The sequence below is a fragment of the Phacochoerus africanus genome, chromosome 11 (genome assembly GCF_016906955.1).
Source record: "Phacochoerus africanus isolate WHEZ1 chromosome 11, ROS_Pafr_v1, whole genome shotgun sequence".
Taxonomy (NCBI): Eukaryota; Metazoa; Chordata; class Mammalia; order Artiodactyla; family Suidae; genus Phacochoerus; species Phacochoerus africanus.
Window position 1 is genome coordinate 60,529,754 of NC_062554.1, and position 68,980 is coordinate 60,598,733.

The 68,980-nt window shown below is 54.0% G+C and overlaps 2 protein-coding genes across 3 annotated transcripts; one reads left to right on the top strand and one right to left on the bottom strand.

Annotated features, from left to right (window-relative positions):
- Positions 1–676: 676 nt before the first annotated feature.
- LOC125111767 (beta-galactosidase-1-like protein 2) lies at positions 677–39,596 on the top strand. 2 transcript variants are annotated; one of them, XM_047753838.1, is made up of 19 exons: positions 677–822; positions 10,659–10,856; positions 14,064–14,132; positions 14,676–14,771; positions 16,771–16,879; positions 22,444–22,536; positions 25,307–25,388; positions 29,532–29,602; positions 32,270–32,354; positions 33,750–33,887; positions 34,358–34,438; positions 34,755–34,861; positions 34,987–35,127; positions 35,361–35,432; positions 35,682–35,760; positions 37,588–37,675; positions 37,864–37,975; positions 38,357–38,473; positions 38,643–39,596. In XM_047753838.1, exons 1-19 carry the CDS (start codon positions 740–742, stop codon positions 38,727–38,729), a joined length of 1,908 nt encoding a protein of 635 aa, XP_047609794.1. In that variant the 5' UTR covers positions 677–739; the 3' UTR covers positions 38,730–39,596. The 2 variants fall into 2 exon arrangements, with proteins under 2 accessions (XP_047609794.1, XP_047609795.1); XM_047753839.1 differs by lacking the exon at positions 37,864–37,975.
- A 1,690-nt stretch (positions 39,597–41,286) lies between these two features.
- Positions 41,287–50,263, bottom strand: B3GAT1 (beta-1,3-glucuronyltransferase 1). The gene is made up of 6 exons (XM_047752562.1): positions 50,128–50,263; positions 49,853–49,999; positions 46,240–46,748; positions 45,473–45,769; positions 44,503–44,603; positions 41,287–43,299 (listed from the first exon to the last, which is right to left on the bottom strand). Exons 1-5 carry the CDS (start codon positions 50,129–50,131, stop codon positions 44,517–44,519), a joined length of 1,044 nt encoding a protein of 347 aa, XP_047608518.1. The 5' UTR covers positions 50,132–50,263; the 3' UTR covers positions 41,287–43,299; positions 44,503–44,516.
- Between the last annotated feature and the right edge of the window lie 18,717 nt (positions 50,264–68,980).

The window sequence follows — 68,980 nt, forward strand, 5'->3', positions numbered from 1 at the left end:
TTACCGCTGAGCCACGACAGGAACTCCCAAGAACGTGATTTATCCTTTCCTAAAGTGTGAGGTTTTATCTGGATTTTTTTAAAGTTAAAAACTGAAAGTGGTGGAAGTCAGGATGGGAATAAGACTTGTGGAATCAAAGGAAGAAAATATTTTGGTGTTCCCACCTCATACTCCTGGCGCCATGCTATGCAAATGTGAGCCACACATTATGCGTCTAAAGGAAATTCTACAGTGTTCTGGCTTTTCACGTGATAAGTCACTACTTCAAAAACTTTTCAGTTGAATTGTTTTAAAGGATTGTGTTGGCTTGTCAGGCCCCTTTAATATCTGCTCGCTAATGCAGCGCGCTGGGGACGACTGCTCGAGTGTGCCAGGGCTGCGCAAGGTACCCAGTAAGTCTGCACCTGTTCGCACATCGCAAGCCTGAAAAGCGCCTCGGCGGACTAAGAGCTTCTGAGTACCGACGAGGAAGGCGGGGACACTGGTTGCGGGGAGCCGGGGCGTGGGGCGGGGGGGAAGGCGGGCCGCCGCCCGCCACTCTGCGGCGAAGCCCTGCCCCGCTGCGTTCGGCCCCACGGCGCGGGGGTGGGGCCGTGGGCCGCAGCCAATGAGCGCGGGGCCAGGAGGACGGGCGGCGGCCCGTTGCCCCGGCGACCAACGTGCGGCCCCGCCCCCGCACCGAGCCTCATAGCCAAGCGCTGGCTAAAGCTGGAGAAGGTCCCGGCGCCTGGAACACACCATGCCCAAGTGGAACGTCCGACGTCCCGGCCGCTTGCTAGGACTGCTGCTGCTGGTGATCTTGAGCTTCCTGGTGCTCCGCAGGTGAGCAGACTCCTCGCCCTGCACACCAACGTTCTCACCTCCCCTCGCAAGGGGGTGCCAGCCCGGGAGCTCGCGCACCGCTGTCCTTTGAGCCCGAGTCCCCAGGAGAACGGCCCTCAGCGCTCGTCTGATCTAGAGCGCCCTCTGCGACCCCAGCTCCCTTGGTGACGCCAGGCGCTTCACTCCCGGTCCCCAGGCGTCTGTGCCCAGGGCTCCCCATCCTTCTCCTCAGAAGGTCTGCAGAACTGGCCTTCAGACCCCTTCGTCTTCGACGTCCCCAGCTCTGTGCGCCTCTAGTCCTCTTGGGGAGCTGCAGGTCCCCTGCTCTTCTCTTCTCCCAGGTCCCCACATTTCCTGCCAAGCCTGCTGCGGGGTTTTTCTCTTCGTCAGGGGCCAGTGCTCCAGGGCTCTTACCTAGGTCCATTTGGCCTGCCCAGCGTGGTTACAAGGTCACTGTTGCGTGGGTCCTCCAAGATCTTCACCCCCTCCGGTGCGTTTAGTGATAGAATAATTTACTCACAGCTTGTGGGGGTGCCTGAACCTCAAATTTTCCTACACTGACTGTTTATAGGATGCTACAGCCCTGACCATATTTTTCAGGTAGATGCCTGGCACTTTCCATATTCAAAACCTCCAGTGTTGCCGGGAAGGCAGGCCAGCAGTGTCAAGTGCTTTGGCAAGGAAGTTAGCTTGAAGCTGAAAGCTGGGCCAGTGGACCTGCAGCAGGCAGGCCACCTTCAGCTTTAGCTCTTGCTTCTTTTCTGTCCCTCTGTTTCTTGGGACTTCCTCTGAGAGATGGGAACATTTACACCTTTGCAAGACTTAGGCATCATCTTTGATTCAGAGGTAGTGAGGGTGTCACAGCGTTGTTTGGGAGGAGGAAATGGTGCTCTCTCACTTTGGGGCTCAGAAAACTTGAGGTGTTTTGTTTTCCCCACTTGTTCCCAAGACTTTTCCACCCTATGATCGCACCCCTTCCTCTTTGAACGTTGGTCCTGGCTCTTGTAGGTGCAAGGCTGATGCAAACCCCAGAGGGATTCCTCAGAGCAGAAACAGCAGAAGCCTCTGCTTACAGCAGGGTTTCTGGGAGCCCACACCCCAGGGAGAAAGGCCAGAGGTGTGGGAGGAGCTAGTGCTTTGTTGTTGGAGGTCAGGGGTGGAGCAGCCCATGCAGGGGACCCAGACACGTCACTGTGAGGGGTGGCTCTCAGGGACTTGAGATGGGCTGGTAGTCCACAGGAAGATGTGCAGGAAGGGGGCTGGGTGCTTGTTGTCTGGAGGGACAGAAGGTGAAGAAGCCTGGGCTCTCAGTGAGTGGATGTGCCCCCACCTGGTGGAATGGGGCAGTGGGTGTCAGTTGGGGGGGTTGTGGAGCTGCCCCGGAAGGGTAGCTGAGAATGAATGGCCATGACTCTGGCCCTGGAAGTGGTTTGGAATCATAGAAAGATGTGGCCTTTCCTACTCTGCTGTCTTTCTCAACAGATAAGACAGAGGCCAGAGATGCTCTGGTCTAGTTCAGGGCCACTACTTAGGGTCCTCTGAAATCCCTGTCTTCTGGGCATCTTTTGGACTGTATCCCCCTCATGAATGCTTTCTGCCCAATTCCTTCTGTCCATCATGAGCTGGACACCAAGGCCTATGTCCGGGAGCCAGAGCAGACATCCTCTTTGTTCTCCACAAGCACAAGAATGCCTGCCTGGCATTACCAGGGCATGGGTCCCACTTAGGACTTTCCCCCTCAATATCAGTGCATCACACTGAGCAGTGATCCAGGAGCTCTGCATCTCATACCCAAAACATTAGCTGGCAGAGTCAGTAGGGAAGAGAGCTGCCAGGTAGGCAGCCTGCATCCTCTCTCCCGCCTCCTTTGATAGGGTCCTCTCATTGCTGCTCCTGCCCTGCTTTGTCTGGATCCCAGACCCCAGCCCTTCCGTAGGAAGGAGAGGAGAAGGGCCTCTCAGATGCCTCAGTGAAGGTAGGTCACTTAGCCAAGAAATCAGGTCTCTTTCTTTGGTCCAAGTCATGGGCAGCCCCGTCTTCCAAGAGCATGCGCACAAGTTATGCCTCTTTCTGGGCTTCTGTAAGGTCACTGATTTTATAAGTAGCACCACCTGTTCTGGGTGCTACTCTCCTTGGGGCCTGAATCATAGTCTCAGAAACGCTCAGCTCGTTGAACGCTGCCCCTCTCATGTTCTGGCACACCCTCTGACTTGCGTGGGGAAGCAGGGAGGGCAGGTGGAGAGAGTGGACACTCAGGTTCTTCCAGGCCACGTGAGCTGACCGCTGAAGGGGACACGAGTGTCTCAGTGAGAGCACGGCCAGCAGGGGTATTAGAGGGCCTTGACCCTGCAAGTATCAGGAAGTCGGCCAAAGAGTCTTCTCCCCCTTGGGTCAGGGAAGGAGCTGGTGAAGTAAAAGCAGCTCCTCTTCAATGGCGTGACTCCGAGTTCCATTCTGTCTCTTCAAATGCTCTTCTGATGAAGACTCAGGAGTCGCTGGAGCTTAGGGAAATCTTTCCAGAATGAGTGGTGCCTGCAGAAGACCCTAGGACAGGATTCTTAGAGGCTTGAGGTGACAAGACTTTCTGCTTTTGGAGACTCTGGGTTGACCCTGCTCCCACCTCCCCCCTCTCTGAAGGATGCTTGGCAGAGCTGTTCCTTTCAAGAACACTTTGTGCTGGAGTTCCTGTTATGGCTCAGTGGAAATGAAGCTGACTAGGATCCATGAGGATGTGGGTTTGATCCCTGGCCTCACTCGGTGGGTTGGGGATCCGGCGTTGCTCTGAGTGGCAGTGTAGGTCACAGATGTGGCCTAGTTCCTGTGTTGCTGTGGCTGTGGTGTAGGCCGGCAGCTGTAGCTCTGATTCGACCCCTAGCCTGGGAACTTACATATGTTGTGGGCGCAGCCCTAAAAAGCAAAAAAAAGGAACACTTTGTGCTGTTCCTGCAAAGGTTTTTCATGAATAGGTAATTCACAAAGAGGATGAAATAGTGGAATAAGGGGAAGGGGAAAACACGATTCCAGCTGGTGGCTGGGCACCTCTCCCCACAGAGGCATGCTGATAAAGCTTTCTCCAGGGGGTGCCCCACACACATACAGCAACAGCTGTGTGCCTTTAATTGATTGTCTATTAGGCAGAGTTATTTAAATTGTCCCCTTCTGATGGGCATTGATTGCTGCAAACCCAGCTGCAGTAAATGTCTGCTGGAGATATTTCTGTATGTAGAGTTGCTGACCTTACCAGATACTCATTTCAAATCTTTTTTTTTTTTTTTTTTTTCAGGGATGCACCTGCAGCATATGGAAGTTCCCAGGCTAGGGGTCGAATCAGAACTGTAGTCGTTGGCCTACGCCACACCCACAGCAACACCAGATCCGAGACATGTCTGCAACCTACACCACAGCTCATGGCAATGCTGGATCCTTAACCCACTGAGTGAGGCCAGGGACTGAACCTGTGTCTTCATGGATGCTAGTCAGATTCGTTTCCTCTTAGCCACGACAGGAACTCACTTTAAATCTTGATTGACATTTACAACAAGTGAGTAAAAACAGGTTAAAATAAGTTGTAAACAGCACATTCTGTGTCTGTTGGATCAGTCTGCACGCTCTAGTCTGAGGGGGAAATTCTGTGTAATCTCTGTCTAAGTTCTTTTTGTCTTATCACACAGCTCTTATCTGTCTCAGTAGGTAAGTCCCACATGATGGGTTTTCAAGACCATTTATTTACGATGTCCCCTGTTTAATGAAATCTGAACTTTCATTCTGATTCCACAAACATCTCCAGGATCAGAGTCTTGTCATCAGGCCAGCACTTGTTGTCTAAAAGAGCTATCCTCTCTTTTGGGACTGAGATAAAGCACTTTTTCTGTTTATGATGCTGTCAATGGAAATTTCGCCACAGTGAGAGCACACGTCACATGACCTCTTTGTTGTTGCCATGTTTTTGTATTGCATGATGGGGTCTCTAGGTTTTTGCTAGTAAATGCTTACTCACATATAGACTCCTGCACCTATTAGAGGATGGACATAGCCCTGCTTGGCCTACTGGAGCCTGCGAGCCTGGACTATTCCTGGGCTCCCTGCAGCCTTTCCGGCGGGGGTGAGGTGCCACAGAGCTCTGGGATGCTGAAGAAGGGCCTGGCCTCTCTGCAGGGTGAGCAACTCACTCTGGGACAGAAGACCCAAGCCCTTTGGACATCTTTATCACCTTGCCCAGCAAAGAAGGAGCCAGAGGCTTGGACCTGGGGCCCTGGAGCACATCCAGGAAGCTGGGCTGGTGTTCCATTTCCCGGGAGGCCGAAATTCTTGGGGCTCGAGTGTTGATCCAGGAGGCACTCTTCTGGGGCAGGGGCTGGCGAGTGGGAAGGTCCCTCCTTGGGCCCTCAAGCTCCCCAGCTGATGGAGAAATGCACAGGGCTGAAGGCTGGCAAGACCTGGATATCTCCAGGTGGGCAGTTCAGGGGACTGGGGTGGCCATGGACACTGGCCCTCATGGGAGCCCATAGGCACAATAGAATGCTGATAATGATGACGAGAATTTCGTATCTTAGACCCAAGGGAGGCAGTTTCTATGTGAGTGATGTCTTCAGGGCAGCTTGACGTGACCATCTAAGTGATGGTCTTTGGCACAGCCACGTAGATGCACAGAGAGGTGAATGTTTTCTTGGTCAGCATCTTTAGTATGTGCCCTGGACCCAACTTCAGTGGACCCTCTGCTTAGGGTGGTCTGAATGGGCTCACAGTGCACCAGCAAACTGGGTTTGCACATCATCGTCTCGCTTTAGCAAGTGCGTGTATGTGTAAAGCCAAACACCTGACCCCTGGGACCAGTGAGGACTCAGGTTCTGGGGATTGAAGGACTGTTTCTGCAGGTTCCTACCTCACGAACCAGCTTGTCCACATCCTTGGTCAGCCTGAAATTGTATGAGCCTTTCCTGGTCGCTGCTGGAGGCCACACACTCCAGGAGTTGATGGTGTTGCCTCTGCCATGTCTGTCCAGATCGTGTGTGTGTGTGTGTGTGTGTGTGTGTGTGTGTGTGTTTACAACAGAAGATGAGGAGGTGGCTGGGACCTACGCAAGGCCTGCCAGCCCTGCCTGACCCCAGTTGTGATCTGAGTGGTCCCTTTTACCTCCCAGCTGCACCAGAAGTCCCCTCCCTGACAGCTGAGAATCACTCCCTGGGCTCATCTCATGGGAGGAAGAATGTGAGCTTGTCACCTGTGCATCTGTCTGATTCTACCTGGTGAATGTGTCCATTTGGCACATCTGTCCATGAGCAGTGACATGCACCCTACACCCCTGACCTCAGCGTCCGCTTAGCGATGGTATGAAACACGAACGGCTCTTTTCTCTCCCATCCTCACCTGGGCCCCCCACCCCCTGCCCCTGCCAGCGATACCCCTCCCCATGGGGAGCCAGGAGCCCAGTCTCCGCTTCGCATTTTCCTGACAACCTGCTGCTGTGTTCATGGAAGGGAAGGCAGAGGCCCCTCGGGGGATCCTGACATGTTGCCTTCTTCCAGGAGCCCCTCTGTAGGCTGCATCAGGTGGGAGCCAAGGCCAGCTGTCCAGGTCATTCTAGGACCAAAGGGCTGTCATCTTACAATGAAGCAAAAGACACAAAGGCTGCACGAATTCAGAAGAAAGTGTAAACATGAGCTCCAGCTAGAAGGAAGGCAGGTACCCCTAGTCTCAGCGAAAAAGCATCATCAGGAATGACCTGCTCACAGGACACAGGAAAAGCAGCAGAAACTAGGGGTTCCCTGGGGATTGGTGGGCCCCCTGCTGTCCAGCCTCTGTCAAAAGGCAAGTCCTCCACCTGATCCAGCTGTAAAGTGCCTGGTTCCTTTATTTTATTGTGACTAGTTAACCCCTCAGGAAGCTGGAAGTTGGTATTAATATTGTGAGCACCGGTACTAATGATCATTATTTGTATTAATAACCATTTATGTTGTTGTTTATGAAATGCTAACATGTATCCCCCCGGCTTTCTCACAGTCAATTCCTTGAAAAACCCACCATTTATCATTCTAATTTTCTCAGTGAATTCTTCCCTTTTGTTAATGTATTAAAAACCTGTCTAGTTAACTACCAGAAAACCCTCAGAAACAGTTGAGTTGTCCAGAATCTGGAATTTGATAACAGCTCTAGCTTTTGTTGCTGTGTTAATTTCATTCCTCTTAATAAGCACTGAGAGGAAATTTGTTTTTTGTTTTTTGTTTTTTGTTTTTTTTTGCTTTTTAGGCCCACACCCACGGCATATGGAGGTTCCCAGGCTAGGGGTCCAGTCGGAGCTACAGCTGCCAGCCTACACCACAGCCATAGCAACATCAGATCTGAGCCACGTCTGCAACCTACACCATAGCTCATGGCAACGCCAGATCCTTAACCCACCAAGTGAGGCCAGGGATTGAACCTCCAACCGCATGGTTCCTAGTCAGATTTGTTTCCAATGCGCCACGACAGGAACTCTGGAAATTTTATTTTTAATCTAGAAAATCATAGGATATAAAGACACCAGCAAAGAGAAGCCCCAATCCATCCAGGAGAGGACTATATGTATGTACATGAAAGGAGAAGATGCAGGTTACTGTTCTCAGACTTTACCCCAAGGGTCTGGTTAAAATGCAAACTGATGCAGTAGGTCTCAGGTCAGGCCTGAGTGCCTGCATTTCTAGTGAGCTCCAGGTGCAGAGACCCTTCAGGTGCAAGCCACATCCGTAGACAGGCTTCTAGGGACTAGGCATCTATGCAGGGACAGAGTATGAAGCATGTGTTACCAGCATGGACTGGAAGGAGGAGTCACAGAGAGCCACCTCTAAGCCCACCTGTACCTGTGTGCTTGCCAGGTGGGGGGAGGGAGGCTCTCACAGCTTTGGGGGAGACGTGGTTGTAAACAAGAGTTGAATCAATGATGTGAGCTTGGTGAGTGAGAACTTGTTCTTTTGAAGTTCTGGCCAGTGATTCAGATGGCTTCCTGATGGAGTGATGGTTGAATTGTATTCTCCTGCCTCTGGAGGCAGTGAGGTTGTGTGTGTGCTTTTCACCACTGGGCTGTCTGTGTGCCCCTGTTTTTAAGAAAAGAATCTGTCCATACAGTTCTTCCCATTCTAGCCTGGGGTGAGTTAGGGGCAGTCAGGCAAGGCTGAAGGGTACAGAAACCCTTGGACACACAAGACATGAAGGCAGAGTGTGTTCCTTTGGGAAGATACTATCAAAAGCCAGGAAACCACACTGGTGTGTGTGGGCTGTGGGCACTTCAGGAGCTTGTACAAAGGAAGGTGCAGGTGGGGAGAGCCAGGGCAGGGACTGTGGGGCAGCCAGGTATCGGCCATGGGCCCCATGGCCTCCCTTTGGCATCCAGGGCAGAGGCCTGGGTAGTTTGTCTTCACTTTGCAGACCCTGTAGTCTGTTATAGCAACTTCAGCGAGCCCCAAAGCAGCTCAGATAATACATAGGCAAACAGTGGGTTATCAATAAAACTATAGACATTGAAATGTCAAGTTCATGTAATTGTTTTACATCCCCCAGATGCTATTCTTTTGATTCTTTCAACCCCTTAAAAATGTGAGAACCATTCTTAGCTTGCAGGCTGCACACAGACAGGAGGTAAGGTGGGCTTGGCCACGCTGAGTTTGCAGACCCCTGGCTAAGGGCTGGGTTAGTCTGACAGCATTCCAAGGGACAGAGCTTTCAGTGTGACATTTAAAAAATGGGAATAAGAGGGCTTGGTACAAAGTCTAGCACATTAAATACGACTAGATGCTGAGTTAAGAGGGAAAGAATGGAAAGATTGGGATTATTTCAAATTAGGGACATAAAAGACCCACTGAAGCTATTTTAATTGCAAAGCACGTGAAAATAAATTTATTTCAGAATTTCCATCATGACTCAGTGGATTAAGAACCCGACACAGTGTCTGTGAGGATGCGGGTTCAATCCCTGGCCTTGCTCAGTGGGTTAAGGATCCAATGTTGCCATAAGCTGCATAGGTCACAGACGTGGCTTGGATCCAGTGTTGCCATGGGTGTGGTATAGGCCGGCAGCTGCAGCTCTGATTTGACTCCTAGCCTGGGAACTTCCTTATGCCGCAGCCTTGGCTGTAAAAAGAAAAGAAAATTATTTCAAGTAGTGAGAAGATTTTTTTTTTTCAGCTTGTAAGAAACATCTTTTCTTTTTCTTTTTTTCTTTTTTTAGTCTTTTTGTCTTTTCTAGGGCTGCACCTGTGGCATATGGAGGTTCCCAGGCTAGGGGTCTATTTGCAGCTGTAACCACTGGCCTCCACCAGAGCCACAGCAATGCAGGATCTGAGCCGTGTCTGCGACCTACACCATAGCTCACAGCAGTGCCGGATCCTCAACTCACTGAGAGAGGCCAGGGATCAAACCTGCAACCCATTGTTCCTAGTTGGATTCGTTAACCCCTGAGCCATGACGGGAACTCCAAGAAACATCCTTTGTAACAAGTATGATTAGGCCCTTGATGACACGCCTCACAGAATGGGTGTTAACTGGAGACCTCCGTGTTGGAGGTCATGCAGCTTTGAGTAGCTTGTGAGAAGCATTTATCACAGGCCTTTTGCCACAAGGCTCTTTTACAGCATTTCTCTCATGTCTGCCCCTCCCACAGACCCCGTGAGCAGTCAGGACAGGTGATGGCCCCATGGTACAGAGGGAGATTGTGCCCACAGAGCCAGTGTCCCTAACACAGGGGACAGTGCTCTGAGGGAAGGGCCAGGGTTCATGTCCAGACCCTCCTTTTGCAGATACTGCTTTTATTTTCACTTCCCCGTGTAGGTGGTCCTTTGAGAGAGCTGTGTTCTGCAATGTCAGTTAAGTCATTTGGGACATGGAACTTTGTAGAGAAAGAAACCAGTGATGGGTTTCCAGGTTATCCACAGATGACTGTTTCCATGATGGTGCCGCAGATCTGGAGTCTCCAGCTGCAATGAGGGTGTTGGGTCCTGGGGCTGAGAAGGAGAAGGAGTAGGCGGGAATGATCACCTTTGTCACGACCAGCTCTAGACAAATTCCTGAGTGGCCAGTGATGTCTCTGGCACCCTCTGCTCTCTTGGAGTCCTGCTGCCCTATCTCTGGCTACCAGGACCCCAAGCTTGCCCCATCCCCCTGTAAAATTCACCCCAGGCCAGTGGATCTCAATCTTGCCCTTAGGGTGTTTTCTAGAACTAGTACCTGTCCCACCTCCAGAGGGAGGTTGTTGGTCCAAGGTGGGGATTGGACTTCAGTTAAGTTTAAGTTTCCAGGGATTCACATATGCTGCCAGCTTTGAGAACCATCGTGGCCACGCCCAGAGCCCCTTCCTCTAGTGTGGATGCATCTGGCTGGGTGTCAGGGAGACCTGAATTTGGTCAATGGGCAAGTGTTCTTTCTAACAGGGTACCTCTTTCCAGGTTTCTGACCCTCCAGCCTGGCAGCTGTGACCATGAGGTGGCTAGGAGGTACTGTGCCTATTAGTTGTTGCTTCCGTGTTTAGTCAGATGGCCTCACTCTGCTGGCCATCATAGGGACCCTCGTCTGCTTCTGAGTCCCCCCAGATCCCCCTGGTCCTGGCACCCAGTGGCTTTCTGCCACTGCTTAGCCCCTAGAACCCCCTTTCCATGCCATGTGCGCCCCAACCTCTGTCCTCTGAGCACAGCCTCCATGTTGAAGGCTACACTTGTTGAGTTCCTGGCTGGTCGCAGGGCTGGAGCTGAGTGGTGCGTAGTCCGGCTGCTCTGGGAGGCATGCCCAGGACCAGAGAAGGAGGCAGAGAAGCCCGTCTCTGTGGTGCCTGCTCATGCCTGGGTTGGCATCGAGGCTCCTGTGCTCCCACAGGTTGAACTGGAGCAGCCTGGCCCCCTCATGGCTGAGACACCGGCAGTTGGGGCTGCAGGCCAAGGACCAGAACTTCATGCTGGAGGACTCGGCCTTCTGGATCTTCGGGGGCTCTGTCCATTACTTCCGAGTGCCCAGGGCATATTGGAGGGACCGGCTGCTGAAGATGAAGGCCTGCGGTCTGAACACCCTGACCACGTGAGTGCGGCCCACCCAGTCGCTACACCTTGTCACCAAGTAGGCTCCCCGGCCTGGGTCCTGGCCTTCTTTGTTACGTCAGGAGAGTGAGCTCCTGACACAATGCAGGAGGAGCAGCCAGAAGAGCATTTGGGGCTGAGCTTTGTAAGCAGAGTGTAGGAGTGACTGGCCCAGCCCCATGATGGTCTGGGGGGTGGGACAGCCTCCCTGCACCCTGGCTCCACCAGCACCACACCTTTAGGGTCTGGGGGCAGAAGCTATGGTGTAGGGCATACAAGGGAGGCCAGTATGCAGGTGGAAGATGGTGAAATGGCCACTAAAAATCTTTTTAACAGGCGCCCCATCCCCGCCTATACAGCAGGTGAGTGTAGCCTTCTCCAGTGGAGCCGCTGTGGTTTTCAGTGTTCCTTTCAGGAGTCGTCTTCAGAAGCTGCAGCTTCCATTCCAAGCACAGTAGTCAGCACCCTGCAGTCACTCAGTGTTGTGCTAAATGTGCGACTCTGTTAAAAAGCGTGCTCAGATGGGAAAAATCCTGATCGTTTTGTAGATTGATTTTTCAGAATCTCAAAGACTTGGCCCCTTTGGATCCAAGTCTATGAAATAAAGTGGCTGATCAGGCTGTGTTAATGAAATTTCTGGCAAAAATGTGTGTTTACAAATGAAGGGCATGGATTTTTCTGGGTGGTTTACCAGCTGGTTTGGACAGTTCTAAAAAGGGTAACAGGGATGTTCTGAGTGATGACAGCAGAGTTGAACAAAGCATGTAATTTTCCAGGAAGGTGACCTGATAGGACCTGTTGCCGAAATATTGGCTGTCTCTGTACACCGACGCCAAAAAAAAAATGTGGAGACAGAGTTGGAGGAAACAGAAAGAGTAGCTTTAGTTGCCAGGCAAAGAGGGAACACAGCAGGCTAGCGCCTCAAGGACTGTGTCCACCCCTTCCCCCCTCCCCGCCCCCCTGAAGGACTATTGAGGAGTCTTAGAGTACTTAAGAAGCAGAGCAAGATCGGCTCTTGCCATTTTCTCAATTGGTCAGTGATGAGGTAAATGAGAGTCTATGTCATCAACCTTCTGGTTCCAACTGATCTGGGGTCTACATGCTTATGGGCAGCACACAGTTGACTTCTTCCATCCAGTGGGGGCTTCAGCACCTGCAAAACAGCTCCAAGGACACAGATAGTATCTGTAGTCCTTGAGGAAGAACTAAAGGTCCTTGACTTTGTTGAATGGCTCAATGATTATTATTGTCTTGCTTGACTGTTTTCCTTTTTCTATTTTCTCACTTCTCTGATTAAATTGGTTCTTTCACTAAAGTTTTCCTATGGATGGAAAGGCAGGCGGAGGACATGAGCAGGGGTCCATTCTAGAAAGGCCTCCCAGGGTCCTGCTTGGTTACAGACGCATTTACCTGCATATGTAAGTTCTGATCCTGGGGGTACATTTTCAGGCTGACGGGCTCCTGATGCTTGTAAGAATGTTGCAGGGTAAGCATTTTGCCTCATAAAAGCAGGATAATCTATATAATCTCTTGAGTCGGACTTGGAAGCTGGCAAGTCCCCTCCTTTACCTGGATGCACTTTGCAGGCAGAGAGGCTCCACTGGAAGCCAGGGTGGGTGGGAGTCCAGGATGGGGCAGCTATCATTACTATTAGCATGTGTGACTCTAAGTCAGGCCCGTAAAAGAACTTCCTCCTTTTCTTAGCTTCTCTTTAGGGTAAGAACCTCCATTCTGTTACAAGGTTTGGAATTCTGGTCACCTCATTAAAAATAGGACTGATGAGGAGTTTCTGTTGCGGCTCATCGGTAACGAACCTCACTAGTATCCATGAGGACTCGGGTTCAACCCCTGGACTCACTCAGTGGGTTAAAGATCTGGCTTTGACAGGAGCTGTGATGTAGGTCACAGCTGTGGCTTGGATCCTGCATTGCTGTGGCTGTCGTATAGATGGGCAGCTGCAGCTCTGTTTCAACCCCTAGCCTGGGAACATCTACATGCTGCAGGTGCAGCCCTAAAAAAAAGCAATAATAATAATAATATTAATAATAATAATAAGACTGATGTTTAGGATTTCTTCTTACCCTACTTTTGTTACTGACCTGGGTCCTTAGATTCTTTAATCAATGGAAATTGCTAAAAGGCCAGATGAGAAATTCAGGCAAGGCTTTACCGGGACTCCTGCTGCGGCGGGAGGAAGCAAGAACAAGTAATAGGCATCCTTGCTGGGGCGAGGAGGGGCCAGCTGATCCTGTAAATGGGGTGAAGGTGGGGGCAGATGGGTGGGTCAGATTGGAGGGGTGGCTTGGGTGGTGTGCCCTCCCCTTGGTGGTGCTGTGTTGGGGGGATCATGCAGCAGAACCTTGCTTTTGCTCCTGGCCTCTCAGGAGTGGCAGTTGGGTTTTGGCCTTTTTGTATCTTGTTGTTCATAATTTGCCTCAATTTTGCATGTGTGCACTTATTTTTAGTCCCTCATAGCTTCTTTGTATCTATTCCAGGATACACTGCAGCAAAGGGGGCCTGTGTCAGCCTCTTGCTGCTTTTTTTTTTCTTTTTTTCTTTTTTCTTTTGGTCTTTTTGTCTTTTTAGGGCAGCAACCGCTGCACATGGAGGTTCCCAGGCTAGGGGTCCAGGGAGGCTAGGGTCCATTCAGAGCTGTAGCCGCTGGCCTACACCACAGCCACAGCAATGTGGGATCTGAGCCACATCTGTGACCTACACCACAGCTCAGGGCAACGCCAGGTCCTCCCTAACCCACTGAGCAAGGCCCGGGGTCAAACTCGAGTCCTCATGGATGCTAGTCAGGTTCGCTAACTGCTGAGCCATGGTGGGAACTCTAGCCTCACTTTTAACTGATCTTCCTGTGAAGTTATGTCATTTTCTCTGAAGAAGGGGGAGGGGTGACGGGGAGGGAGGTGGAAGGGGGAGTGAGTGCCAGCTCCCCTGGGGCCTGTCTCATGCTTCACCCAAACCTCCTTGGCCTCATCTCCCTTCTCCCAAAGAGATGATGTGCGCTGAATTCTCTGGGGTCCTCAGGTCTCTTCAATCAATTCTCAGTTCCAATCTTGACGCCATAAGACAATGGACTAAGAGATACATCTTCAACCATCGTGAGGGGATTTAGGGGTAGAGGTGCTAATTTGGGAGACTTTTTGGGAGACAGAGAGTAATGAATACAGAGCTCATGCCTATAATTATCTTCCTATCACAGCTACGTTCCCTGGAACCTCCACGAGCCAGAAAGAGGCAAATTTGACTTCTCTGGGAACCTGGACATGGAGTAGGTGCTGCTGCTTCTGTGATGGCCAGCTGCAGGGTGGGGGGCGCTCCTGGGGTCAATGGGGAACCAGAGGCCCATCTCAGCTCTGCTCTGAGAACAGGGAGACTGGCCATGACCCTGTTACTCCCGGGCCTGGACCTGCCTCCCTGAGTGCAGACCTATTCACTGCAGCCAAGAGGTGCCCTGTCCCCAGGGTCCCCTGGTCTGCAGTGTGGTCCAGGTGCCTGGGCCTGGCCAGAAGCTGCCCCTCTAGGCTGCAAGGCCACTGGGGCCAGGCTCACTGTCAGGACACTTTTGCCCTGTCTGAAGCCTTTCCTCAGGCCCCAGAGGGGCCGTGCAGATGTCCTGGGCGGGGGTCTCTGCTGTGACCTGGGGTGGGCATTTCCTGCCCTGGTGGGGGAGGGGGGGCGTCCTGCCTCTGGTTTCCCCAGCCACCTGGTGAGGGGAGGGCTTGGGTCTGCTCTGCGGTGCTCTTGGGCTGCCCCCACCGCCCCCCCACACCCCGGCTCTGAGGCCTGAGAGCTTCTGACACTGTCCCCCCAGGGCCTTCATCCTGCTGGCTGCAGAGGTTGGGTTGTGGGTGATCCTTCGTCCGGGCCCCTACATCTGCAGTGAGATTGACCTCGGGGGCCTGCCCAGGTGAGTGGGGCTGGGGGCCTCCGTGGTGGCTTGAGTGGTCCTTTGTGCTTGTGCAAAATGCTAATCACAAATATATAGGTTTAATTTTCCTGTTAATATATATTTTTCATTCTGTGCTGAAGTTTCTTTTCAGAATAAGTGGCCCCCACAGGGGGTTGTTTTGAGTGATGTCACAGTTATTCTCCTCATCAAATTCTATGTGGTTTTTGTGCCACAAACGCAGGCTGGCCTTCCTCACCTCATCAGGCCTCTGCTGGGGGCCGGACATCCATCAAGTCATTTGTCTGCTCTGGATGGGCCTCATTTTTGGAAAAATGGGAACAGTCAAACCTGCCCTCAGGGACTTAGGGATGTTAACAAACATTTTTTAAAAGTCCGAGTATTTTTGGGAGTTCCTGTTGTTGCTCAGAGGTAAGGAACCAGACTAGGACCCATGACAATGCAGGTTCGATCCCTGGCCTCGCTCAGTGGGTTAAGGATCTGGCGTTGCCATGAGCTGTGGTGTAGGTTGCAGATGTGGCTCTGATCCCACATTGCTGTGGCTGTGGTGTAGGCCGGCAGCTGCAGCTCTGATTCGACCCCTAGCCTGGGAACTTCCACATACTGCGGGTGTGGCCATAAAAAAAAGCAAAAGAAAAAAAAAAAAAGAAAAAAGTCCAAGCATTTTGATAATGTATAAGGGACACAGGTTGTTTTCATTTTATCTTTCATCTTCAGACCTCAGGCCCTAGTGAATGATCTTGGCAAATGCGGTCCCCACCGTGGTCAGGTTAAGTATAGGAAGGAATTAGCCAGGTTTCCAGCAGAAAGGTTTTCTTGTTGCCAAGCGGTGGCATCGGTTCCTGTTCCAGCTTCTCCTGGCTCTGCTGCCTCAGAGGGAAGAAAACTGGTCCTATTTGCCTCCTCCTCTGGGATGGCCTTGAGCCCTTCTCCAGGGCAACCCAGCCCCTCCCTCAGGCTCAGGTAGGCAGTCTTCACTGCCTCGCATCCCTTCTCTGTTGCTGGGCCATTCAGTTTGGCAAGGGCACCCCCAGCAAGGCTTACACAGCCAAGGCGGCCTCCCCACACCTGGGGATTAGAAATCTGCGTGTCAGCAGTGTCCCCAGGCTCATGCCCAGGAGAAGGATAGGATTAAGTCTTAGCTCAGAAGCAACTCAGGCCTCCCGCTGCCCACTGTCCACTCAGGTCCTGGTCCTGTGGAGGAGGGACTCGTGGGTGGGCATTCCCGGGAGGCGGAGTTGGGAGCTGGGAGCGCTAGAGACAGGCAGAGCTTTCCAGGTGAGATGGGATGTGAGGTGTCAGAGCCGAGGACACTCCTGTCGCCCCGTCCACTGTTACCTGACGCAAATTAATAGTTTACTGACCCTGTTCAGGACTTTCAGACAAGGAAAAAAGCAGCATCAGGGCCGTTTGTAAGAAAACATCATTTCTCAGAATTGCAGGTGAGAAGGGAAAATCCCTTGGCCTCAGTTGCGGAAGTAATGTCTCTATTTACCCAGGGAGTGTGATCACTTCAGGCAGGTTGTAGGAAGGATTAATCTTTGTCACCAGTGCCTCCCCTGAGCTGAGCTCTGAATACTGATGAGGCGGAGGCAGATGAGGGGAGACTAGAGCTAGCCTCCTGGCCGGTTCAGGCTTCTTTTTCTGGGTGACCCTGGAAGGTGGCACCTGTGGTCTTCTCTGGTCCCAGTGATTCCTGTTCTCTTTGGGATGAGATTGTAGAGTATGTGCTTGAGAAATGGGCCTTGAGTTCAACGAAAAGCTTTTCTTACTTTGACAGGCAGCCAGCCCTCTAGCCATGAAGCTGGAAGTAGAATGGGTGGGAGGCAGGCCTGATCTATGCCGGTGTCTGCCCTGAGCCAGTGGTGTAATCTCCTGCTGTCCCGCTGTGTGGACCTGGGGGGGACTGGTCTCTGAAGCTGCTTCCTTTGACCCATCATCCTGCCCAGAGCACACCCCCAGAGGATGACACTGATCCCCCTTCCCCCTTTCGTTCAAGCTGGCTTCTCCAAGACTCCAGCATGAAGCTGAGGACAACTTACGAGGGCTTCACGAAAGCAGTGGACCTTTATTTTGACCACCTGATGGCCAGGGTGGTGCCACTCCAGGTAAAAGCGAGCAGACCCTTCTCTGCCCTCCCCGTCTTCCCATTGGTGGTAAGCTCTTGGTCCAGGTAAACTCTCAGACCAGGGCCCATGGCCCTTTCTACACAGGACGTGTTCCTCCCCGCTGCCTGGGACCTACAGCTGGAGGGCTTTGAACGGCTGTCTTTTTAGAGGTCTGTCTACTTCAGAACGGTCTCAGGTGGGCCATGCTGTGAAGGCTTCCATTGCTGGCTAGGCGCCAGGGCCATTGCACTTAATGCCTGAAAACCAGAAAGCCCAGCTGTCCACGTCCCACGGCACAGTGGCCCATTGCTACCAGGGAGGAACTTGTGTGCATAGGCTCTCACCTTCAAAATAAAGTTAACATTGATGACTTTCCAGGGTACATCTTTCTCCCAAAAAGGTACTGCATGGTACACATTTATTATTCAAGACATTATATCTTACAAGGAATTTTTGGGAGCAGGTATCTTAACTTTGAACCTAATAATTGGAAGTGCAGAAGAAGCAGGAATGGAAATAATTAACCCTAACTTCTGTAAAAACAAGGGTGACACTGAGAAGTTGGTACATCAGTTAAAAATTAGCTTGTCAATAAAAACTGCTTTTGAGGAGCTCCCGCTATGATGTGGGAGTGGGATGGGTGGTGTCTCTGCAGTGCCAGAATGCAAATTCAATCCCTGGCTTGGCACAGTGGGATTATGGATGGGGCATTCCTGCAGCTGCAGCATCGGTTGGAACTGCGACTTGGATCTGATCCTTGGCCTAGAAACTCCATTTGCTTCAGTGCGGCCAAAAAAGAAAAAACAGCAAAACTGCTTTAGAGTCAATGGTTTGGGATATTCAGAGCACACATATCTCAAAGGAACTACTGGTCATTTGTAGATTAGGCAAATGAAACACAGGATACTCAGTGAAATGTGAGCTTCAAATAAGCAAGGAATAATTTTTTATAATACATATGTCCTAAATATTTCATGGGACACACTACAAATTTTAAAAAATCTTTGCTTATCTAAAAATTATTCATTGTATAGGAGTGTCTGTTGTGGCTCAGCAAGTTAGGAATCGAACTAGTATCCATGAGGATGTGGGTTCAATCTCTGGCATCGTTCAGTGAGTTAAGGATCTGGCATTGCTACAAGCTGTGGTGTAGGTCACAGATGCAGCGTGGATCTGTGTTGCTGTGGCTGTGGTGTAGACCTCAGCTTCAGCTCCAATTCGACCCATAGCCTGGGAACTTCCATATGCTTCAGGTTTGGCTATTAAAAAAATTATTCATTATAAATTCAAGTAGTATAAGTGGGTGTCATATTTTTATTTACTATGTCTAGCAGCCTCAATCATGAAAGAAGCAAGAAGCTAGGAAAATTTTAGCCTGGATTTTTGTAAGGAAGAGATTACTGAAATGACACTAACTTCCATTCTCCCTTCTCCGTAGCCCCTGGCAACCACCCTTCTACTTTGTGTCTCTGTCAATTTGACCACTCCAGGTGCCTCACATAAGTAGAATCATACAGTATTTGTCCTTTTGCGACTGGCTGATTTCACTGAGCATAATGTTGTCAAGGTTTATCCATGTTGTAGCACATGTCAGAATTTCCTTCCTTTTTAAGGCTGCATGAGATTTCATTGCATGATTAGACCTGATTTTGCTTATCCATTCATTAATCAGGGGCCATGTAGGTCTTCTGCTTCTTATGAATAAAACTACTATGAACGTGGGTGTATAGATACCTGTTTGAGTTCGTTTTAATTCCTTTGGATATGTACCTAGAAGTGGTACTGCTGATAGTATGGTTATTCTGTGTTTAATTTTTTGTGGAACAGGTGTATGTTTTCCACAGTGCGCCATTTTACGTTCTCACTGCACAAAATTCTAATTTCTTTTCTTTTTTTTTGTCTTTTTAGGGCCACACCCGCGGCATATGGAGTTTCCTAGGCTAGGGGTCTAATCGGAGCTGTAGCTACCAGCCTGTGCCACAGCCACAGCAACACCAGATCTGAGCTGCGTCTGCGACCTACACCACAGCTCATGGCAACACCAGATCCTTGACCTGCTGAACGAGGCCAGGGATCAAACCCACAACCTCATGGTTCCTAGTCGGATTCATTTCCACTGCGCCATGACAGGAACTCCACAAAATTCTAATTTCTTGACATCCTGGCCCAGACTTTTTGCTTTCTGTTCTCATAAGTTTGTTGTGTTGTGGTTTCATTTTAATTTGTCTCAACGTGTTTTCTAATTTCCCTGTGATTTCTTCTTTGAGCCATTGGTTGTTTATTCACATACCTGTGAATTTTTCGGTTTCCTTTCTGCTGTTGGTTTCTACTTTCATCTTATTCTGATTGGAAAAGATCTTTTGTATGTTTTCAGTATGAAAATTTCTTAAAATTTCTTAAAACTTTTGTGGCCTAATGTATGGTTTATCCCGGAAAGCATTGTTTGTGCATTTCAGAAATATAGGTGTTGTGCTGGTTGTTGTTGGGTGCAGTGTTCTGTATATCCTTGTTAGGTCTAATTGGTCTTTGGTGTGTTCAAGGTGTCTATGTCCTTACTGACCTTTTGTCTGGTTGTTCCACTTATTATTGAAAATGGGGTATTGAAGTCTTCTGCTGTTTTTATAGAACTGCCTTTCCCCCTTTAATTCTGTCACAATTTCCTTCAAATACTCTGGAGCTTTGGTGTTTGGTGCATATATGTTTATAATTATTATGTCTTCTAAAGTGACCCTTTTATCATGGTGTGACTGTGTGTGTGTGTGTGTATTCATGTATATTATATGATGTCCTTCTTTGTCTCTTCTAACAATTTTTGACTTAAAGTCTATTTTCTTTATATTAGTATAGTCATCCTTGATCTCTTTTGTCACTATTCACATAGAATTCTTTTTCCGCCCTTTCACTTTGAACCTGTGTGGGTCCTTAGATCTAACCTGAGTATCTTATAGACAGCATATACTTAGATACTGTTTTTTTAAAAATCCATTCTGTAAATCTGTCTTTTGGTTGGGGAGTTTAATCCATTTACATTTAAAGGAATTACCAATAGGGAAGCACTCACTTTTGTTGTTTTGATACTTGTTTTCTGCATGCCTTATAGCTGTTTTCTCTCTCATCTCTTCCATTACTGTCTTCCCTTGTATTTAGTTGATTTTTTTAGTGACAAATTTTTATTTCCTTCTTGTTTCCTTTTGTGTATATTCTGTTGATATTTTGGCTGTGGTTACCATGGGGCTTACATATACTATCCTAAGTTATGACATTCTGTTTTATTTTGATACCAAATTAACCTCAACCACATACAAAAACTTAACTTCTCTATAGGCTGACCCCTTTATAGTTTGCTATTACAAATTAGATCTTTGTATATTGCGTACCAGTTAATTAGTAGAGATTCATAATTATCTTTATGCATTTGTTTTTTAAGTCCTATAAAAATAAAAAGTAGAGTTATAAACTAAAATTACAATAATACTGTTTTTTACATTTTTTCACATTTTTACCTTTATCAGAGAACTTTATATTTTCACTTGGCTTTGAGTTCTCATCCATCATCCTTTTATTTTAACTTGGACTCCATGTAGCTTTTCTTGTAAGGCAAGTCAAGTGGTAATGTACTCCCTCAGCTTTTATTTTTCTGAGAATGTCTTAATTTCTCCCTTATTTTTGAAGAACAGTTTTGCTGGATATAGAATTCTTAGTTGACAGTTTTTTTTTTCCCCCTTCAGCACTTTGAACATATTATCCCACTGCCTCTGTCCTGCAGGATTTCTGATGGTTAGAAAACATTTGGTCCTGTCAAAAATGGGTCCATGCTAAAAGGTCTTTGATGTTTTGTCCTGTCCATAACTGTTTGGCATGGTCCAAATGTGCTCATGAACATTTTGGATAGAACCAGATTTCAGGGAACTTTTGGCATGAACCCAATGTCTTAGGGACGGAATGTCTTATGGACATTCTGGATGGGACCAAATGTCCTGCAAGGTCGGGGATCCTTGGGAACTGTCTAGTTGCTTTCCTCTGCACCTTTCAATAATCTCTCTTTTTCTTTAGCCTCTGACAGTTGATAATGTGTATTGGTGTGGGTCTCTGGTTTAATGCTAGTTGGAGTTCATTGAAACTTCTTGGATTTGTATATCCATGTCTCCTCAAATTTGAGAGGTTTTCAGGCATTATTTCTTCAAATATTTTCTCTACTCATTTATTCTCCTTTTTGGGGGTCTCATACTGAGTATATTTGTCTATTTACTGATTTGCTTAAGTCCCTCAGGCTTTGTTCACTTTTCTTCATTCTTTTTTCTTTTTGCTCCTCAGACTCAGTAATTCAAAATGACCTGTCGTCAAGTTTGCCCACTCTTTCTTCTGCCTGTTTGAACCTGCTGTTGAACTCCTATGGTGAATTTTTCTATTTTGATAATATACCTCTCAGCTGCAAAATTTCTGTTTAGTTCTTTTTTTATCATTTCTCTTTATTGATATTCTCACTTTGTATGTCCTTTTCCTGATTTCTCTGTCCATGTTTTTCTTTAGCTCTTTGACAAAGCATAATTATGACACTTGTTTAAAACTCTTTCTCTAGTAAGTTCAGTGCCTGTGTTTCTTTAGAGACTAATTTTTGTTCTTTTGAGTGAGTTTTCCTGTTTCCTTGTATGCCTTCTATTTTTGTTGTTGTTGAAAATTGGGCATTTGAAAAACAGTTTTTGCAGCCTGCTGGGGAGTCCCTTTACTATTTAGTGGACTCCTGAGCCTTGAGATCAGCTGGGGATGAAAGCTTGAGATCATCTCAGATATTTTCTTGGCATGTGTCCCGTCTGGCCTGTGTGTGTGATTTATTTTTTTAAATTTTCCCCAGCTGCTTTTACGTCTTGATTTCCCAAAGAGTCTTGCCCTGGCTTTTTCTTATGCCTTCAGAAATTCTATCATATTCCTCTGCCGGTGATCCCTTGCTCCCAGGCATCTATGTGTCTGTGATCCCTCTGAAATGTGGATGTGATGTGACCCATCACTGCCTTCTGCAGTTTCCAGCCTGAGGTCCAGACTGCCAACGCTTTCTGTCTGATCTCCAAGTCAGATGGGACAGAAGCTAGTCCACTGGGCAGCCCACAGACAGCTCAGAACACTGCATAAAAGCTCCAGCTTTCTCCTTCTGTCCTGAGGGAGGGAACTATAAGTTGGGATGTGACCTTCCGTCTGTGCCAGGCCACACCAGGGAGGGGGTGGGACAAAGATAAGCAAAACCATGGAGTTTTCCTCCCATTTTGAACAGATCTTTTTCTTGATTGGGCATTCACTTGTTTTCTTAAACATGGGACTGGTTTCCAGAGCTTCTGTAAAGATATTTAAAATAAAGTGTGTAGTTGTTTGTTTGATGTTTCCTAGGGGAGCAAGGCCCTGGAGCTTCCTACTCGCTGCTGTGCTCACATTACTTAATTATGTACCTGACCTTTTTGAGTCTTGCACTTTCACATGGGATGTTTTGCCAGTAATAGGTAATAAGTGTGGTGACATTAGCTAATACAGTTCCAACTCTGCACTCAACTTCTGATGGTTTTGTCTTTTCCCAGTACAAGAATGGAGGACCCATCATTGCTGTGCAGGTGGAGAATGAGTACGGCTCCTATAACAAAGACCCTGCCTACATGCCTTATATCAAGAAAGTAAGAGCCAGCTCTTTGTATGCTTTCTGTGGAATGTGTTATGGGTTCTGGTGTGACACACAGGTCTGACATCACCCAGCACTAGTGATCCTTTCTCCACACCTTTATTTCAATGGAGCCCTCACTTACCTACCTGTTTTTGGCTGAGTTTAGTGGGCATCACAGTACACATGTGGCACTGCAGTGGCATAGAATTTCCTGAATTGGTGGTAATGGTTGGAGGCCTTCCAAAGTGGATGCTGCTCTCACTTCAGCAACCAGAATGGGGGCCCTACCTCCGGCTGCATGTTGGCTTCATTTGTAGGATTGTTTAAACTCACTGTGCCCAGGCCATATGCCATTCCAAGTAAGGATCTCTGGGGTAGAATGCAGACTGATAATTCTAGCATGTGGTGAGGCCTGGGAGCCCCTGAGTTAGTGAGTGGTGGAGCAGGGAAGGGCAGGGCCGGAGTGATGCTTCCAAAAACAAGCTTGCACTCAGAGCTGGTTTCTGTCCTTTGATAACTGAGACTGGAACAAATGCAGTAATTTTGCTAAACCCCCATTCTCTCTTCTGCGAAGTGAGGCTAATGAGAGGATTTGCCTCCAAATTGTGCCTCTGTGTGAGTGCAGGCTCCGTGCTGTTGCTGGCATGCGGTGAGCAGTCAGTAAAGAGGACCATGACAGCATCGATGGTTTTTTGGTACTTGGAAGGGTCAACCACCTTATGGGTCAAGGAAATGTTCAATGGCCTCAGTGAATCCATCTAATTTAATTAGAGATACTTCAGCCTTTGGTGTCCTGGGCAGCATCCTGCTGCTTTCACAGATAGAATCATGTCCATCTGGAAATGCCTTCAGTCCCTGCAAACAGCTTGCAGGTTCTTATCCCCTCTGCTTGCTCCTCCCCATGCACAAGTCCCCTGGGTAGGGGTGGGGCTGTTTCTGGGGAGGGTGGCATTCCTGAAGCTGCAGGGGGCAAGCTCAGTCCTGACTGTCGGGCCCACACCTCAGTGTCCTCCTTCTCTGTGGGTTGTCTCAAAAGAGTGTGGTCAGGGCACAGGACAGGAGGGCGTTTTCTGCCACAGCATAGCCCCTGAGACTCTCCTACGGGCCTGGGCCTCCCCAGCAGGTGTCCACTGATTACTGGGCTGCAGAGAAGGAGGCTTCCCCCTAAGCCCCCCAGTACCGCTCCTGCTCAGTTGTGGTCCCTGGTGCACAGGAATGTGGACAAGGGATGCCTCCATGGTCCTAAGGTTCCTGGAAGGATGCCCCCCCCCCAAGCCTAGTGCAGCTTCTTTTGGGGCCTTGTAGATGTGGGACCATCAGCTTAGGATGGCCGTGGGCAAGTCGCCTCACCTTCTGAGTCTTGATGTCACCCCATGCATGCCAGAGGCAAGGGTGCCCTTGTCCCAGGCCCTTGGGGATGCAGTAAAGTGGCCAACTGCTCTAGCTCTGCCTGGCAGGTGGCAGGTGCTCAGGGGGTGATGACTGGCCCTTGTGGTGCAGGTGGTGAGTCAGTGCCCATGGGGTCTGGTGTGATGATATGGTCCTAGGAGATGGCCACTGTCCAGTGTATGCACCTCCATCCCCCATCCCGCCACCGTGCCCTGCGCACATGGAACCTGAACAGGGTTTGTTATGTTGGTGACAACCTCACTGATGGGATCCCGCACTACCCATAATCAGCTCCCCTCCCCCGCTTGAACTCCTGTGCCTTCTGTTGTCCTGAGAATCAGGGTTCCTCTGCTCTGTCCCTGCCGCTTCTGGGGTAGACCTGAGCTGCATTCACCACTTTCTGCCTCACTTTTTTCCAAAAGAATTTGGTTGAAATAGGCAGTCTGGTGGTTTTTTTTTTTTTTCTTGGTGTTTTGTTTTGTTTTGTTTTGCTTTTTGTCTTCTCAGGGCCACACCTGTGGCATATAGAAGTTGCCAAGCTAGGGGTTGAATTGGAGCTATAGCTGCCAGCCGAAGCAACGCCAGTTCCAAGCTATATCTGGGACCTATACTGCAGTTTGTGGCAACCCTGGATCCTTAACCCACTGAGTGAGGCCAGGGATCAAACTTGCATCCTCATGGATACTAGTTGGGTTTGTTTAGAGCTGAGCCACCACAGGGATTCCAAAATAAGCAGTCTTATCATAATATCTGCAGAGAAAATGGTCAGAATGTCCCCCTTGCTGGGGTTTCTGACCCACAGGAGCCGAGGCCCCAGGTAGAGCCCCCAAAGGGAACAGATTGTTCATCAGCTCTGGGCCTCATGACACGTGTGTGTGAGACTCCTCATCTGCCCACTTAAATTATCAGTTGGGAGGACTGAATAGGACAGTATGCATTGGGCTTGTGGAAGGCCCACACGACATCCTTAACCACGACCCATGCTGCCTGCAGGGACAGGGACCAGTCCCAGCACAGGGCTTGTTCCTGCCGCATCTCCACCCCATGATTGACACCCTTCATGGCAGCACGTCGAGCAGAGGGTGGGGTGGGCTTCCCTGAAGGCCCCAGCCCCTCCAGGTGGTGACCTCTCTGAGTGGCTCTGACCAGGCCCGTCAGTCCAGGACCAGCACACCAGGCACCCTGTGAATTGGGAGATGTAAGGACCCCTGGGGCCTGACAGCCTGCTGCAAGGGAGTTCAGCCAGTTGGAGCTTTGTGGAATATGCAGGCAGCTTTCTGTGGAGACCAGTACTTTCCCTTGAATCTCTCCCTCTTTCTCTCCCGCCTGCCTGTTCCCAGCTGTGACATGCAGGGAGGTGAGGCACGACAGACACTCGTCTTGTTCCCCCACAGGCCTTGGAGGACCGGGGTATTGTGGAGCTGCTCTTGACCTCAGACAACGAGGATGGCCTGAGCAAGGGCACGGTGGATGGAGGTACCTGCCCAGAGTCTGGGCCCAGAGACAGTGACAGACTGGGGGCGGGGGCAGCGTGCTTCCCCCACATGGCCTGAGCCAAGTGGAGTTCTCGGTTTTCAAGGGGCTGGGCCCCAAAAGCTCTGGGCCCCCGGGGTTGGAGAGTCCGTGAGAGATGGGCTCATGTGGCTGCTTTTTGCTGAGCTTTGGGGCCACTCACAGGGCTCTGCACATGGTGAGACCCTGGGGACGGCGAGATGAGCAAATGAGAAGGTCTAGGGGTTCCTACAAAGAGGGCTGAATGGTTGGTTGAAGAACGGCTGGGTGTGCTGTGTAGAGGGCCCCCAGGTGCCAGGCCCCTCGCTCCCCACCCGAATCCCAAGCCTGTGCTCTGCCTTCTCTGCCTGTCAGTTTCCAGGATCCCACATCCCACCTCTCACCTGGAGCGAAGCTGCTCTTCCTTCTGAGCCGGCGCTCCTGCCCTCCCTGCAGAGCTGCCCCTCCGGCCCTTTCACCCCTCTCCCTGTGTCCACACTCACTGGCTTCCTTAGCCCATGGTGAATCTCCTTACTGCCCTCATCTCTCCAAGGTCGCAGTGACTTCCACATGGCCGATTTAAACGGCCAGTGCCCACAGCCTCTGACCCGTCTTTGATCTCTTTTCCTTGAACCTTCTTCCTCACTTGGCGTGGGGGCAGTTTCTCCGACCACCGCCTCGCTGGTGGGCAGCGCCTTCTTGGTGTCTGCCCATGGTCTTGTCCTTCTCCTGGTGTTTCCCATTATGTCCACACGGTGGCGCTGTGTCCCCGCGGCAACTTCGAAGTCCACCTCGCAGCTCAGCCTTGTGGGTCATGGCCTGGGAGGGGCTGCAGCCATCCTGGGGGCGGGACCCTCTCAGGCTGGAGAACGTTTCTGCCGCCAGTATCTGCGGAAGGCCCATCTCCAAGGGCTGCTGGTCCCCACACCCGTCCACTTCAGGCACCAGCTCCTTGCCCCGCCCCCAGCCCACCGCCTGACGCCAGAATGGTGTTTTTCAATGGATTAAAAATGTGATTAAAGACTTTCACAAGGTGTAAAAGTAAAATCATGGAAATGCTTATAAAGAAACAAAGTGTAGCCTCCCCTTCCCACTGCCCAGAAGTGACAGTTCTGAACTGTTTAACTTTCTCTTCTGGCGTCTTCCTCCATACTTCTAAATAACATTCAGGTAGACCTCTGTACTTAAAACTCTTGTTCAGGTTGATAATTTAGTTCTGTCCTGATGCCCTGCCCCACGGCCCTGATGGATGGTGCCTGCAATGGGAGAGGTAAACATCCCCCTGCATGTGGTCAGGCAGAGCCCGAAGTGTTGTAGTCAGCGTCTGTGATCGGCTCAGTCCGGGATCTGCTCAGTGTAATGAGTGCACTGATTTCCCTTTTCTTTTAAACGTTTTTCTCCTGCTTCTGCTCCTTATCTCTTACACAAACACTGTCCTGAGGCTCTTCCAGATGCCTACACGCTGCATTCTAATGCAGTCTATCCCTGGCCTGAGGGCAACCCACACACCGGTCTTGGGGCTGGCCCAGGTCTAGTATCTTTTACAAGATTGCTGCCGGAGTTCGAGGGCGTCTTAGTCTCAACCCTCTTTTACATCCTACTTGAAATTCGGGTTTCAAGGTGGACTCTGCAGGACTTGCCCTCTTTGAGGCCCTTCTGTGGGTTGTTGGGGTGGCCATTTCTTGCGGTGCTTTCCTGTCTTCTCTGGTTTGGGTTTTTTGTGGACCTGACGTGTGTGTGGGTCCTCTAAGCTGTGTGGCTCTCAAGTTGTCATCTCTTCGTGCTGTCCTTTCTGGGTGATGTCCTCTGCTTTCTTCTTTCTTCTCCAAATCCTCATATTTCTTGCATCATGTTTTTCTTGGATATGTATTTTTTTCTCAGAGCACACTTGTCAATGATACCGTCTTTTTGAGTTCCCATCATGGCACAGTGGTTACCTAATCTGACTAGGAACCATGAGGTTGCGGGTTCGATCCCTGGACTTGCTCAGTGGGTTAAGGATCTGGCGTTGCCGTGAGCTGTGGTGTAGGTCACAGACGCGGCTCGGATCCTGCGTTGCTGTGGCTCTGGCACAGGATGGTGGCTACAGCTCTGATTTGACCCCTAGCCTGGGAACCTCCATATGCCATGGGAGTGGCCCTAGAAAAAGGCAAAAAAAGACCAAAAAAAAAAAAAGATACCGTCTTCTCTGTGTCTGAGGATATTTCATTTCACTCGTGGGATATGGAGGTTCCCAGGCTAGGGGCCTAATCGGAGCTACAGCCACCGGCCTAAACCAGAGCCACAGCAACGCCAGACCCAAGCTGTGTCTGTGACCTACACCACAGCTCACGGCAATGCTGGATCCTTAACCCACTGAGCGAGACCAAGGATCAAACCCGCGTCCTCATGGTTCCTAGTTGGATTCGTTTCCACTGCGCCACCATGGGAACTCTTTTTTTTTTTAATTTTCTTTTTTCATGTTTTATTTTCATTTTCAGTTTTGCTATTTCTGGATCAACTCCTTTAATCATGTGGAAATATTTGATTTTTTTCTTTTTTTTAATTTATACAATGATTTTTATTTTTTTCCGTTATAGCTGGTTTACAGTGTTCTGTTAATTTTCTGCTGTACAGCATGGTGACCCAGTTACACATAAATGTATACATTCTTTTTTCTCAAAATGGATTAGCAATAAGATCTTCCTGTGTAGCACTGGAAACTATATCTAGTCACTTATGATGGAGCAGGATAATGTGAGAAAAAAGAATGTACACATGTATGTGTAACTGGGTCACTTTTTCTTAAAACACATGTTCTCAATTTTCCACGTTGTTTGTGGGGGCGGATTTTCTGGATTGTCTGGCTCTTGACCAAGCAGTTTGAGGAAGAGGCATAAAGCAGCCTCTTGGGAGCTGAGTGGGGTGGCTGGGACCAGTGCTCCTCCCAGTGGGGTGATTGGACCAAGGCAGCTGTTCAGTGAGGGAACCAGGTGCAGGTGTGGGATTAAGTGATTCTGGAGGGGAGCCCTGTGGGCCATCACTGCGGGTATCTGGGGACAGACTTTGCAGTGCCTGCTCCCTCCATGTCCTGGCCTGCCCAGGCTCCATTTTCCTGGGAAGGAGGATGGAGGCAGGGGAGGTGGGGAGGCCTGGGCAGGAGAAGTGGGGAGGCCTTGGGCTGGGGCCGGTTGTCACCTCTGCTCTCACAGGCCCCTTTCCAGGCTCCCAAGGTTTCCTGACTGGTCATCTCTGCTGTGTCTCCTCTCCCATCCTTGCCTGCTGTAGCCCCTCTTCATCTCTGGCTGTGGGAGTGGGAGGGGAGTGGTGAGAGGATGGTGGGGGGGTGGAGATGGGTGGGAGTGGAGTGGGGGTGGGAATGGGTGCAGTGCTCACTCCATGACACCAATCTTTGGGCGCCTAGGGTTCTGCCGGGTCAGTTTCAGACCGGCCCCCTGTCTTCAGGGGTCTCCACTTTAGGTGAGGAGAGTCTGGATGTGGGGTCTTACCCAGACCAGGTGGGTGAGACCAGCCACATGACCTTGAGCCCCACTGGCTATACCGCCTTCCCAGGCCTGAGGGACCTCAGGGTAGGACCGTTGCATGTGAAGCCCTCCATCCAGGGACAAGAAGCGGGCAAGGCATCTCAGAGCCATGCTCCTCTGCACTGGGGTCAGCCCACATCCATGGCCATGGGCCAAACACAGCACCTCTCTCTCGGGCACACCTGCCCCTGGTTGAGAGCCATTTAAAATATCACTGGGGTGAAAGACAAAACTAGCCTTCCTCTAAGACATAAAAGGAGTCTGCATTTATGTTGCACCCTGGAGGTGCAAAGAAAGATCAAACTTCAGGCTCCTGTAAAAGAGTAATTAACAGAAATGGTTAATTCGGTGGTTGAAAAAATTAACGTTAATCAAGAACAGATGCTAAGTGAGAGGATCTCTGTAAGGCCGGTGCTGAGTGGTGGAGTTTCCAAGATGAACAAGGTAAATCTTTAGGTGTCAGAGGAACTAAACTGTGATTGGAGGTGGCAGACACCGTCAAGATGCTTTTCTGTGCTGGTGAGTTGAGGATGGTGTGGGGAGTTCAGAACGCCTTCCCAGCGTGGGGACAATTCTCTGTTCTCTGTCCTCCTTCCACCTGCAGTGCTGGCCACCATCAACTTACAGTCACAAAATGAGCTGCGCTTGTTACACAACTTTCTCCAGAGTGTCCAGGTGAGTCACGCTGGGGTGGCCGCTGCCCTGCTCAGCATGCTTAGGGTTCTCGCAGCTTAGATGGGAGGGGAGGCCTTGCAGCTCTGGGCCCCTTCCCCACTGCGAGTCCTACCTGCACCCACGTTGCCTGTCCCTGGCGAGGGAGGCCATGTCGGCTCGTGCATGGAGGTGGTTTCTCACCTCTTGAGAAAGGGGCCCTTTTGGAAGCTCTAGGCCTGATGTGCTCACAGAGGCCCTTGGCTGGACTTTTGTGGGCTCAGCTAGCCCCAGCCGTGCTCAGTGTGCACCCTCGAATTGAAGGGGAGACGCGTCCCTGCCCTGTGTCTGACCTTTAGCTTGTCAGGCCATTCTGGGCCCAGAAGACTGTTGTCACCAGCTAGACATGGGTCTGGTCTATCCAGGCCAGAGGGAGAGAGGAGCTGCTGGCTGTATGTCTCCTCCATTCAACTAATGGGATTGTCCCATTCCCACTGATTTCTGCTGTCTTGGGTTCGAGTTCTCTCCTAAGGGAAGAGATGATCTGGCCAAGGCAGGGGTGGCCATTGGCAGCACGGAGGCTGCCCAGTGCGCAGTTACAGGGGCAGGTACTGCTTGGGGCCTGTATCCATCAGGGCTGTTGGAGGGTTCCTCCCCACATCCCCATGAATAGATGCCACTGGGGATGCTGGGTGTCTCCCACTTCAGCTGCTCCTTTTCAGAGCAGAGATGGTGTCCAGGGCTCAGTCACATGAGGCCCCCAAGGCAGTGTGAGGCCAGCAAGGCTGAGGGCCACCGTGTGCTGCTGGGGTTCAGAGACACAGGCGGGCTGGGCAAGGGGCAGCCAGGAGAAGGTGGGATGGGATGTGCCAGGTCCCTGGGCAGGCTGCTTGGCAGCTCCGGGAGAGCATGTGCAGGAGGGCCCAGGCCTAGCCCCCTCCCTTCCTCCCTCCTCCGCCCTATACCAGACCTGCTGTGTGTGTGGGTCTGAGACCACAGGCTCTCTGTCTTCAGGGAGTTTGTGACCCATCTGGGAATATGTGTTAAGTAAACAGTTGCCGCAGAACTGAGTAGGAGCATCCTTGAGCTTATCCAGCACAGACTGTGTGCTGCCACGCCCACGCGTTGCTGCGACCCCCTCCCTCCTTTCTCTTCCCTCTTCTGTGAAGTGGGGACCTTGCTGGTACCTGCTTGCAGGGCTGTTCACAGGTAAATGGGGGAATGTTTGGGGAGCACCCAGGACAGTTGTGTTCCCCATGGGCTCCTCCAGAGTCATCCCAAAAGATGTGACCCCAGGCCACGTGCCTGCTGCTCAGCTGCGTTTTTTTCCTCCCGAAGGGGCCGTGCACAGGTCCTTATTCGGATCAGAGGTCCCTTTGGGCAGTTGGTGCAGCCTTGCCCTACCTCACTCGACTGCACTTTGCCAGCCTCAGTGTGTGTCCAGTGATGAGAGGCTGGATGGGGATGTCTTCAGGGCCTCCCCTGGGCCAGGCTGTGCGAGCTGAGGGCTCTAGTGCTTCGTTTCCTGTGTCTCCCAAGAGCCACATGTAGGCCATTTATACTTAGACATAGATCCCAGGACTGTGAGCCCCTGGTAGTGGCAGGTCAGGGAGTTTAGCACAGTCTGCAGAGCCTGGGCCGTTGGTGGACAGCCCAGCCCCAGCCCTCAGTCAAGGATCCCTCCTGGTGCTACATGGAGACTGCTGACATTTACAACTGAGTGACTGTCTTTAGTGACCTAAACATGGTACCTATGTCCCCTTAGGAGGTAGGCAGCCGGAAGAAAACCAAGCCACTGGTCTTGCTAGAAAATTGTAGCTTCTGTGGCCTTTCCATAAATCTGCCATCATTGTGCTTGGGACAGCAACACGCTGTGCACACAGTAGCTCCTGATGGTCAGGCTGTTGGTGACAGAGGAGGCAGACAGTGCATGAGGAAGGCCAGTCTTAGTCCCAGTGCCTCCCCCAGCTGCTTCATCACACTTGGCAGAGTAGACCAGGGCTGGGGAGCAATTTCCGCCTCCCTGGGGCAGTCCTGCCCTGAAATCAGGATCCTGAAGCGATGATGCTAGGCTCTTGAGCATCTGGGCCAGGGTGGGAAGCTGGGCATCGTGGCAGCAGAGCCTGCACTGGTGATGGCTGTAATGCCCTGATCTTCTGGCCCAGTTTGCAAACTTCTGTTAACACTAAGCTGGACCGGGGAGACGGGCTGCTCTGTAGCCCTCTGCCTCCTCCAGCCAAAGGGACGCAGCCACTGAGTGTCTATGTCCATGGCCTGCCTCTCAGAGGTGGTTTTCCCTGGTAGAATGTCCTCCTTCCCTGAAGAAGACACACAAGGCTTGGCTTGATTCAGAAAGCAGGCTGAGGTAGGGGACCACGAGGCAGGTTCTGGCGAGGGCTCCCCTTGGCGGGGTTGGGGGGTTGCGCTTTCCTCGCTGGAACCTTAGGCGGCACTGACACCATGTTGAGGCCCAAAGGGGTCTGCGGCCCCCCTTTGGTAGCTTCACCCCATCCCCACACATGGAGAATAAGCAGGTGCGAGGCATTTGGGGCTCACCCGTGCTCTGCTCGCAGCAGCCTCCGAGGCCAGGTGTGTAACCAGGGAAGGGCTGGGAGGACGGAGGTGCCGGCACCTCCCCAGAAGGGCTCCCCATCCCCCTGGCCGGCTAACATCTGTCTTTGTGGTGCGCAGGGCGTCCGGCCCAAGATGGTGATGGAGTACTGGACGGGCTGGTTTGACTCATGGGGCGGCCCCCACCACATCCTGGATACCTCAGGTGGGTGCTTTGCAGGGCCCACCACAGCCCGTGTGCTACCTCAGGAGTAAATTCCAGACAAGCTGCTAATGGATGCAAACTGGCCATAGGGTGTGGGGCTCCAAGAATCTCCCTGTGTAGGCAGCTCTTGAGAGTTCACAGTCATTTGTCTTGACGGCTGAAGTGAGTATCGAACATTGCTTTGGGCCGTCTTTGTAATTAGTTAGTAATGCATGCCTGTTGCGGACATCCAGCTAGTACAGGGAATGGATAAAGAAGTAAACAGCACAGAGCCTGGAGCAGCTGTTTCGCTGTGTGCAGTGCAGGCACCCTGTCTCTCCATGGGTGCATGTACAGGTAGAGATGTGGGCAGGTGCAGGCGTGTCTGCTCCTCTCCCGCTCATGCCAGTGCAAGACAAAAAAGCACAGCTTCCTGCACCACTGATTTAAAGAATTCAGGAGTTCCCGTCGTGGCTCAGCAGGAACGAATCTGTCTAGGATCCATGAGGACGCAGGTTCAATGCCTGGCCTCGCTCAGTGGGATATAAAGATCTGGCGTTGCTGTGAGCTGTGGTGTAGGTCGCAGACACAGCTCGGATCCCGCATTGCTATGGCTGTGGCAAAGGCCAGAGGCTACAGCTCCGATTCAACCCCTAGCCTGGGAACCTCCATGTGCCGCAGGTGTGGCCCTAAAATAACAAAAACGAAAAAATAAAATAAAATAAAGACTGCAGAGGACCCTGTTGTGCTTCAGACTAACCCACAGCCCCTTTTGAGGACCCAAGTGTTTCTAGGGACTGTGTTAAGGACCTCATTCAGCGAGCACCTCTGCACATCTGTTTAGCTCACCTGGCATGTTTTTCCGGGACAGGTTCCCAGCAGTAGCGCAGCTTCGCTCAAGCAGGTTTGATCTGTATTTACTGCCCAGGCCCCAGAAGAGTAGCTGTCCTTTTCCTCTGCTGTTAAGCTAGATGCCCATTTCCCACAGCAGCATCTACGCTGAGTGTTCAGTAACGCCAGCCATTGCCAGTTGGCTAGTCCTTGTTTAGTTCTCACATCTGTAGCCAACACTGAGGTTTTTAACTACACATAGATACGTATTAGGCGTGGGTGTTACCCTTCTGCTTTATTGTCCGAGTCACAGTCTCTGTCTCCAGGCGGGGGCGGGGAGGAGGTCACAACTGGGTCTTGCACTCTCTCTTGCTGTATGAGTGTCTGTGTGAGTGTCCCAGCGGGGGAGCCCACTGGGTGGGCTGGGGACTGTCTGTGCTGCTGACCATCCTGCAGACTTGAACGCAGCCGGAAGCCTGGGCTCTGGGGCCACATTCCTCGTCCTGAGGGAAGCTGGAGGACGGGGTAGTGAGGGGGCTTTGAGAGGGGCTGGGCTCACGGCCATTTCCTGTGCCACCTCCACAGAAGTGTTGAGGACAGTGTCTGCCATCATTGACGCTGGTGCCTCCATCAACCTCTACATGTTTCACGGGGGCACCAACTTTGGCTTCATCAACGGAGCCATGCACTTTCAGGACTACATGTCTGACGTCACCAGCTATGGCAAGTTTCCCCTGATGCGCCCCTGGGACACCCGCCTGAGTGCCCGGGCTCTTGAGGGGAGTCCCTCAGGGACAGCGCCTGGCACCTTTAATGCCAAGCAAGGTTTTGTCTGGAGGGTCACTTTTAAATATCCGGAGCTATAGGAGACAAGCCAGCTGATGTGCCTGGGCCTTTGGGAGTCTGATGGGGGCATGGGCTGGGGAGAGAAGGCTCTCAGGAGGGGGCAGCCCTTCTCCCAAGTCAGAGCATGTAATGGGGTGACCCTGGCCCCCGCCTACAAACGTAGGGCAGTTCGGGTGGCGTTTCATGGTGTTTAGTCTGGGTGGTGCTTTGATGGCTCCCCCCAAGTGCTTTGCCTCCCAAATGGCTGGGGCGAGGACCCTGCCACCAGCCCAATTCCTCTCTTCTCTATTTGCTGCCAGGACACTGTCCTGGGGCCTGAGTCTGTGATGGTGCCTGGTGTCTTGCAGACTACGACGCGGTGCTGACAGAGGCCGGGGACTACACCCCAAAGTACATCAGGCTCCGGGAACTCTTTGGCTCCATCTCAGGTGCCCGAACATGCAGGCTCAGGCCGCCCAGCTTGGCCCAGCTTCTGTTCTGAGACTCCCCACCCCCCACCTCACCCCACTTGATCGTGTGCAGGGATGTCCTAGACCAGGGCAGGGAGTTTAAGAGGCTGTTTTCCTCATGGGTGGAGTCTTGCCAGCTTCACCTTCTTGCAGGTGTCAAGTTTCCTGAGGACGTGAGGAAGCCCCTGCCCGCCTGCGGCCCAGCCTCCTGGCAGGGTATGGGCAGGGCCAGGAGTGGCCTGCTCCTGCGATCAGGAGGCTGGGGGACACAATGACTTCATCCTTTGGGTTGCAGGTGCCTCTCTCCCTCTCCCACCTGACCTTCTTCCAAAGGTTAGGTATGAACCAGTGGTGCCAGCTTTCTACCTGTCCCTGTGGGATGCCCTGCCCTACATAAAGGAGGTGAGTGCTATGGGTGGGCCATGGGCTGACCCTGAGGCAGAGAAAACCTGCTGCACAGCATCAGGTCTGCACCCTCCAGAGGGTGAGGCCACGGCCTCTCTGCCTCCCACCTCGCCTCTGTGCAGCCAGTCACCTCAGAGAAGCCGGTCAACATGGAGAACCTCCCAATAAATGATGGGAATGGGCAGTCCTTTGGGTACACGTTATATGAGACCACCATCACCTCCTCTGGCATCCTCAGTGCCCTTGTGCGTGACCGGGGACAGGTAAGAGCATGCCCTCTGATCTCCGTGACCTACTGCTCACCTGACCCCTCCCCTGAATGCTCACAAGCATAGAACCCGCATGCAGAGAGGGCCCTCACTGCTGGCCGAGCTGTCCACCTCAGCTGGCACCCTGAGCCTCTGTCCCCCACCACCTGCCGCCACCTTTGTCTGCCCAGACAGGACCCCCTCTGCCTCCCTCTGCCCACTTGGTGTCCCGTCTGCTCCCTTGGCAGGTGTTCCTGAACACGGAGACCATAGGGTTCCTGGACTATAAAACCAAGAAGATCCCCATCCCTTTGATCCAGGTTTGTCCTTGGGATGGGGATGGCAGGTGTCAGTGCCTCTTGGGCAAGCATGGCAGGTCATGGAGGTTAGACCTGGACCAGGGGGCTGCATGTCTGTGGAGGGGTGGGTATGGCTTTCTGATCAGCCAGGACCTTCGCTCATGTCCTCAGAGCTTAGAGAGAACAGGGCTCTGCAGAGGACCCCAAAGGGCAGTTGTGACTGGAGGTTGGGACTCAGGCTTCCGTCAGTGTCCTCTGTGTTCCTGGCAGGGGTTCACGATACTGAGAATTTTGGTGGAGAATTGTGGGCGAGTCAACTATGGGGAGAACATCGACAACCAGCGCAAAGGTGAGTCACAGCACATACCTGGCTGCCCCTCCTTCATAGCAGCATAAATGCCTGCAGCTCATGGAGGCAGGGTGGGTCTTGGAGGCTCATGTGGGGAACTGGGGTCCTGGAGGCCATGAGAGGGAATTGAGGTCCTGAAGGCCACAGGAGGGAGGTGGGTCCTGGAGGCCCTCGGAGGGAATTGGGGTCATGGAGGCCATTGGAAGGAGGTCATTCCTAGAGGCCGTTGGAAGGAACTGGGGTCCCACAGGCCGTTGGAGGGGGGTGGGTCCTGGAGGCCCTGGGACGAAACTGGGGTCATGGAGCCATTGGAGGGAGATTGTTCATAGAGGCCATTGGAGGGAACTGGGATCCTGGAGGCCCATGGAGGGAGGAGGTCCTGGAGGCCATTGGAGGGAAATGGGGTCATGGAGGCCATTGGATGGAGGTTGGGCCTAGAGGCCTTTGGAGGGAATTGGGGCCCTGGAGGCCCATCAGAGGGAGATGGAGTCATGGAGGCCCATGGGATCAGGGTGGCATAGGACTCCTGCCTTATTGGTTCTTCTGACTGAATTTCTTTTCTTGGTCCTCCTTGGAAACCCATCTCTGATCTCATTTGTGTGGAGAGAGGACATAGGACACATGCAACAAAGTGCTCTTGATGGCATGCTCCTCTAGGAATAGTCCATCAATTCATCTCATGTTTCCTGGCCTTCTAGACTTTCTCTGCTTGTTTTGCCACTTTTTTCTTCATCTGTCTAGCAGAATGTGGGTGTCTTTATATAATTTATGAAATAAAACCCCAGATGATGAACCCTACCTGGTGGCCTCCTAGCTCTTGTGGGTGTTTGCCTTTAATGAGGACATGCAGCCCCCTCCACCTTGGGGAAGTGGTGTGACCCCACCACTGGGAGGCTCTTGGATCCTGGGGCTGGGCCCCTCCTGCAGAGTCCCAGTACCCAGGCTTCCCTCCCCTCCTCTGAGAGTCCCTGACTTCCTGGCTGGGTCTCACTTCTTCCCTAAGGTGCTGCCTCTGCAGGCTGCCTCATTTCCTCTGTTCTCCCTGGGGTGGCGGGGGCTGCAGCCTGACCCAGGTCCTGCCCAGGGTGTGCAGTCCTGTCCCCTGGAATGTTTCAGAGCTGTGTATGTTCCCTACACCGCCCCCCCACCCCCAGCCCCAGCCACTTGTGCCCACCTTTTAGAGTCTGCAGGCTCCCAAGCCTGTTTGCATCCCCCAGCCTGTCTGGTTCCTGCTCTGAGTAGCTCTGTGACCAGAGCGCCCCAGGATTTCTTGCAGGCCCTTCCTTAGGCTCCAAGGAATCACTGTTCTAGTGTGTACCGGGCCTCAGACTTCGGTGTCTGGTCACAGAGCCGTGTGTTCACAATTTAAATACATTAAAAAACCTTTAATCCTAGGTTGATTTCTGGCTGAATTACTAGGTCTCTTTCATCTGGGGCCCACCAAACTGACCTTGAAGTTAGTCTGAAGTGCTGTGACCTCGTGGTCCTCTGTCCTCTTGGCCTCATTTCATACTGTTGGAATCCTCAGCCCTCAGAAGGGAGCCTCCCCCTCGGAGAGGCCAAGACTGTTCTCACCAGGACATCCTGGCTGACACTGCCCTCTGACATTGCCCTCAGGTGCCATATCCTAGGCCCTGGCAAAAGCTATTGTGGCATGCTCTGCTTTGGGTTTGATACCATGTGAAGAACCCCTCAGGGAGCTGGCATTTCAGGAGTCCTTACTTGAACTTGCCAGAAACGTTCTGTGTATGTGCCTGACTGGCCGGGCAGCTGGTCCTCCCACCCCTACTGTTGGCCTTGCTCAGTGTCCCCGCTTCCTTCCCACAGGTCTCATTGGAGATATCTATCTGAATGATACTCCCCTGAAAAAGTTCAAGATCTACAGCCTGGATATGAAGAAGAGCTTTTTTCAGAGGTGGGCCCCCTGCCCCCTGCTGCCTAGGAACCCCCAGACTGCCCTGACAACACTCACAGCATTTCTGTGACACCCCTGGTTAACAGGCAAGGGCTGGGGGCGGGGGGGTGCTTGGAACAGGATGCAGGACAGGGCCAATCTGAGCAAGCGCCTCCCCCCCCGCCCCCCCCGCTTCATCCTGTCTGTAGGTTCACTGCGGAGAAATGGCACCCTGTGCCTGGGGTGCCTACGTTGCCTGCCTTCTTCTTGGGGGCTTTGTCAGTCACCAGCTTTCCCTATGACACCTTTGTGAAGTTAGAGGTCTGTAGCCCCACCCGCCAGGTTTTCTGGGCTCCTCTCCTTGGTCCCCTGCCTGGAGCTCAGGCTCCTGGAGTGCCCACGCCACCTGTGCCCACAAGGTCTCCGTCTTTTCCTTCCTGGGTGGGAGGAGTGGGCTCGGAGCAGAGGGACCACCTGGGGGCTTCTCAGGTCCTGGCTTCTAGGTCCCGTGAGGGCTGCTTTCAGCGCTGGTGGGCACAGGGGCTCGAACTCCCCACCAGGTTGATAACTGCATGGCTGTCGGAATGAGTCCGTGTTGGTCCCTTAGGAGCTGAGAGAAGAGCTCACAGCTTGTGTCTGTGTCTCTGCCTCCCATGGGGTGGTTCGCATTGTCTGCTAACCCCTCCCCTACTTTGTTTAAAGGGCTGGGAGAAGGGGGTTGTGTTTGTCAACGGCTATAACCTTGGACGCTACTGGAATATTGGGCCCCAGGAGACCCTCTACCTCCCAGGGGTCTGGTTGAACCAAGGCATCAACCAGGTAGGAGTACTTTTCCTGAGACCCCTTATTGTCCCTGCCCTCCCTGGGTCACAGAGTTTCCCCGGGGGGGGAGGGGGCTGTTGGTGGGCAGGAGGGACAGAAGTCCTGGCCAGCCCCTTCCCTTAGGGCTCTGATGTGGCTCCAAGATGGACCAGCCGTCTCCCCCCAGGTCATTGTCTTTGAGGAGATGATGCAGGGCCCAGTGATCCAGTTCATGGAAATGCCCTACCTGGGCCGGCAGCAGTACGTGGAATGAGCAGCTCCAGACCTGCTGGCAGAGCAGCATCAGATGGCTCCTCTTCTCCCTTGCTCCCCTGCCATCTGGGTGCTGCTGTCTCCCACTTCCTGTTTGGAGTGTCCCTCAGGCTCGGCCCTGTCCCGGCTGCAGTTCAGACCTTCACCCTGCTGAACCCAAGAAGAGGGAAGGACCCGCTCTTCCCTGAAGAGTTTCCTGACTGCTCTGTAGCTGTTGCCTTCTGATTTCCCTGCTCCCTTGGGGGCAGCAGGGGGGGGGGGGGGAGAGGGTCTCTGGGTGGGACTGATAACACCCAGGGCTTGGGAGAGGCCCTGCCGAGTGGGGCACGACTCTGGGACCCAGTTTGCTCTATGAATATCCCCCTGGACCAGCCATGCGCCTCATCCCTGTGGCCCCCATTTCTGAGCTGGCAGGCATGTCAACCATTTGTGGAGGATGGGGCACCTGAGCTGGCGAGTTCCTTGGTCACAGTGCCCAGTCCTTCTCTGCAATTCTGCAAGTCCACTGGAGGGACTCCAGCCCCCTTTCATTCCCACTCTGATGGTATCTGACAGTCAGAAATATTCAGCACCTGTCTTCTGAGTTAGAGTATTTCCAGCCTCACTCCAAGAGAAGCAGCATCAGCTAAGGAGGAAAGGGAGTTGTTCTGAGAGGGTTCAGGAGGATGAGGGCAGAAGGCACAGCTGCGGGGACGTTGGCAGGAATGTTGTGGTTCCAGGGCCCCAGCCCTGGGGCAGGTGACAGGGGAGGGGCGTCCTTCCTTCCCAGTTGTCCATCCAGACCTCAGGCTGGTCCAGGGATTGAGTCCCGTGTTTTGGCTCAGGTCTGCTCCTCTGCATTGCAATAAAGCAACGGAGTTGAATTGGATCCTCCTTGATGTTTCTCTGATCCTGTTTGTGTGCTGGGAGCAGGGGTGACAGCTCTGTGGGGCTGGGCACACAGTTGGCCCCGCTGGTGCCATGTGAGGCGGACTTGGCCCCTTCCTGTGTGGGGAGACTGCCGCACGGCCAGGAGCTGCATGTGCCCTGGTCATTGTAGTGAGTTTGCTTTCCAAATGACATTTGGGTGCTCCTGTACAAATGCAATCTTTAGTAATAGTCCAAGGCGAAGAGCAGATTCCTCCTGGGAGTGGGGAGTAATCAGGGAGCAGGCTGAGGCTCCCAGTCACCCCACCGGCATCCTGTGCTTGACTAGGAAGGGTCTGTACTGGGGCACTTGCAGCCCCTGGGCCCAATAGCTGAGCTGGGTCAAGGACAGTCACAGAGCTCTGGGCCTGAGGGTCCTGCTGGGGACAGAACAAGGGAGCTTATTGAAGCAAACATGGTGGGTGGAATGGAAAGCACAGAGCTGAGACATGGACGAGACCAGGTTCTGTGGGCACAGCCAGCACTAAGGGGGAGTGTCGTTCCCCAAGGCATGTGGGTGGGCTTCTGCTGGGGAGTGTGGCAGGGAGCTGAGGTTTAAAGGACTCTGTCTGCAGGTCTTTCCTGGTTAAGGTTCTCCTGGGTCCATCTCACCTGCCCAGTGACTAGCTTCTCTGTCCAAGCATCTCAGCAGGGAGCACCCTCTGGGTTTGTTGAAGGTTTGTCCGATCTTCCCACTGGGCATCCTCTTTAGAAGACTCCTCATGAGCCCACCCTCTCAGTGTGAGAGGTCTCAGGCCCCATTGCAGCTTCTTCCCTCCATTTACACTTGCTGCAGGAGGCCGCCCCTGCCCCCCACCCCCAACAGGGCTTGTTCTCTCCAATATCCATCCCAGTCCGAGCTCCAGGGACTCTGGCTGATGTCCAAGAACTTACTTCTCCTGTGTGTGTAACAGGCACATGACTCCGAACTCCATCACCCCATGTTACCTCCTGCAGTCACCCCAGGGCAGCGGATACACTTGTGTGTCTCAGGTTATCTTTGGCTTCTCTCATACCCATGTCAGGTCCATCTGCAAAGCCCAGGACCCAACACTGCCCTCTGCAGGTCTGCACCTTCGTCTGTCATCTTGGGCCTGGGCTATTGCAGGAGCCGCCTGCCCATGACTTGTTTGTTGTCAGCATAGGAAGTGAGCAATTCTTCTAAAAGGCGGGTTAGACCAAGTCCATCCTCTGCTCCGGGCCCTCCGACAGTCTCTTCTCACTCCTGGGCTGTAGGCTATGCCCTGGTCCCAGGGCCAGGGCACTTTGTGCCCCCAGCTTCCGTGCCCAGCCCTGCTCCCAGTCAGCTGCCCTTGGGGGCCGGTTTTCTAATGCTCTCCCACCCTGGAGAGGTCTTTTTCCGGAGGTCTTGCACCCAGGTCACTGCATAGACATGCAGAGGTCACCTGGCCAGGGAGGCCTTTCTGACTGGATGGGATAGGGTGCCAATGGCTCCCCAGCTGCACTGTCTCCCCCAGTGCACCCTGGGTTTGTTCATCTGGCTCTTCTCATGAAAAGGCTGCTCCCTGCAGGCTATGCCTTGGTTTCCACTGTCCTATGCCAGCGCCCAGAGCAAGGCCCATCCACCTGACTGATGCTGGCTGGATGGTTAAATAAATGTGAAAAAGTAAGGCAGGGCTGAGGAGGGTTAGGACTGTTAAAAACCATATTTGACTTTTAATTTCGAAACAAATTAAATACAGTTAAATTAAAACAGACCAGATGGCACAGCTGCCTGGGCTCCACCCTCCTGTCTCTGTCCTCTGGACTCTGAGCCCCCGTCTCACTCCATACGGTGGGAGCAGGGAACAGACTGGCTTTGGAAAATAAACTGCAGTCATGAACCCAGTTCTGATTCCTAACCAACTCATTCCCAACAAAGATGAAAGCTGCAGTCCACCAGGGTTATAATTATAAATAAATACACATGCAGCTAAGAGAGGGTATTAAGTGAAAACAAAAAGAAGTAGCATTTGCCCAAATAAAAAATTAAATAAAATAAAAAAGAGAGAGACTATCCCATTTTGTGGTTCATTATCAACTTCCTGAAAGTGAGCCCTGGGTTTTTGGCCAAGAGGGTGGCCCAAGTCCAGCCCATCTGACCTGGCGATCAGGGCTGGTCCTGGCAAATGAGACAGCAGAGGGCCTGGTGTAAATCCCACACTTGACAGAGGCCTGTGCCCGCCCACCCTCCTTTCCTGCCACCCATGCGGTTCCCAAATCGCCATGGGTGTGGGGCATCCTGCAAGCTGATTCAGGGCTCTAGGGATGTGATCCCATTGACGGTTTCCTGACTACGGTGGGGAGTTAAATCCGTTTCAAAATAGGCAGCCGATGCTATTTGTGAATGTTAGGTCGCTGGGCTGAGTCCCACCCACCACGCACGCACCCAGGAGTGGGTTCTCCCGGTCCTCAGATCTGTCCTGTGAGTTTAAGCGGAGTGGGGCTGTTAGCGGTTAAAAATAAACACCTCTTCAGAGGGCTCAGGCCCTTCCTCTGCCTCCACGAAGGAGGGAAATTGTGCTTCCAACAGTCAGGAGCATGAGGGGGAGACCAGTGGAGGAGCTGGCCCCATTGAAAGCCAGAGAAGCCTCTCCTCCTGGCCAAGGGCCGCTCTCTGTTCCTTCTCTGGGATGGAGGGGGCGGCTCGCTGTGAAGCTGGCTTGCTCTCTGTGTGCCCCGGTTTAGGAAGAAGTGAAGTTTTCTTTCCCACTTTGTGTGTAAATGGCATGATTTCCAAAGCAGCCATAAATCCCTCTGCTGATCCAAAGTTGTCCCCCTCCAGCCAGGGGCAGGGAGAAGCCCTGGGACCGCCTGGCCTCTTGGAGCCCCTGTGGTTTGTGGCTCTCACAGCTCTGGGTTGGGGGACTTCTGTCTCCCCATTCCCAGCCCAGGAGAGGGACCTGGAACCCAGTGCCGGGGGCGGGGGGGCCAGCGTGTGGACAGGGTCTAGTCCAGGTCAGCCCATGGCCCTGTGCTGGCCCAAGGGCCTGCCTCCTTTCCTGGGCTGGAAGAAGCAGGCTTGAGGGACAACGGCTGAGGGCTGGGAAAGGGGCTCTGCTCCACCACAAGGTGTGAGGAGGTGGGGAGCTGCGAGGGGGGTGCCTGCAAGCAGTCTGGTTCCCCTGACTAGGAGGCTGCCTGCTGGGAGCACAGACAGCTTGATGCTCTAGAAACAGGAGCCAGAGGAAATTGAGGGCTGCATCTCAGTGGAGCAGTGCATTCCTGACATGGGGTGAGGTTGGATGTGGGCTGCTCTCCATCTTCAGAAGTCCCTGGCCTGGTGTCCTGTGTGGTTGTGGAGCCCTGAGAAGGGAGCAGGGAGGCTTCGCTGGACCGCTGGGCCTTTCACCTCCCTCCCAGCACGGCATCACCCCGGGCTGGGGGGCCCACGTGTCCTGCAGGCCCTGCCAAGGCAGGAGGCTTGCTGGCTGGCCTGGTGCAGCCAGCAGCTGGGCCCCTGGCCATGCCAGATGGAACAGAACAGGTCCGGGGTTTCTGTGCTTTAGGGTCTCCGTCCTTTTGTCCTGGCCTCAGGCTGGGTTCTCTCTGAAGGCTGCAGAGTAGAAAGGAGGGTGGTGGCGAGTCCTTAGGAGGCTGCCTCGGAGGGACCACCAGCCATGTGGAGAGAAGGAGGCCAGGAGCAGGGTCTGAGAAGGAGGCTCCTGTGAAGGGGAGAGGAGGAAGGGTGAGGCAAGAGGAAGCCACTCAATCCTGGGCCCCCTGCTGGGTCACCCAGGGACTCTCAGAGCCCACCCTTAGTCCCTACTGAAAAGTGGTGGCGAGGGGTAGGGGAAACAGCCAAGGAGATTTCCAAGTTCAGGGGACAAGACAGGCAGACTGACACCCTGTGGTCCCTGGAGGGCAGGTGGCTGCCAACAGGATGCAGCTTGACCCCAGGGCCGGAAGATAGGTGTGTGTCCCACTATTTGAGCTCCTGCCTCCAATGAGATCACAGAGAAGCCCACAGAAAATTCCCAGCTTTGCCAATCACCTGGCCCAATTCACTCACTGAGCTTTTCTCAACATCATTCTTTTGCTTCTAAACTGTAGATAGATCCCATGACCTAAGTCAATGGATGGTTTTAAAGAATTGACTAAAATTGCAACACTTGTACAGGCCTTATTAGGTGCCAGAAACCGCTCCTGGTGCCCTCAGCAACCTATTTTGCAGATGAAGAAACTGAGACCAAGAGAAAGAAGGGTCAAACTGAGAAAAGTGGTAGCCTGGGAGCCGAGCCAGTCACTGGGTTCTTTGCTTTCACCACCTTTTAGGAGGAACCCACAGGGCACAGAGCCAGAGTTCCCTAAGGGGACAGGCTCGTGGCCAGAATAATGGTGGTGATAACAGTGAGCTGTTACGGTGCAGCACCTGGAAGGTGAGGCCTTCCAAGCAGCTGGTGGCAGAAGGACCCAGCCATGCGGGGGCACCTTGGCTCTTGTCGACTTCAGCATGCCCCGTCCTCTCCCTCCTGCCTTTGCCTGGACCTCCACGATGAAAGACCAGGAGGAGGAGTTCCCGTCGTGGCGCAGTGGTTAATGAATTCGACTGGGAACCATGAGGTTGCAGGTTCGATCCCTGGCCTTGCTCAGTGGGTTAAGGACCCGGCGTTGCTGTGAGCTGTGGTGTAGGTTGCAGATGCAGCTCGGATCCCACGTTGCTGTGGCTCTGGTGTAGGCCGGTGGCTATAGCTCTGATTTGACCCCTAGCCTGGGAACCTCCATATGCTATGGGAGCAGCCCTAGAAAAGGCAAAAAGACAAAAATAAATAAATAAATAAAGACCAGGAGAAAAGGACTTGGCTGATTTATTCTGTATCCAAAGTTGGGGTGGCCCACCCCCTGCGTCACCCGCCCTCGTCCCCTACCTGTTTCCTGGGGCTCAGATCTCCACCGTGGGGTCAGTGAAGCCTTTCTTCCCCTCGTTCACCAGCACCGGCTTCTCTGTCCTTGTGTGCCAGACCAGGATCTGTGTGTCCAGAGACACGAGATCACATGGGCAGGTCCCTGACCTTCCCCTGCAACTTCTGCCTGCCCCCACCCTCGCCCCCTTGCCGTTGTTCCAGCAAGATTTTTCTCCCCTCATTCTTGCTGTTTGTACATAGAATGCCTTCAAAATAGCTGTTGGAAACAAAATCTGCAGCTATGGAAATGAGACAAATGGGTCCCAAGATTTCCTTTTGCTTCTTAAGCTTCCCTGCATTTCTTCTGTTTTTCTTTTTTTTTTTTTTTCTTTTTTGGAGTTCCCTGGCCAGGGGTCAGATCTGGGTCGCAGTTTCAGCAATGCTGGATCCTTGAACCCACAGTGCCAGGCTGGGGATTGAACCTGCATCCTGGCGCTGCAGAGATGCCACCGATCCTGTTGCACTACAGCAGGAACTCCTTTTCCTGCATTTCTTGATGGGTATCTCCAGAAGCAGAGAGTTCTTCCAGGGCCTTCAACTCAGTGAAGGCCCTAGCTGGAGAAGAGCAAACTAGAAGCAGTGTGAGAGTGTACATATGCTTGCATGCAGGTGTACGTGTGCATATGCATGCCTGTGTGTCTCTGCATGTGTGTGCATGCATGGAGGTGTGTCTGGCAGGGAGGTCATGGAGCCCAGCTGCTTCGAGGTGAGGGAGAGCTGCAGTCCTGGGTTCTGCTCACTGGTTGCCCCTCCCCATTTCCCTATCTGCCTTCAGCGTGGCTGCCTGAGAGGTGATAAACTGCCATCCTGGGAGGCTGGTTCTTCTTCACAGGCTGCTTGGGGCCCCTATTTCCTTCTCCCGGATCTGCAGCGAGGGCTTGCCCAGGTCGGGAGAAGTTTGCATCACAGCTGTCAGTTATGCTGAGGGTCTTACCTTGGTGCAGTTTGCTGCCTTGGGTTCCAGGTCACTGAGGGTGACAAGTTCTCGGAGGAGGCTGCTTTCCTGGTAGCCTCCTTTCACACCACGCAGCTTGAAGTAGGCCTGGCTTCGCTGCAAAATGAGCCGCAGGTTGACTGCAAATCCTGCCATGTCTATTGCAAATGGCCGGTGGGGGTCGAACACCGTCTTCCAGCCGACCACCTTCCCTGCCCCATTGACCCGTGGGGCCTCGTACCGAAGGCCACCGACGAAGGCGACGGGCCACACAGACACCCTCCTGGTACTGCGCATCTATGGGGGAAAAGAGTCAGGACATCTGGGTGGGCATTGGAGTCAGGGTGCCTGGGCTGCTTAGGCCGGAGGCCTATCTCCACGGAAAGTGAAATCATCAGTTGACTCTGTGCAGCCAGGCCAGGGGATGAAGCCCAGCCCCACCTCCCATCCTGGTGGTGGGCATCTGTGGAGGAACCTGCCTGGGCAAGGCCACCTCTCTAACCAGCTGATACTCCTCACATGACCAGCTGCCTGCTTTGTCCCTTGCTGCAAAACCTCTGTCTTCCCACCTTAGAGTCTGAAATGACTCCTTCTCCTACAGTGCATGACTCCCAGACCCAGAGGATGCTCCAGGGGTCCAAAAGGACCGCCCCCGCCCACCCCATCGGAAGCCCTTGTTGAGAAAGTGCCCCAGCCAGGACCGTGGTCTGGGAGTCCCATCTGGCTGCTGCCAGGTTCTCCCGCCCTCGCCCATCTCCGCCCCGCACCTCCTCAAAAAGCTCCAGGCTGTATGTGTTGTCATCGTCCGCGAAGTACACGACCCCAGGCTGGCTGGAGTTGCGCGGGAAGGTCTCTCGAAGCCAGCGCAGCGCCAGGTTGCGCTGCATGGTGCCCCGCGGGATGCGCGGGTCCCGTGCGTCCCCGCGCAGCTTGTAGTTGCGGGGCGTCTCCACGTGCAAGTGCGTGTAGTTGAGGCCGGTGTCGCGCAGCAGACGCGCTGTCAGCGGCGTGCGGCGCGGTGCGTCTTCCACCACCAGCCAGTGCAAATTGGGCACGTGCAGCAGCGTGTTGGCCATGCGCGTCAGCTCCGCCTTCTGCACCGGGCGGCTGTAGGTAGGCGTCACCACGTGGATGGTGGGCAGTGTATCTGACCAGGGCGGGGGCCGCGTGTACACGTACTCAGTGCGCACCACTTCTACGATGTCGCGATCAGACATGCAGTATTCCCTTGGGTCCGCGCCGGGGGGAGCTTCGCGCCGGGGGTCACTTCCGTCATCTGCAGGTTAGAGAGGGTGATGTGGGTGGGCTCTGACTGCAGGCACTGGGGAGGACGGGTGGTCCCCCCGCCCTGGCTTGCCATCGCCCTCCTCCTATCCTCCCTTGGAAGGTCAGCCATCCTTGCCTGGAGCCATGTGGGCTGGAACTGACGGTCAAGGCTGCTTGCCTGACATGCTCCCTGGGGTTCTCCTAGTTCTGACTCCTAGATGAACAGAAATAATATCTTTCTCCTCACATTTGACAGCTCTGTAGCTATTTGAGAGTGGCTGGCCAAATTCCAAGATTGCATCCTCTGTTCCCAACTGTGTTGGGTTTTATATGACAAAGTGTCCTGCCCTTGCCACCTATGGACCCCTGGTCAGGCCAGAGAGGTCTGCACTGCCCACCCAGGGTGGGGCTTCAGAGCCCTGGGCATTGCTTCTCTCTGCTGTGCAGATGCTGCCGTGCCCAAGGGCAGTGATAATGCTTTTTGGCCACAGCACTGTGGACCCTGGAGCCTGATGTTAGCTCACCTGGATTTTTCACAAACCCTCGAGTCAAGTGGGGCTTACATAATCCAGCCTCCAAAACTTGGTGCAGAATTTGACACTTAACTGCATTTTGTTCTTGGGTGTTATTCATAGTTGACGAGATCATTCTGAATCCGGAACCTGTCGTTTTTGATTTTAGAGATTCCCACATTTGGGCAAAAGGACAGGGTGGAGACCTGTTTTAGCTCTTGTGTGGTTTGGTGTCAGTCTCCTAAGCTGTGCTTTCTGGACATGCTCTTTCAAACATCTGGGCCCTACCTGTCCCTGCACCCAGCCATGTGTGCCCACATGTCCCCAAGGAACCCCAGGAGGGGTGTGTGAAATCGAATAGTGGCCTGGCTGTTGCTGACACTCTCAGGCACAGAGAGCCCCTCCTTCCTTTTTTTTCCTTTTTTGCCCCCCACCCCCACGGTATATGGGGTTCCCAGGCCAGCAATCAGAGCTGAACCTCAGTTTTGACCCAAACCCACTGTGCTGGGCTGGGGATCCAACCCGCGTCCCAGCACTCCGAAGAAGCCCTCAATCCTGTTGCCCCACAGCGGGAACTCTGAGCCCCTCCTTCCTGAAGGCCCCCTGCCCCAGCTGGGGTAGCTCTAATGAGCCAGCCTTCTCCTACATCCTGGACATTCCCCCCCCCCCCCCACCATGGGCGATGCTAGCACAGGGAGAAATCAGTGCACCTGCATTTCTTGTTCTTAAAGATTCCCTTCTCTCCAAGGCTTGTCCTCCTGTTTGAACAACTCTGAGGCTCTCCATGCCCTCACACCATCTCAGCAGGAGGTGGCAATAGTCAGAAGATGGACTTAGGGATCCAGTTGCCTGGGCTCAGACCCTGCTCAGCTGTGTACTGACCATATGGGCTCGAGCAGGGTGCTTGGCTTCCGGTGCCTCAGTTTTAGGAACTGCAAAATGGAGCTAATAATTGCATCTACTCTATCGGGTTGCTATGCAGGTTAAAGTGCTCACTGTCATCTCCTCACGTGCAGAAGGAGGATGGTAAAGAGCTCTGTTCCTCGTGGCTTCCTGCAACTACAGAAAGGATGGAGTGGGCAATTACACTGCAGTCCCAGGAGGACGCCGTGAATCACCCAGCTGCCACTTCCCTCCTTCCCCTGGCTACTGTTGGCATGTGGGGGTGGATGCTGGGCTTTGAGGGGTACAGGGACACGCTTGGCTCTCAGGGATTTTGCACAGGCTAATGGCAAAGGGCACACAGTGGTAGTGGGAACCTGCCCTGGGCCGTGGGTGTCTGGATGCAGGTTTTAAAGGGGGCTTTCTGAAAGAGCTTTGGGTCCAACTGTGATAAGAGAAAAAGTTTGAGGAGAGGAGATTGTGACCAGGATATATGGTTTCGGAAATCAAGGCTGGGGAAGGAGTCTGAGAGCCATCCTGCCTCCCCTTTCTGCCACTGAAATCATCCCCAACAGGTGGGTCTATGCCCTGGAAGGTTCTCTGGTGGTTTGGCACTTGGCTGGGTCAGTGCTTTTGCCACCTTTGAGTCCTAAAGGCCTCCCTAACATCCTTGACTGCTGCCTCTGTTTAGTCCATCCTGGGTGCTTTGGGGAGACAGGGTGCCAAGGCCCCATCCTCAGGCAGGAGTGTTAGTGCTGAGCAAAACTGCCTGGCATCTCTGATCCCAGAGCTTTGCCAAGAATGGGGTCCATGTGGCATCATGTTCTTTTAGGGATGGTAGTGTTAATCCCTCTAGGATGATGTGTTGTAGGATGACAGTTTCAAAGTGAGAGATGCTGGAGTCCGGAGAAGGATGGGCGGTGAGGACTTAGCAATCTTCAGCTTGGCCCTTCACTGCGGAAGCCTCAGGACCCACCAGGCTGAGTAGGACCCAATGTGTAACTGCGTGGAGCAGCCCAGCTTCAGACTGCGGGTGTCGGCCCCTGCCTGCACCCAAATCGCTGATTCCCAGGCCTCACCTCTCTCCGTGGGATGGGCCTGGGCATCTCTGTGTTTCACGCACATTTCAGTGGGAGGAGGGCTTCCCCGGAGGCCCAAGTCTGTGTGTGTGTGTAGTGAGAGGAGGAAAGGAGGAAAGGCGGGGGGCTGGAGACTAAGAGTGAGGGGCAGGCCAGGTGGGGGCACATGGACAGCTTTGGGGTGCAGAGAACCCCAATGTGAGAGGGAAAAGCACTGCACTCGGAGCCAAGAGAAGCCAATTCTAACCCTGGTTTTTCCATTATTGCTTTGGGGCACCTGCCTCTGTCTATGCCTGTTTTCACCACAGGGGACTGGATCAGGGTTTCCTGAACAGGATGAGGAGACACTAACACACTTTCCCTGAAAGTTTTAAACACACCACAGGCCTAAAATCTGCCCACCCATCCCTCCCTGGGAGCAGGCCCATGAGCCTCTGTGCATGCCTGCCTGTGTGCGTGCATGTGTGCGTGCAGTTTCACCATTTGTCAGATCCCCAAAGCGGCTGACACTCCCCAAAGGCACAATCTCTGCCTGGACCATCCTACAGCTCCCCAGCTGTGGAGCAGATGAGAGGATTCCAGCAACCTTGGCCACGGTCATTCTCATTACCAAAGCCCAGGCCAGCCTGGGTGGGGCTCACCCTTGTGTGTGGCCAGCAGGGGTGCAATGGTGCTCTGGTGCCACACGGTGACTAGCAGCGTCCAGGGCAGTACGATGAGGACGATCGCAAGGATGTCCCGTCTCTTCGGCATCTCCAAGGCTGGCTGGGCCCACAGCTCCTCGTTACCTGAGCGACGGCAGCAGACGGCAGCAAGCACAGGGGAGAAAAGAACAGAAATGGGCTGGGCGGGCCAGGCATGGGAGAGCGGGTGGCTGAATGCTGGCCAGTAGGCCTCACCCCCGCTCACAACCCACCCATTGCCGAAGCAGGTCTGCGGAGTCTGGCCTGACCAGAGTCTGGAGGACTGCCGTCCGGGCGTGGTCAGGAGCCCTGTGGAGTGGACACCTGCAAGAAAGAGCAAAGAGGATGGCCAGAGACCTGGGTGGGACAGGCCCCAGCACGGTTGGGTGGGACACACAGTTTGCTGGTGCCTGGCTTCTGCCCACCAGCTGAGCACGGCTAGCTCTGACCCCACCGTCGCATGGCGGGTGCTGCCACTCAGGGTCAGCAGGATGTAATCTTCAGACACTCCTGCCTGCATTTAAGCCCAACTCACGGTTGTGCCTCAGTTTTCTCACCTATAAAATGGGCACCATCCGCACCTACTTCCGAAGGCTTCTGGGAATTAAATGAGGTAATACCCATGGGGCCCACCAGCTGGTGCCTGATGGACACAGTGAGCTCAGGACACATTAGTGGCTGTGACAGCCACAGACTTGTGCCTGATGGTTATTTCACAGCCTGGATTAAGGAGTCAGAGTTGGGGTGGGTCCTGGGAGAACATTCTTGGGAGGGCCCTGCATGGAGAGGACAGAGCCCGGCTGCTGTAGCTGGACGTCAGCTGGGAGAGGTGCCCCCGGTGGGGGCTGCCACATCCTAGGGAGACGGCAATGAAATGGCAGCAGCAGGGGCCCCAGGAGAGGTACCCTGCCTGGGGAAGAGTTCCCTTCCAGCCTGACTCTCTCATATAACAGGAGACAGGAGCCCCTTCTCCTGAGCACCGTGGACACTGTCACATCTCATTTTCTGCCTTCCTGTCACCTCTGTGCTGAGCACCTCTGCAAGGGGCAGCCGGAGTCCCAAGGGGAGGTGGGAGGGAGACATCCACCCCAGTGCCCAGCCCAGAGCACCAAGCCTCCCTCAGGCGAATGTGCGTCCTTCTCCAGCGGAGCCGAGGGCCAGGGCTGAGCAGGACTTGATTGCATTTTTGAGACAGTGCATCCCCCTCATCTTGTAGGGTCTGTCTCCCAGATGGCCTCATGCCTGGTGAAGAGCCATGTTGGGCTCCAGTGTCAGGCACCGTAGTTTCCTAGGTGGCCACCAGACCCTGCCAACCCTGTGCTCCACTACCTTGGAGGCAGACGGTGGACAGCAGGCCCTTGATCCTGTCCCCAGGGGAAGGGACGGCCCCCTGGGGTAAACAGTATGGGCACAGAGCAGCAAATAATCCTAGGGACGGTGCCTCCTTCACACTCCTCTGCCAGGGCCCCCTGCAGGTACCAGAGCCAGTGCCACACCCCAGGGCACCGTCTGGGGGGTCCTGCCCTGAGTGAGCTCACGCCATACCCCCTCCAGCCCCTACCCTGCTCCAAGGCTGTAGACAGGCTTCAAAAGGCTGAGTCCTGCTGCAGTTTGGCTGGGCCATCTCAGGCCCCATGAGAGGTACGAGGCGCTTCCAACAAGCCTAGCTGGGAGGTGTCCTCTGGTTCTGTGATCACCCTGGAGCTTTCCAGGCAACCTGGTCTCAGAGAGGCTCTAATTCAGAGTGGGAAAGCCACAGGTGGTGGGGTGAGCTTCACCCCTATTGCGCACATGCCCAGCCTGCCCCAGGCACTCAGGAAGCTGCCCCTCCCTTGGGTGCCTGGGCTACAGCTTTAGCAAGAAGGGCTGGTAGGAAGCACTCTCAGGGGCAGAGAAGCACTGGACACTCCACTTTCAGTCCTTGAGTCCACAGGTGCTGACCTCATCCCCCTCCCACTTGGAGTTCCCGAGGCTGTGAGGGTCAGTGTCTTGTCCAAGGCACAGCACGGGGTCATGGGTCTGGGCTGCATCAGGCGCCAGGGAAGGGAGGCCAGGCCCCAGAGCCCCTTCAATGCAATCCCCCTGCATTTCCCAGCACCTCCCTGGGGTGGGGTCGGGGAGATGCAGGAAAGGAGCCAGGGGTGGGGTGAAAGATAGGGAGGGAAGGGCTCCAGAGGGAGGCTCCAATCCCATCTTCTCTATCTGGTCAAAACATCTCTGAAAGGATGGGAGAGGGGAAGCAGAAAAGCTCTAAAAATAAACTTAGCCATAAACCCAGTTGTGCATTAATTACTCTCGAAGCCATTACGGCTTGAAAACCCCATAACTTTAATGGAGGCTATTATAAGCATAGCAGCAAAATCGTGGCGCTCATTACCAGGCGGTTATTAAGCAGCACAGGGAGAGCCCCCAGCCTTGGAGAGAGCCAGCTGGCCAGCAGGGGGCAGGTCTGTGGGAACTGGGGCTTGGGAGGACATAGAGTGGGCGGCAGGGATTGGGTTAGAGGAACTGCACCCACCTGCACCCAGAGGCCCCAGTCAGAGATGGCGCTGCAAGGACAGCCACTGGCCATGGCCCGCTGCTCTTGCCTGGCCCTGGAGGGGCAGCTCCGATCTGCCTGTGCTCTGGGCTTGAGCATCCACAGACCCCTTGGTGGACTCAGGCAGAAGAAGCAACTCAAAGATGGAGGAGGGGCGGCTACCCCCAGAAGCTGAGAGACCGGAGGGGGCGCAGCAGGGGAACGAGATGTTTGTGGGAAGGTCCCGCAGGCGAAGGCCAGCAAGGGGCAGTGTCCCCTGTGGCCGTGACTTCCCACTGGCCACTGCAGCGCGCATCTGTGACCAGCCTCCGCTGCCATCCATTCCTCAGCAAGCGCAGAGGTGGGGGCCCTTCCTCCATCCCGGGTGAGAGGAGGACACACACGAAGGCTGTACTGAGGGGCATGTGAGCTCAGTGGGTGACATCAGGGGATGCGAGAGGGGCTGGACCGTGCTCCGGCTGGCTTATCCTCCTCAGCCTCCATCCTCACTTCCAAACATGGGGCTGGGTTGGGAGCGCTCTAATGAAGGCCCAGTTCTGCTATTTTAGTCCCTTGAGGTTAGGGCTCCGTGAGGATGAAAAAATGCCCTGGGAAGGCACGGAGGTGGGACATTCAAGGCTAAAGTCAAAGCAAGAGGCCAGCATAACTGCTTTCCAAGGCACTCGGTCATGATTTAAGGCCAATTAGACCTGGAGATTGGCCATGTCTTGGAAGACCTACTTATTGGAATCTGCCTGTGAGTTTTACGGTGTCACGGGCTGTGCATGACAACTGGGGGTGTTTGGGGCCCAGTCATGCTAGAAAGGAGAGGCCGAGCCTGGGGAGGCAGGGCTGGGGTGAGGTGGGGCTGGATGATCCCAAAGGATGGAGAAGCTTCCTCCTGAGCCTGCAGGTGTTCAGGTGGAAATTGCATCCATGCCCAGCCCCTGGGCAAGAGGCTTGTTTACTTCCATTCAAGGAACATCAATTTAGCATCAGTGGTGGGCAAGGCTAGGCTGGATTCCAGGGCCACACAGCAGCGTGGTCGCAGGAGCGTAGGGTGAAGAATCCTTCCAGGTGATGATGTACCTGCCACACACATGTCCTCACTACTTCATCTGTGGTCCTCTCCTCCATCAAACACTGCTGGCCAGATCAGCAGTGCCCGCTGTGGACACAGAGCTGAGGCCTGGCCTGGGAAGCACTGCCTCTCAGACTCGACCCACCAGGCACAGAGCCTGCGGCCTCAGCACCGACATCTCTGAAGTGACCCAGGACCTTAGCGAGCAACCCAGGGCTGCATCCTTTAGAACTGTTACATTTCCCACCAATCCTCACCTAATTTAGGGAACCTGTTTCCTAGACTTGTCGCATGGAGTCTTTTGAGAGCATACAACATAGTTTTCAGACACAACAAAATTCTTTCTTTCCAGGTCATAACTCCTGGTTTATGTCATATTCTGTGATGATGAGAACAAGCAGGGCTGTTGAAAACAGGTTGGAAACAAACATTACAGACTCTCAGGGAGGATGCAGCTTGCTGGCCAGCAGAGGGGACGCAGCCCCCCCACCCCCGCCCCAGCCTCACGCCTGCCTGGGCACCGTTAGTGAACAGATGGAATGAAGGATGTTGGTCCTATGTGGGTGGAGGAGAGGCTGAGCAGGAGCTCCTGCTGTGACCGGGAGGAAGCCTGGGAGCCTGAGTCCCTGATGGCCCAGGCAGGTGTCAGGGCCCAGGGCCCAGGTCGGGCTAGAGGCTGCAGGAGGCAGGAGGAAGGGAAAGAAGACGGTGGCCGGGATGCTGGTCAGGGCTCCAGCTCCACCCTCCAACCCCAAACAGTCCCGAGAAAGCGAGGCTCCACTCTGCCCCTGAGATCCGTAGGAGCCCTAATGGGATCAAGGGATTAGTATTGATCCTGCTGCTGTTGTTCAGGAAAAGCCTGATGCTGGAGCTAATCAGGTCCCATCCAGTCAATCCACACTCCATTAACTGGCCCCAGGCCTTCGTCCCCGGCCACCCACACCCCCACCTGCCCTGCCTTCCAGCTACCAGCTAGCTCCACAGTGGGGGAGGAGGGCTCCCTCCTCGTCCCATCCCTGCAATACTCGCTGCCTCCACCTTGGAGAGAAGGGGGTCTCACAGTTCATTCCACCCTCGAGGAGGGCAGTGAAGTTCAGGGGGCTCCTGGCTGGGATCGCAGCTCACTTTTCATAAGGCCTCGTCCTCCAGGTCTCACAGCAGGGTGTGAGGGAGGCAGTGAGGTTTCATCCCCATTTTATATATGAGGAAGCGTAGGCTGGGAAGGGCTGCATGTTGGCCCAAGGTCCCCAAGTAAGCAAGCCACTCACACACAGGTGCCTGTGTATGCTGCTCCTGGCTCACTGGGCCTGGCCCTGCCTTCCCCTGCTGGCCCAGCCGAACACCCAGGAAAGGGCTCCCCACCCAGCTTTCACAGTGGAGGCAGGCGAGGCTCAGCCCTGGGGTGGGGGGTGGGGGGCCTGCCCCTGTCCTGGCCATCGCTGCCCTGCCAGCAAGAGGGCTGGTGTGGACCCCAGGCCTCATGCCATTTCATTCCTCTTGACAGGAGACCAGGCCCCGGGCTGGGGCAGGAGAATGCGTCAGCTCAGCTCAGGCTGGTGCAAACCACACGGAACAGCTTTGGTTTTCTTCCGGCCCAAAGAGTCAGAAAATACAGCTCATCAGTTGCCTGTTTGAGGTGGTCCCCTCATTTTCTTTCTGTTTTTTTCAGATTAGGTTTGGATTCTGGTTCAGAAGAGTGAAAATGGAGGTCTGGCCATTGTGTGGCCACCTGCTTCATTGCAGGAATTTGAACAGAATAAACTACTGATCCCAGCGGGTTTTTACTGAAGTTCCCAAATCGCCAGGCGTGGTCATCAGATAGAAGAGCATCTCCTCGCCCCGCAGCCTCCATGCTGAGGGTTTTGCTTGGGGGATTCCTGCTGGCTGACCTGTGACTCAGCTCAAGGTGGGGACACAGACCGATGGAGAATTGGACAGTGGACAGTGGTCCACCAGGCTGAGCAGCAACCCTGTGAAGAGCCACACGTGGAAGGTCTTGGGGCAGTGGCTCAGGGTGGGTGGGGAAGGTGCTCAGCAGGGAGATGCTGCAGGAGCACTTGGGCAGGGAGCAGCAGGCTATGGTCCTTCCCTGAGTGATGGGGAAGTAGGGTGGGGCAGGCCTGGCTCTGCCGCCTGCCATCTGTGAGACTGGGGATTGGTCCCCGCGCAGAATCCAGCTTCTGGCCCTTGGCTCCCCTTGGGGTCAGGAGGAGGTTTGGTCTTGGCAGGAGCCCCCTCCCCCAACCTCATGTCCCCACCGCCCCACTGTCTCTCCATCCTTGCCCCCTTCTCAGAACCAAGCCAGCTTGGGAAGGAAAGTCACCACTCCCAAGAAGAGGGCACTGGTATTCTCCTGCCATCCAGCCGGTGGTCATGTGCTCACAGCTTGAACGACCCAGTTCTCTCCTGTCTCCAGCTTCCGTGGTCAGGAGCCCAGACTGGCACGCAGGGTCCTCTAAGCAGGGTCTTCCAGGCTGGGCTGCATTCGCCCCTGGAGAGCTGACTGGGTTGCACCTGCATCCATGCTCGGGATCCAGCAGAGACCATTGCCTCGTGGCCACAGTGCTGTGGGCAGTGAAGCCTGTGGCTGTTAGCTGGGGCTGCCCTCAGCCCTCTGCCTCGTGCTCTTGTCCAACACGGCCACCTATGCCCTCAGGCCACCAGGGAGGGTGTCTGGAGAAATTCTAATAGGATAGGTCCTCCAGAATACAATGTGATCGCGAGACACATGTGACGGCCTATCACCTTAGCCACATTCTGTTGGTCAAAGGCTTGTCACAGGCACCTCCACACTCGAAGATGTGAACAGCAGGAGTCAGGGGTCACGGGGCCACCTTAGGGTCTGTCCAGTACAGCAAGGAGGCCAGGTCACCTCCTGACCTCAACTCCTGTCTGGTCCCACAGCTGGCACACCCCAGGGTGATGGTGGGTCCAACTCACAGGCCTGGCCCTGTCCCCGCATTCCTGCCTTCTGAGTGGCCCACAGAGAAGTGGCTTTTGGGGAGCGTCCGGGCCCAGGGCTTCTCCTCCTCCTCCTCTGTGTGAACTCAGCAAGGTGACCCCCTGAGCCTTGATTCTCCATTTGCCAAATAGGAATAAGATAGTGCTTCCCTTCTAGGTTTTAGAGTGATTAGAAAAATCAGTGTAAACTGTCTGGCACATGGTTGGTGCCAGCAAACAGGAGCCATTGCAGCTGCCCATCCTGTGGCCCTGGGAAGGGCCAGGAGTGGGGGGCTCGGATGGAAGCTGCAGACCCTAAGGGAGGAGCTGGTGAGGAGGAGGGCAGCGACATCAGAGGGTCTCAGGGCTCCCCGTGGACTCACCCTGGGCCTATCTGGCCTCAATCCCCACCTCCAGCCTGGAGCTGCTTTGCCTCTGCTGTTGTCTGGGATATTCCACTGAGGCCTTAACACAGCTGAGATCCCACCATTGTCCTTCTTCTAGAGTCAGGTGCCTTCGTCCTCCTCTGCCGCAGCTGCCAACACAAAATCCCAGGGCTCTTCCCACTGTTCCCCTGCATCTGTCTGGCCAACCCTGATGCTGGTCCCAGCCTGTTCTTTCCTCCTGCTGAGATCTGTCCACAGAGTCCATCCCACTGCCTGGCACACCTGACCTGCTCTCATCAAGACCTTCTTATTTAAAAAAATAATAATAATAACAGCCTCACCCAAAGCATGTGCAAGTTCCCAAGCCAGGGACTGAATCTGAGCCACAGCTGTGACCTACGTCAGGTGAGGACCTAGCCTGCACCTCTGCAGTGACCCAAGCTGTTGCAGTCAGATCCTTAACCCCCTGTGCCTCCATGGGAACTCATCAAGACCGTCCATATCCTCCTCCCTGGCAGCCAAGGTGCTTGGCCGTGTGGGCACACCCACCATTCTAACCAACTGCATCCTCTCTGCCTCCCTTCTACCTTCTGCCCACAGCCATCCCTGACCCCACACCCAGATCGGCACTTCGCTCCCTGCAGTGCTCGTGAGAGCTCTGGAAGCCAGTTGACCAGAGACCAGCCTTGGTCCATCCAGACAGTAATTCGCCACCACACCCTGCCCCCGCCACCTGCTGAGGTCTGGGGCAGTTTCTGGGCAGAGGTCTCCATGCAGAGTCTAGAGGCTCAAAGAGCAAGCCAGCATCCCTTCATTTCCTTCCTCCTGTGGCCTCTGACCCCTGCTGTCCCCTTTGCTAGGCATCTGCTTTTGCCCAATGTGGGGGGCCTGTGTATCCCCGGGTCTGCTGGCAGGGACCCTGTGACAGCTCTCCAGGACCCTGAGCTGTTTCCAGGGAAGAAAGCACTGGGGTAACAGCACCACGCCCCGGCCTCAAGCCTGAGGGAGGAGTCAGTGCTCTGACAACTCTGGAGACCTGGAGACAGAGAAGAGCTGGCTGACGACTGACCACCCAAAATCCTCAGTCCTGCCCCAAGTGCCTGTCAGGAGTCCTAGGTCCCTCCCCCGGCTATCAGTTGCCCCTACTGCCTGGATGAGAGACAGCTAAAGGGGTGTGGGGCCCCAGCCTGAGAAAGCCTGAGAGCCCCAGCGGGCAGCCTGTGCTCCACCCCCCTGCCCCCTGAGAAGGTCCATAAATCTCAGTCCCCAGACGGTAGATCCTGCTGACACTATCTGTACATTTGGCAGCCAGTGCACACAGGGCCAGCAGCAGGGTAGCAGAACGGCCAAGCCCCAAGCTGAGACAGGGCTGAGCAGGTTTCCCCACACACAGGGGCTCAGCAGGACTCCTGCCCCAGGGGCAAGCTCTGCAAGGAAGGGGCAGATTTCTCTCCCCCGGGGGAGGGCGGGTTGCTGTGGAGCAGGGCACCCACCTGGGACCTTTGCTAGGAATGCTCCTCTCACGATTGAGCTCCTGCTCCACCTCTGGGCCAGACCTGGCTTGCCCCCTGCCTGGGGACTGTCACACGGGTTGGGTGCTGAGCAGTCAACACTGGACGGTCAGGGGAGCAACCAGAACCCAAACAGACACCATTCTCCCCAAGTAAAGCTAGGGTCCTTCCTTCCTGCTCCCCCCAGGGCCAAGTACTCAGCCCAGAGGGGTCTGTGGGGGGGGGCACACCCAGAGTGCCCTGGGGGAAGGGCAGTGGGGAGACACCTCTGAGGAGCATCTCTGCACCATGATCTGGCATCAAACGACTGGGCAGACAAAAAGCATCCACAGAGAGCACCCTTGCTCCAACACGGTGACCCCAGAGGCTGTGGCACTCAGGGAGGGGCAGGCACAGCAGGACCAACCCATGTGACACACAGAAGCGAGCTAAGTTGTCAGATTCACAGACAGAAAGTAGAGACTGGGATGCCAGGGCTGGGTGGAGGGATTGTTTAGGGGATACAGAGTTTCCAGTTTGCAGATGAAGAAGTTCAGGAGAAGAAAGGCTGTGCCACAAGATGAATGTACTTAATGCCACTGAGCACTTAACAGCAGTTAAGACAGTACATTTTAATTCCACGTCACATGGTAATTTTCTCTTTCTTTCTTTCTCTCTCGCTCCCTCTCTCTCTCTCTCTCTTTCTTTCCTTCTTTCTTTCTTTTTTGCTTTTCAGGGCCGCACCCGCAGCATATGGAAGTTCCCAGGTTAGGAGTCGAATCAGAGCTGCAGCTGCCAGCCTACCTACCCACAGCCACAGCAACACAGGATGTGAGCTGTGTCTGGGACCTACACCACAGCTCCCAGCAATGCCAGATCCTTAACCCACTGAGTGAGGCCAAGGATCAAACCCGAATCCTCAAGGATACTAGTCGGATTCGTTTCTGCTGTGCCACAATGGGAACCCCCCAGTAATTTTCTTTATCACAAAAAAAGAACCTACCATCCAGGTGTGGTTAGATGGGTCAGCAATGACACACCTGGATACTGGGGGACATAAAAGGGCTTTCCCTGCAGTGGGGCTGGGTGGACACCTGTGTGTGGTCCCAGCGCATGCACCTTCCTGCTAGTAGTCACCTGGGAGCATCATCATGAGGAAACATGCACAGGGCAGGCCTGGGGGATGCACCCTTAAAGGTTCTAGATGAGCCCCTAGGAATGGGCCAGATGTGGCCATGGCTGGAGGACAGCCTTCACACATGCATGCATACATGCACACACGCATGTGCACTCACACGTGCATACATGCACACAGGCATGCACACACACGCATGTGCACTCATGTGATGCATGCACACACACATTCATGCATGCACCCCCACACCCCCACACAGAGCAGCCTCTGTGCGAGGAGGGGTGGAGACTAGGGGTAGTGGGGACACTTGTTCCCAGAAGATTTATGGTACAGAGAGAAAGTGAGTATTGGCAGGTGATGAGTTAGGCAAGTAATACTTCAGCTTTAGGTCAGCAGCTTTCTGAGGGAAAAATAAAATAAAATAGCCTGCTCAGAGGCTGGATGGCAACCTGAGCAGAGCTAGGATCCTGGGGCCCGACCAGCAGTCCTGCCAGAGCTGACCCTGCTCCGTGCTGTGCAAGAATGGGCGTGGCACTAAATACCCAGGAAGGGGAGCCTCCTGAGGACTCCAGGAGCCTGGTGTGGTCTGCTTCACTGGTGGCAACGGCACCTCCAGGGACGCAACCTAACACCTTTATGTCATGCTTACTTCCAAGGGTGTTGGGACAGTGGTTGGTGGGGGGAGTCTGGATTTCCTCAGGCTGCAAAGCCCACCTGGGGAACCCCAATCAGATCCAGGGCTTTGGGTCTGGACAAGCTGAGTTGGGAGCCCCAGATCCTGTCTCAAGCCATCCAGGGCCCCGACGGGTCATCCAGCCTGCCAATTTCCAGCCTGACCTCATTCCTTCGGTCAGAGTGTGCGTGAACACACTATGCAGGCTGGATGATTCATGATTCACTGGTTTAATTAAAGTTTCATATGTATTTTTAATGCACTGCCTGTGGCCTGAACCAGCTGACCTTCCCTAGGGCCCTGTCAGGATAGTTTAGGTGGGTCCTTCTGGGCCAGTTGTCACAGGAGGAGACGGAAGGCCCATCCTAGCTATTGCTGAAAGGGGCCCAGGTTTCAGTGTAGGCCTCTTACCCCGAGCCTATGGCCTCACTGCCTGTCTCTGATCTATAAGAGCACAGGGGGCCTGAGAGAGAGAGGGGCAGGTGTTGGGAGGTGTCGGTCACAGTCTGGGACAAGGCAGCAAAATGCTGTGTGACCTGAAACAGGAGTGGAACCTCTCTGGGCACTGACTTCCTTATCTATGGAAAGAAGGAAGCAACCTCCAGCTACTGAATCCTAATTCTAGGCCAGATCATCTGTTGGGACCACTGCTAGTTCAAGGCAATAGATGTGAATTTTTGTTCCCCAGACCCATGCCTTTTTTTTGGCTGGTGGGCCTGCTGTTCCTGGGGCATCTGTGAAGGAGAGCTCACCAAGCAAAGCCGTGTAAGCTGGCTGGGATATCTGAGTTCACACGCTTCACATGCCTCTCATTTGAGATGAGGAGATGAAGCTCCTGAGAGCCTGTCACCCAGTGAGCAGCTGACACAGCTGGGCCTGGAACCAGGCTCAGCCAGCTGACCACTGATCACATCCGGCCAAATGTCCTTCTCCCTCTGCTGGGCTGGAGTGGCCTCCTAGTGCCCCTTCCCTCAGGACCAGGGCTTGTTATTCATTTAGTTAACCTTTCATCTAACAAACACTTATGGAGCAGTCTACTTTGTGCCAGGCATGCCAAGGGTTCAGCAGCTCCGAGCCCATCCCCACCCAGCTCCCAGCCCGTCCCCACCCAGCAAGATGGTGGCAGAGGCCAGAACTTCATTTGCTCCTTTAATTTGAGCAAATGTGAGCGCTGAGGAAATGCCCTTTAGTGGGAGCTGCATCCTTGGTGTATAAGGCAGTGTTCCCTTGCAAAGACAGACACACGCCCCACCACATTTTCTGTCCTAGGGAGAGTAGGACAGGGCTTAATTACCTGCCACATTCCCATCACAAGTGAGGAAACTGAGGCTCCGGGCAGGTGGAAGATGGAAGCAAGGCCACATGTTGGGTGCTGAGAGGACAACCCTGTCCCCTCGGCATGCCTGGCACAAAGTAGACTGCTCCATAAGTGTTTGTTAGATGAAAGGTTAACTAAATGAATAACAAGAAAATTGCTAAGCAAAGAACTTACTATTCAAATTCCTAGTAACATGATTAACTATAATTCTCAATCCTGCCTCGCTAATAATAATTGGGGATGATAATAATTCCATTATCATCCCCACTTAGAGGCGAGAAATATGAGGCACAGAGAGGTTAAGCAATGGTCCCAGGCCGCAGAGCTGGGATTTGTGTCCAGAGTCCATGCTCTCAGCACCTCGCAGAGCTCTCTGTGTAGAGTCCAGGACAGCACTTGCCAGGAGAACCTGGTGATGCTGGGGATGTTCTGTATTAGCACCCTTCAGGATGGTGGCCACGAGCCACATGTGCTACTGAGATCTTGAAATGTGGCTGGTGTGGTTTGTGACTGCCCACTGGGGAGGGAGAGCAGCCCACCCGACGTCCAGCAGTGGGCTCACAGGGCTGCTGAGTGATGGTTCAATGAACAGCCCAGAGTCTTGAACCTCAAGAGACTCGCAGCCTCAGAGGCCACATTGTTCTACTTCTTCACACGGAAGGAAGTGAGATAGAGTGGAGTGAGGGAGAGGGGACTGCAGGGACCCAGGCTCATGCAGCAGTCAGCGAGGACCCACAGGCCAGGTCCCCTTCTCATATCCACGCCCATGCCCTCCAGTCCCTGTTCCTCCTGATCCTCCCTCCCTTCCTTCATGAAGCAATAATAGTGGCTCATGTCTCCCAATTGCAGGACGGGAGAAGCCCTGTCATGGCCCTAACACTGCAGGCTAGGTTTATCCCCCAATCCAGCCAACTCTTGGTGGTCCAGACTGAGACCCCTCACTTTTGCGCCAATCGATGACAAAGCCCTCATCCCTGCCGGGTGCTCAGCTGGGAGGCTGCTGCCCTGCTGTCAGCTGGTGTGCTCAGGGAGCAAAGACTCATTTTAATATTGGCTGGAGCTAAACCTCATTAGAAAAGTAAATTTGCTGTGGCTGAAAAAAAAAAAAAAAAAAAGCAACCCACACAATCCTTCTTTCCATAGCTAAATAGAAAACCTGATCTGATTTTGGATTGTTTGATGCTTTATGTTCCTGGCACTGACCCAGAGCCTGGAACACAGTAGGTGCTCAGTGAATGTGTGCAGAAATAGGATGTTGATTCATCTCTGCCCGCCGTGCCATCTTCCAGCATGGATACCAAGAGACCACCAGTCTGGCGTTCTTGTCAGTTGCATGGATTTTTTTTGAACAACCACCACTGTCTGGTAAGTGCAGTGATCACACTGACCACTGATTAGACAAGGAAACCACGTTGCTGCTGTTCTTCGGCAAGGGGACACTGAATGTGTCTTAAAACAGAGGACTCCGCAGGGGAGTCTGATGGGAGAGATGGCAACAACGCCAGTGTGACTGGCCCTGGGGTTGGCCAGAGAATTGCCACTCCAAATTCTAGAGCCATCCAGGTCTGGGAGGATGTGGGGAGCAGAGCAAATACACACTGTACAGTAACATCCATCGAGCACTTTACCTACAAACAGCCTGGCAGAAGAGGGGCCCTGGGTTTACAAGCCTTCGGGAAATCAGGTTTGGAGGGCTCAGCTTTTCCCCAAGTCCACCCAGCTGGTCACAGACGGACCGACGCAGCCCTGGCCTGGCTGACATGTGCCTTGCATGGCACCACCTCCTCTCCCCCACCCCATGCTCTCCCCAGGGTCCCCAAAGGCTGCTGGCCTGAAGGCCTGGGGGTTCAGGAAGGACGTTTTCCTTGTCCTTTCCCTCAGGTGCCAGGGAAGGTCCACGCCCTTCCCTTCCCCAGCCCACTGTACCCCAGGGCCAAGAAGGGTGTGGGGTAGGCGTCTGGAGATTGAGAAAGCCCTCAGCACGGGAGGATGGGCCCAGGGAAGAAGTTTCCCCAGAGCAACCCTGATCTCACAGCCTGTCCCCTCTCTGCCTTTGGGCCTCCCTCTGAACCCCACATTCGTCCTCAGGAAGCTGTCCCCAGCTCCACTGAGGGCCTCTTGCTGTGGCCAATGGCTGCCGCCACAGGGCATCTGGAAGGAGGCCCGGGGGGGCGGCTCCACTGCACGGCTGGGCTCCTGGTCCTCCGCTCTGTGAGCCGCCTCTGTGTCTTTGTCTGCTGTCTCTCGCGCTGCTCGGTCTGCCTCAGACTCAAAGCTTCCCTCACTTCCCGAGCCGTGCCTCTCTCCCTGCTCCGGTTCTCAGCAGAGGAGAGCTCTCAGACACCTCTTCAGGCCAAGCTGAACCAACATGCTCCCTGATCCTAGAGCCTGGCTCCTGCACCCTCCCTCTTGCAAAGCTTCTGCCCTGTCTTATCACCCTGTGCTCATGACCAGAGAAGTACAGACAACTGGGTCCCCTCACCCCTCAAAACTATGGTGGCAAAATCCAGGTCTGTCCAGAGGCCCAAGGCAGGGAACAGGGCTAGCCACACCAGCATCTTCCCATGGAGCCCTGGTTCTCTGCCTTTCTCTGCTCAGTGATTTACCTGCTTCAGGTGGAGCAGTCAGTGCCTGCTCATCCAGAAGCCTCTGTACACATATTCAACCCACAGCTCATGAGTCTCCAACATGCCCCTAAGAGAGAGGGATGTCCAAGCATCCACAGGTCAGGTATAGAAACCAGCACAGCAAGCCGCTCAGCACTGCTGCTAAACGGGGTACAAATCCATCAGCCCTCCCTGTTCTGTGACCTGGGCAAGCCTTCCTGTTCCCACCCAAAGGGGTGCAGGGGTATAGCATGCAGCTCCAGAACCTGTGGGGGGCTAAGAACAGACTGGGCAGTCTCTCTGAGGGTCCCACAGGGAGGGTCTTTGTTTCATATGCAGGAAGGTGGGACTTGATGTTTGGTTCAGCAAGGCCTCAGCTAAGCAGGTTTGGGAGGACATGTCTTGATCTCTGGGTGGAGGAAGGGAGATAAGAGGAGCAGAAGACAAACCTCAGAAAACCCCAGAGCCACAAGGACTTCACAGGACATGAAGCCACGTGCCCCCACGAACGGGGGCACACAACCACACAGAAGAGTGTCACAGGTTCTGGACTAAGACATCCCCACCCAGTGCTTTGAAGCAGTACATGCCACACAATCCAAGCTGCCAACGTATACCTGACCCAGACTGATACCCACAAAAGGCAGAGCTGCCCCCACCAGCATGGGGCTATTTGAGCTTGAGTCCAGTGCACTGAGGTCGCCAGCCCCAGCTGGTCTCTCAGCCCCAGCTTCTACAAGAATCCACCCAAACAGTGCACTGTCCAGGGAGGAAGGGGAAGTTGGTGGTGGCGGGGACTGGTTAGGCCCTTGTTACGCATTTGTGTGTGTGTGTGTGTGTGCCGAGGGGATCTCTTGACCTCAGTTGCTGGGACCCAGGCTGTCACCTCCTTTCCCAGCACAGTTAGACCTCTGGCCTCCTCCTCCCTTCTCTCCTGCCTCAGTTCCTTTTCAGAAGCTGCGGAGAGATGAGGACCCCAGGCCAGAGCCCAGTGAGGAAGGCAGGTGGTGAACTTGGCTGTCCCCTTAGACTGAGTGTCCTAAGGACCCTGGGGCCCCTTGCCACCTCCCAGCCCCTCAGCCTCCCAGTAAAGCTGCAGAGACTTAACTTGCCAGCGGCTGAAATCTCAAAGCTTGGGGACAACGCTGGGAAGCCCAAGCTGGTCCTAGACTCCTGGCCACCCAGAACCACCTGCTGAGGTGGGGAGGAAAGGACCAGCGAGGTATGAACCCGGCCAGTTCCTGGAAGCTGCTGAGAACCAGCTCTCCAGTTCCCGCCAGCCCAGGAGGGCAGGCATCGCCCAGGTTTTGTTTTCGAAGCCCCCCGGCGGCAGAGCCTCCCAGCCCCGGCCGGGTTCCCGGCCAGCTCTCCCCAGCCGCGCGCGCGCACACACACGCACACGCGCGCACACACACATACACACACACACGGATGCGCACACACACGCGCCCATGAGGACATGGCGCGGGTACCGATGCGGACGCATAAAGGGGCTCTGTGCGCGGCGGCGGGGGCGCTGACCTGCTGCGGCGAGTCTGGCTTGTCCCCGGCGCACTCCATCGCGGCGGCGGCCCCTACGCCCGGGCTCCGGCGCCCCCAGGCTGTGGGCACTGGCCGTGCACGCCTGCGTCCCCGGGGGTTCTCGGTTTGCTGGCCCCCGGGGGCCCCTTCATCGCCGAGGGGTCTGCGCAGCCCCGGCCCGGTCCTTCTGCGCTCAGCAAGGCAGCGGCGGCCAAGCCCAAGAACGCGCGGGAGGGAGCGGAACCGGGAGCCGAGCCGGGGGCCGGGAGCGCGGAGAAGAGCAGGGCAGGCGGCCCCGGGCGCGTAGGGCGGAGGGGCGGGGGCCGGGGCTCGCGGCCTGAGCCCAATCTACCCGGCCGGCGCGAAGTCCCCTCGGCGGCGGCGGCTGCGCCGGGGCCGCCGCGGCTGTGACAGCACCGCCCGCCCCGCCCCCGCTCCCCGCCCGCCCCGCCTCCGCTCCCCGCCCCCGCCCCGAGCGAGCACAAGCTGCCGGCAGGACCCGCGCAGCGGATGGCCGGTACCAACCTCGCGGGCTGAGGCGGGGGCGCGAGGAGGGAAGGGACCCCCGGATTGGTATCACCCCCGCGCCCTCCCGGGCGGAGGCGGCCGCAGCTCTGCGAGCTGGAGTGGGGGCTGCGGGCCGGGCGACACTGCCAGGCCTCGCTCTCTGGAGTTAAAGCCCCCACCCCCCACCCCGCCTCCATCCCGGCTGTTCCTGGCGCCCAACTTGGCAGCCTTTCTCAAAGGGTGATTGTTTCCGGGCTGGGCAGTTGGGGGGCGGTTCTCTGGGACCGAAAGGCAGAGAGGGGGAGCGGGGAGGGTGCGGCTCCCCATTGGCTTCAGACACCCGGAGAGGGAGAAGGCTGGCGGAGTCGGCTGGTACCTGGAATTCAGGGGTTCCTGTGGGTTGGAGATGGGGTCGTTAGGCTCTCTCCTATAAGGGAGTCCCACCTGTCGGGGCACTGCTGCCTTGTCGAAGGCATGCCAAGCTGCTGTGTGTCAGCTCTCCACCCCCACCCACTCTCAAAGGACCCTGGACATTCCAGAGAGCAGGCAGCAGGCAGTGTGGTGGATGGAGAGAAGCCAGAGAGGGATGAGGAGGAGCAGAAAGACGCAAAGGGCCAGCAGGCTCTCTAGGAATTAATTCCAAGGGCTTCTTGGGCCAAAGAAGCCCCCGCATGTACCTTGTCCATGTGTGCTAGAGATATGAGTCCTCTTTGTGCACATATGTGTGCATGAGTGTATGGGGTGCACATGTAGCCATGGCATGTAGCTGATCATGGAGATACTTCCAGATGCTCTTTTGTCAAGTTGACACAGACCTTATATATGTTTTAAGGGTTTGCACCTTGGTGGTTATCTTCCTGGACACCTGCAGTCAGGGCCACCCTATGTCCTCCTCTCAGCCCCAGAAAGACTGGCTCCAGTAGGTGGGGCTCTGGCCCCAGAGCCCCAGGGGCTCTGGACCGCAGTCAGTGTTCAGGCATTCCCGCCTGGTCTGAGGTCTCCTTCCTTCACTCTGATCTACTCTAGATCCTCTGTCAGGTGTTGCTGGCCCAAAGTGACACCACCAGGTGGTGTGTTTCTGTGCACCGGGGGTTGCTGCTGAAGTAGAGAACCCCTCCGGGTGTCACCTTCTCTGGCCTATCAGTATGGAGCCAGGCCCTGCTCCCTCTGCTGAGTATGTAGGTGGGTGGGGACTGGGTAGGAGCAGCGCTGGGGGCTTTAGAACCAGCTATACTTTGGTCAAGATTTTGAGCTGAGAAGGGGGCCCCACCATGCATGCCACCTCAGGGACATTTGAAAATAAAATTAATTACTGCTTCTAGGGACAGCTGTCCTTCCCTCCCACTCCCTTTCCCATCCCTGTGTTTTACAGCCCTCTGTGCCATCAAGGAAGTTCTGCCAAGTCTAATCCAAGTACCTCCTGCTGCAGTGCAGGGTCATGTCCTCCTTCTTGCCGTGAGGCAGGAATTACACCAAATCCTGCTCTGCATTTTCCTTTCCCTATTGGAATAATCTTTGTTCCTGGCAACTCTGCTGAGAGAACCTTTTCCTGTTTTGTGTTCTTGTGTTCTCCTTGCCTCTACCTTGACGGGGGAGGGGCTGGGAGGGGGTGCTCACAGAAGAGCCCAGAGGAGGGGGCCTGGGTGTCACTTTGCTTGGAATACAAACTGCCTCCCTCCCCAGTGACTCATATAGTACAAAGGGCACAGCAGAAACCATCCATAGCCCCTCTAGGTCTCCTCTTCATTTTGCAAACAGGAAGTCTGGGGCCCCAGAAAGGATCACCTATATTGTGTGGGGAGAGTGTTTGAGGGCATGGGGGGGGGTTGTTTCACCCCATCCCTCCATTAATTCCTCCAGGAACAGGTGCTGAACTTGGGAGGAGGCCATGCGGAGGCCTGGGTTTCAGGCCAATTCTGAAGGCCCTGCCTGAGTGACTGCCTCCCTGGCTGCCAGTCTCTTTAGGAGCAATCAGTGGAGAGGTTGTACTAACTGGCTTGAGTCCTGTCTGGTCCTGACCCCTATGGCCACTCCAGCCCTCTCTGCAGACCTTCAGGGCTGCTCTCCCTTTGTTTAGTGGATGGGCAGCCGAGGGGGCAGGTGGGTGACAGGCTGTACCCTCACCATTCTTGGAGGAGTGACTGTGACAGTAAACCCTTTTCTAGGGATCTACTAGAAATTTAGCCCCAGGTTCTGTTTATGGAACTTTTTAATTTTAATTTTCAGAGCCAACTTAAAACAGTAATGTGGGATTAAAATCAGCATGATAAGACTCGGTACAGAGAGAACAGCCTGCCATTAGTTTCGGTAGTGGGAAGTTTTGGCACTACCCCAGGTGCATGGATGCATAAAGATACACACACAGCTATGCAGACACAAAACATGAACCCAGAGGCAGATATACACACAGACACACACAACTGTGCCCTCCTGCACACGGGCAGACACGTGTGTGCACACGCACATCAGCACCTCCCCCTCCCCATGGTGGTGGGCTGAATCCCTGCCTTCCTTCCCTTTGTCTTCCTGTTGGCTTCACAGGTCTGGGGAAATCCCTCCCTTCCACATCTGGATTTAGGGCCTCCCTATGACTTAGCCCTTCTTCCGAACATCTAGAGCAGTCCGCAGGTCCCTTCAAATGACTGATCTTTCCTCCTACCTCTTCCCCTGCCAGGACTGGGCCCCTTGTCTCAGAGGCCCCCTAAGCCTAGCACCAAGACGTTTAGTATGCAGAGCCAGGTCTGTCCTCTGGGACAAGCTGTTATGTGTTTATTGTGTAGTTAAGCAGGACAGCAGCCTGCCCTGCTCTGGCCCTGGCCCAGCTCCTACAATCTGCCTCCCAGAAGGGTCCCATAAAGCCATCATCTGCAATGCAAAACCTGCAAAACATCTGGGAGGGTCTGTGGGTTTT

What these genes read in the sequence shown, in the direction of transcription:
- LOC125111767 (XM_047753838.1), top strand. Translation starts at nt 740, where the DNA reads ATGCCCAAGTGGAACGTCCGACGTCCCGGCCGCTTGCTAGGACTGCTG. An exon ending in ACATGCCTTATATCAAGAAA is followed by an intron (nt 22,537 to 25,306) that starts GTAAGAGCCAGC and finishes GTTCCCCCACAG; the next exon opens with GCCTTGGAGGACCGGGGTAT. An exon ending in ACACCTTTGTGAAGTTAGAG is followed by an intron (nt 37,976 to 38,356) that starts GTCTGTAGCCCC and finishes CTTTGTTTAAAG; the next exon opens with GGCTGGGAGAAGGGGGTTGT.
- B3GAT1 (XM_047752562.1), bottom strand. An exon ending in CCTGCTGGCCACACACAAGG is followed by an intron (nt 46,749 to 49,852) that starts GTGAGCCCCACC and finishes TCTAACCTGCAG; the next exon opens with ATGACGGAAGTGACCCCCGG. An exon ending in GCCTGGAGCTTTTTGAGGAG is followed by an intron (nt 45,770 to 46,239) that starts GTGCGGGGCGGA and finishes TTTCCCCCATAG; the next exon opens with ATGCGCAGTACCAGGAGGGT.